Here is a 68,782-nt window from a genome sequence, read left to right on the forward strand (position 1 = left end):
GTTGCTGCGGTGAACCTGGGGCCTCCACCTGGGGGGTCTGGACCAGCGAGGGGCACTTCAACCTGGTGACTCACATCCTATTTTTCAGCAGAGGACAAGGGCGATCCTGAGCATTTATTGAGCATTTACCAGGCGCCAGGGAGAATCCACGGGTGTCTTCTCTTCCAGTCCTCATGATTCCTCTATAAAGGGGCATCTTGTCATCCTCATTTTCTAGGGTCTGCAGCCTCCTCAATCGGGCTGGGTTGTCCCAGGTCACGAGGCTGTGGGGAGCAGAGCCTGGCAGAACTAAGTGCCCAGCCACCATGCTGGCCACCGTGGGGGGCTCCTAGTTCAGTGTCCTCAACCCTGGCTGCACGTCAAAACACCCGGGAGCTTCTACAGGCTACCAGTGACGGAGTCCCACGGAGACCAGCTAAAGGAGACTAACCAGGGGTGGGCCTGGGTTCCTGGGTGTCTTTTGGGCACTCCCCAGGTGACTGAGAACTCTGCAGGAGGCAATGAGGCAGTGACAGCTGCCGTCTGTCGAATCCTCTGCAAGTGTAACATCAAAGCCACGTGGCCAGGGGAAGGCGGCACCGGGCTCATGTGGTGGCAGGTGGTGGCTGAGGTAAGGCCTACCTACAGGCACTTCACTAGGGCAAGTGGGTGGGGCCAGCCTACTCTAGGGGTGATGTCCTGTCTCTGGGGGGTGGCAAAGAGGCAGGCCCTGGAGCCTCGGCGCTGCACAACCTCCAGTTCTAAGCTGCTGTGGGCACTGAGGATGCCTGGGGAGGCCCCAAATCTTCCTGGCCTCTGACCGTTGGGAGACTGGCTGTCAATCACCATGCTCGCCACCAACAGCTCATCCACATCATGTGGGTAGAAAAACCACCAAGCCTCACATCTACCCTGACCAAGCACATCAAAAAACAGAGGAAATGATGAGCGTGAGCACAGGCAAGAGGAACCATGTGGTAGGACACCTGTGTGCAGAGCTGGGCCAGGCCAAATGGGGCAGGCTCTGGAGCCAGCCTGACTGACTCTGATACTGATGACTGTGTGACCTTGGACAACTTACTCAACCTCTCTGGGCTTCAGTTTCCTAATCTATAGAATGGGGATGACACCAGTGATTCTGCTCTGAAGTTGGATAGAAAGGAAAAGAAATGGTGAAGGTACAGTGCTTAGAACACTGCTCCACGGGAAGTGCTCAGAATCAGCATCGTCTATGCATCATTTGTTTTGGAGTGCAGGGCCAGGGAGTCCCATGAAGCTGGGCCACCTTTACAAGTCAAGCTGGGTTGGGTCCCTCCCTTGTGCTCCCACATTCCTGGAAGTGACCCCTCAGGGCAGGGCTTGGTGCTGGGTGGTGCCCAGCCTCTTCTGGGGCCAGGTCCAACCCAGCTCCCAGCCACCCTCCTCGTGAGGGAGCTGGAAAAGGCGCCAGCTGCCCCCTAGCGGCCAAGGGCAGACACGCACCGAGCCTGGAACCACATCCCGTCACCCCTGTGGCAATGGGCACCAGGGGCCTGCTCCTGAGGAGCAGCTGGCAATGAGCTTGCTAGGCGGTTCTGTCAGTACCGGGACTGAACCCAGGGCGCTGGACCACTGAGCTCACCCCAGCCCTTTTTTATTTAGAGACAAGGTCCCACAGAGTTGCTTGGGGCCTCGCTGTTGCTGAGGCTGCCCTTGAACTTGCGACCCTGCCTGGGCCTCCCCAGTCGCTGGGGTCACAGGTGTGCACCTCCACGCCTGGTGCTCCAGGGCCTTCTGTGGATCAGCCGAGTCGCCTGGGGACCGAGCTCACCCAGGGCCGGGAGGGGCCAGGCGGGGCGGCTGGGGTGCGTCCACTCTGCCCGGGGCTGATCTCAGAAGCTGCGCCTGACCCAGCGGCTGCTGCGTTCTCCCAGCCCGAGGCCCACGACACTGCACTGCTGGGCCAGGAACTTGACATTCCCTGCCAGACAGCAGCTGGGGCTGTGCCAGCGGACAGTGTCCCGTGTCGGCAGACACACCCCGTCCCTGTCCAGCAGGGGCCACCTGGGAAACCCACCCGTCCCTGAGACACAGCCCGCTGACCAGGCCCCTCTTCCTTCCCTCTTGCGACTCCCCACCGAGCACAGCTGGGGGGCCCAGGGGTCTGCGGAGCCTCGGGAAACTGTCCCGATTGTTACCTCCCCGCGGCCGTCTGCTGTCCGAGGCCCCCAGACTGGGGGACGCTGCGCACCACTCACACGGCCAGCCCCAGCCTGGGGCAGGAGGCGGACACCACCAGCTGGCCCCAGGCAAGTCCAGCCAGCTGGCCCCGAGGGCAGGGGGCACAGGCGGCCCATTCCAATGCCTGGAAGGTGCAGACAGCCCACCAGGCCGGAAGGCTTCCTGGAGGAGGTGGAGGGAGACAGAGGAGAGAGGAGGTGGCCCTTGGGGCCGGGCTCCACACCCCAGCCCCCGTCTGGCCCAGCGCTGGGGTGCCCAAGGGTGAAGGCGTGGCCCGGGCAGATGGATCCATGGGAGCGGGACGGGGGAGGAGGCCTCAGCGGCCGCTCCTGGCCCCTCCCGGCTGGCTGGAGGGGAGGCAGGTGGTGGCCAGCAGAGGCTTCGTGGAGGCTGGAGCCTCCGGTCAAGTCAGGAGCTGGACGCTGTGGGGCTGCTCAGAGGCCGACCGTGGCTCCCGCAGAAATCCAGAGGGGCTTCTGTGCAGAGCGGTGGAGTTGGGGCCCCTCTCAGAGGATGCCCAGGCCTTGACGGACACGTCCCTCCAGGGAGGTGGCCGAGTGGACGGAGACTCCAGGGGCACCGATGCTGGTCTCCCAGCAGTCGAACCCGCAGGCGGCCAGGGCCTGCTTTGTGGCCTCCACCTTGTCCTGCTCCAGATCTGGGGGGAGGGAAGGCAGGTCACACTGACAGTTCTCTGCCTGCCACCAAAGAGGACGATCATGCCACTCGAGGAAAAGGCTGGGGACAGGGTTCCTGCCCTGCCGTCCTGGGCCAAAGGCCTGGGCCCACCGCACCCCCCTGTGCTGGCACTTGGAGCCACGCACCCTCCTGGGGGTCATGAAGCGGGCTGTGACGGCCACCCCACAACCGCAGTGACCTGGGAGGCTGGGCAGGGTCACAAGACAGAGGCCAGCCCCGACAACTTAGCGAGATACTGGCTTAATATAAAGGGGGTGGGGCCTGGGGGGTTTGGGGGCCGGGGGTGGCCGGCGGCTGGGACTGGGGGCTGGGGGCTGGGGACTGGGGCTGGGGTCATGGCTCAGTGGCAGTGCACTTGCCTCAAAAACATGAGGCACGCGGTTCAATTCTCAGCACTGCATATAAATAAAAAATACAGGTCCATCCACAACCGAAATAAATAAATGAAACTTAAAAATATAAAAAATAAAAATAAAAAAGGGCTGGGGATGTAGCTCAGTGGCAGAGCCCCCCCCCCAAAAAAAAAAAACACCAAAAAGTTTAAAAAGGTGCGCGTCCCGCGGAGCCAGCCTTGCCACACACTGGCCAGGTGGCGTCTCCTCTCTGGGAATGGGGACAATGACACCTCGGCACCTCCAGAGCTCCTGGAGGCCGAGCTGGAATAACCGCAGGTGACGTGCCTGGCCCCGCGTCTGGGACCCCACGCACTCTCCAGAAGTGTCACTGTCCCCAGCCCTGAACCAGGAGCCAAGTCAGGAGTGGGGTGGGGCAGAGAGGCTGACAAGGTGGAGACCCTGTCCTTGCTCTTTCTCAGGCCACAGGCAGCAGCAGCCACCATGACAGGAGCCCTACCTGGGCCAGCCCCAGCCAGGCTCTCTAACTGCACGTTTCTCTTCGAATCTGGGCAACTTGATGCTTTACCATCCGGAAACAAAGGCCCAGAGAGGTTGATCAATTTGCCCAAGGACATACAGCCGAGCTGAAACTTATCCCTAGGCCTCTGCCCCCCAAGGGAATTCTCCAGTGAAGCCCGAGCCCTGCCCCCAGGTACCTGGCCTGAGGAGCGTGATGCCGCAGCCACCGCCGCCTGCCCCCGTGAGCTTGCTGTGCAGTCCGTGGGCCGCAGTCACTCGGCAGAGCTGGTCCAGGGAGGCGTGGCCCACGCCCAGAGCATTCAGGTGGTGCTGGTTCATGTCGATGAGCTCCTGGGGAGGAGAGTCCACTGGTTCCTGCCCGAGGCCGAGGCCCTGCCCGCTGATGACCAGCTAAGGCGCTGACTACCAGGCACTGGCCCCAGGAACCCCTCCTACCTGCAGGACTTCCCATGGGGAAGTTCACCCTCCTGCTCTCATCCGGGCCCTGCCCAGGAAACTCGGACCCTCTCCAACTGCTCAGGGATGGCCATGGGACCCAAGTTGGGTCAACCAGGTTCTCTCTACCTCTTTCCACTGGAGCTGCTAAAGTTAGTGACCGAGGGACATGGGCCTTCAGAGTTCTCTGCCTGCCATGTGTCACTGATGGCACTAAAGACAGGTTCCCAACACAGTGTTTCAGCTGCTGGATCAAGCAGTGCCTGAAGCTTTGGTCTCCTCAGTTTGGAGCCAATAAATATCTTTTCTGCTAACACCTGGCTGAGACGGATTCCTGTCATTTACAAGAGGAAAAAGTCACAAATAATATGCTACCCTGCAGCTGCCTGAGACTGAGCAGAATACGAACTAGCCCGCATCGACTGCAGGGTCATGGCGGGGTGGGGGTGGGGGACAGCTAAATATCTGTCTAGTTTCTTCAATTATGCAAAATAAGACCCCTGTTCTCCAAGGACCCAGCAAGATGCAGGTGGATAAACAAGGACATATCGGGCTCCACTGCTGGCATCTCACTTGCCAAGCGCACACAGCTGGCTGGGCTCTATGCGGGCTCGGCCACCCGGGAGTCAAGGCTTGGGCTCTGGGGCCTCATCCTGGCCTCTCCTTGGTCGTGTGTCCCTGGGGAGGTCCATGGCTCTGAGCCGGTCTCCTCCGGGCAACAGGGATTATAGGGGTCTTCTGCCACAGGTGAGTGCGGGGAGTCGTACGAGACGAGGGCTCCGTCACCACCATCCTGATTCTACCAAGGGGGAAACTGAGGTAGAGCAAAGTGACCTGCCTAAGGGCACCGTGCCAGCAGGTGCTGACTCAGCGCTACTGCCTGACATGGAGCCCACGACCTGCCGGCCAGCGCCCCTGGGCCTCCCGCACCTCTTCTCCAGGGAACCCCGCAGCTCCGCCAAGACACCTCCGCTACAGCCACCTGAAGGTGGGGCCTAGCCGCCAGCCGGGAGGCTGGGGACCCCACCCCCGTTTCCCAGTCGCCCAGCACTTGCGACAGATGGACAGACAGGCATGATGGCTCCGGTGGCAGCCCCCACGCCTCCCACCAGCCCCACTGGCTGCATGTGAGAAGACTCTGGGCCCCCCACCCTGCGCCTGAGCGCCAGGTGTCACATTGCCAAGGCAGGTTCCAGACACCTGTCACATTCTGATCCCAAATCTGTCAGGGATCAGATGACAGGTTGTGACAAGGAGAACAGCTCGCTGGTTGGAGTGCAAGCTGCCCAGGAGCAGAGCTGCACACTCCAGCGGCTGCCACGGCCCAAAATACACACAGCGTATAATCAGCTCGTGGTTCACGGCGCTCTCGGGCCGACAGGTACATTTGAGCAGTGCTCTGTCATTATTAATTTCCTTCTCAGGGGACTGCTCCTCCTTTCTACGTGGAGGGAATGGAGAGCCAGGAAGGCAAAGGCTGGGGAATTAACAGACTCCCGGAGCCTGGCACATAGTAGGTGCTCATTAAAGCTCTGCTGAGTGAAGTGATGCATGAGCCAGGCTTGCTGATCCTGGCTGGGTCACTCACTGGCTGGATGACCTAGGAGGAAGCCATTTTCTTTAGGCCTCGGGTTTGTCTTTTTTGTTCTTTTTCTTTTTTTTTCAGTACTGGAGATTGAACCCGGGCACTTTACCACTGAGCCATGTCCCCAGCCCTTTTTAAAGATTTTGAGAGGCTAGCCTCAAACTTGCACGCCTCTCGCCTCAGCCTCCCACCCCGCCTGGCTTCACCCCGTTTTCACATGTCACATGGGCAATCCGCCCGCCTCACAGGTTGACAGAAGGAGAGCTCATCTGTGAAGGCCCGGCCTCCCGGCAGCCTCCCTGGGTCACCAGGGACCTGCAGGAGTTGGGCAGAGAGGCGGCAGGCAGGGAACCCAGGAAAAGGTCAGGGCCAGAGGTGCCCATCAGTGCTGGGCACCCCACACGGAGCCCCCTACCTGCCCTGGGCATCCGTGCCACCGGCTCCTCCACGGGACTGGGTGGTGGACGGTGGCTCCTCTGCCCCAGGGCACCCTGGAATGGCGAGCCACAGGGCCCAAGGCCCCATCTGGGGGACCCGCTGTGACCACTGCCACACAGCCAGGGCCGGGGCCAGGGCGCTCGCTGGAGGGAAGCAGATGGCCGTCCACAACAGTGCACCTCCGCTGGGCCAGACGGGCCGTGTCAGGGGAGCAGCCCTCTGACTCACGGAGCTGGTGGCACCAGGCGCTGTGCTTGTGCGTCCCGTGGGACCTCAGGACCTGTGGCCTGCAGCAGGGAGCACTCAGGGGCGGGGACTCAGACACCAGCCTGCCCCAAGCAAAGCAGGGTCCCAAGTGGGGGTCACAGGATTATGCAAATGATGGGGGTGACGACCACAGAACAGCTCTGGAGCCTGCCTGACCAAGCCGGTGACATGAGCAGTCAGCAGGGACGCAGGACGGGGCCAGGCTGCCGGAGCCTGAGGCCGCAGCAGCCGGGGTCTCCCTAGCCCCAGCTCAGGCGGCCCGGCTGTCCTGCGCCCTGTCCCTCAGGGCGGCCGCAGCTCTTACTTCCAGCACGACGTACTGCTCCGGGGCCGGCGCCGAGGCCATCTCTCCCAGAATGCGCTCGCACTCCGCGGATATGGCGTCCACGGAGGTCAGGAGGGGCTCCATGATGGCTGGGAACTGTGGGGAGGGCAGGCGGCCGTTGAGGGGCCATCCCGGGTCCGCCTGCTCTCCCTCCAGGCCGCTGTCCACCCTGCCCCAGGCTGCCATGTCAGGACTGGCTCCGGGCTGCAGAGCTCACGTGGCCAACAACCCCCATCACCTGCTTCCGGAATGCCCACCCTGCCTTCCGGCCAGACTGTGAGCACCCACAGCACCTCCTTTTCTGTCAAAACTGCCTCCCCAGGTCTCCATGTCCCACCCACGCACCCCTCCAAAGCCCATCGACTAGAAGGACAGCTCCAAATCCAAACATGACTGAAGCCCACCCAGGAGGGGGCCAAGAAGCACCTTGATCAGCCTGTTTCTGACACCAGCAACCAGGGCCTTGGTGCTTCGTGGGACCTTGGTGTTGGTGAGCAGGATCTGGAGAGCTGGGGTCCTGCAGGGTGAAGAGGAGACAGGATGGAGGAGCTGGACCAGGACAGACAGTGACCCAGAACTCCACCCTGACAGACAAGAGGAAGTAGAGGCCCAGGGAGGTGACACTGGATTGGGGGGCACAGAGCTCCTGTCCCTGGCCACAGCTGCCTCTCCCCTCCGCCCCCGGCTCTTCACTCACGGCAGTCATCCATTCAATTTCAGCGGGGCACCTGTGTGCTGGGTCACCTGGGGAAACCCAGCTCAGCCTGGGGACGCGGGGTGGGGGGGCAGGGAGGGGAGGAGGCGAAGGTCCTTGGAGTCGGCTGCCAGAGGCTGAGATGGGAGGGGTAAGAATGAATCACCCAGGCCCAGGCAGGGGGACAAATATTTCCAGCAGGGGAGTGCCGTGTGCAAAGTCTGGAGGTGGGGGAGGGGGGGCACATGCATCTAGGTAGAAGTTCCAAGTGGCCACAGCAGAGGGTGCAAGGGGGGGTGCTCAGTCACACGGCCACCAGGGAGCGGAGCAGAGGGCGCTGGGGATTTAGACGCAGCAGCAACAGGACCAGGACGGGTCCTGCTGGCGAGGTGTAGATCCCAAGGTGCAAGGGGTACAGGGTGGCAGGGGTGACATGCACAACAGCTAGCACGGGTGCCGGTCGAGGGTCCCTTTTAAAGCGTGGGGCCAGACGTGTCTCAGACTCCAGGTTTTCCAGATTTGGGAATATGCACAAACTCTCTGATCAGAGAATCCGAAATCCAAAAGGCTGCAAACCTCTGCAGTTTCTAAGCTCAGGGCAGATTTTGGGATCAGGGATGCTCCAACCGTAGCAGCATCACGGAGCTGGTGCACAGGACGGCAGCAGGAGGCCGGATGCTGAGGACGGCTTCCAGCACAGCAGCCCAGCCCTGCCCGACCTCGGTGGCCCCCAGACGGGTGGCCCCCAGACCAGTGGCCAAGCACCAAATGGCTGTGGTTACAGGGAGTCCATCTCCCCCTGGGCTACCCAGGGAAGGGAACGGATGTGCCCAGCAAGACCCCTAGACCCTCCTGGGCCCCGACTGCTCTGTAGAGCACTGTCCGCGGGGACCTGAGCCGCCCCCTTTTTGAACACCGTGGTTCAGAGTTCCAGATTGGAAAACCCACGGGGCTGGGAAAGGCTGCCGGGAACGGCTCTATCTCACCGCCAGGAGCCCATGAAATTAATATCGATCCCAGCCCCAGGCTGGCTTGCCTTGTTGTTGTTTTTTTTTAACTTTACAAAAGATGAACATTCTATTTGGCTTTTCTCTTCCCTTTAAAGACAAGTCGTTGCTCAAAAGGGCAGCTCCTGGAGGCGGGGTGACCCACAGACAGTGCGTTTCCCAGGGAGAGGCCCCCCCTGATGGGGCACCAGGGCTCCTCTGCGCCACCCCGGGATCAAGGTGGAGCCCGGCCTCCTGGCCCCTTAGGGGACCCGCCATCTGTTCACTGCAGTGCCCTGCAGTGAGCAGCAAAGGTCCTCGCTCTGTTCCTGCCCACGGGAACTCATCCTTCTCAGAGTCCTCTGCCAAGGGGCCGCCAGCCCACGACCCCAGCGGCCAACCCCCAGCGGCCATGGCTCAGGGCTCTGCCCTGGAAGCGCTTCAGCAATGTGGGCCTGGCCGCCCCCAGCCTCGTCTCTTCCCTCCCCGTCACCCTGGCCCCCTGGCTGTCCCCTGGCTGTCCCCTGTCTACCAGAGCCTCGCTGCCCCTGCAGCCGTGCGGCTCACTCTTCAGCCCCCGGGGCCCTGTCCACTGTGGCTCCCAGAGGCCCCTCCGGCCCCCAGGACAGCATCCCATCAGCCCCTCAGCTCTAGTTCCTGGCCCAGCTTCGTGTCCTCCAGGCGCTGGGGACTGCCCGACAAGCCCTTTGGAGCATTTCGCTTGGTGGCTGTCTCCTCCCAAGGTGAGGCCCGGGGAGGCAGTTCCCTCGAGGCCGCGCTCAGCACTAGCAGGCGCTCGGTGACACCTGGGGAAGGGTGGGTCTGTCTGGTCAGCAGGTGGGCACTTTAGGATGGCGCTTGGGACATGCAAGTGACAAGATGGACCTCAGGAGACTGACTTCCCAGGGGCACCGGCTGCCCGGGACACAGCTGGGCGCACACCCAGGCCTGGACCCCACAGCCTCTCTGTCGTGGCTCGGCCGATAGGGGCTCCCCTGTCCCCTGCGGAGGTGGGCGTGTCCATCTGTGGGGCAGGTCCCATGCTTAGGTACAACTGGCTCTCGGGAACCAGGTGAATGAAAGGCCACCGCCCCGAGGGCCATCTGCAGCTGAACCGCAGCTCCGAGCCCTCGGCTGCCTTTGCTCTGACCCCGACAGCCGTGGCTGCCACCGCCTGTCCCCGTGGCTCCTGAGGGCAGGGGCCGACACTCAGTCCACCGACTCTGGCCAGGGCAGAGGCCTGGACTTGCTGCCGAGCTGCAGAGAAGACTCCCTGAGTAAAGAAGGAAGGGACACAGAAGGGCCTGGAGGCAGCAGCAAGGTCCCTGGGACACACTGCTGCCCAACGTGGAGGGTCAGAGTCCCCTGCTGCCACCCGTCTGGGCCTGGGCACCTGGCACCTCACCAGGGTGCCCACAGAACGCAGGCTGTTGAACTGTGACCGCGCACTGGGTTCCAGTAGCTCCAGAGGGAGGGGAAAGACCCAGAGAACAGGCGAGTCGCCAATGTCCCCAGTCAGCGCCTCTCTCAAGCCTCCCAGAAGTGGGCTTCAGTCCTGCCTTGGCCTGCGCCCCGTCACGGAACCCTCACTGTCCCATAGAGGGCTTTGTGTCTGTCTGTCCATCCCCCATTCAGACTGAGAGTCCCCTCTATTTTGCCAGGCCCCAGGACTGGTCACCAGGGGCACAGGGAGAGTCCCAACTTTTGTTTACTAAATGGACAGACAAACCCGCAGCCAGGGGTCTGTGGGAACGGCTGCCTTCTGGAAGGTGGGCGGGACGGCCACGCGTGGCCATCTACGAGCTAAGGGTCCAGAGCCAGGCCTTCCTCGCTGCACCCAGGGGCAGTGCCAGCCAGTATGAGGCCACGCAGGGGCGGGAGCGCAGGGACAGCTGCCCGTGTGCAGCTGATCAGACGCAGCACCCCCACAGCGTGGCCCGGGGAAGGACGCAGCCAAGCCCCTGCCCAGTTACCTGTCCAAGGACGAGATCTTCCCCTGCTGGTAGCGGAGGGCTCCCCCTGGGGAAGAAGCCAGCGTCAGAGCTCAAGGGAGAGTTGCCTGTGCCACAGGCTGGCCCCCCAAGGGACCAGCAAAGCCATATAGCTGGTCACCCCAGCCCAGCTGCAAGTGGGCCAGGAGGCAGGAAGGCCTGCGGGGAGTCCAGGAGGCCCCTCTCCTCCCCCATGTCACCCAGTGTGGTTCCACTTGGCCACCCAGCAAAGCCGGAGCCTGGGCCTTGGCATCCAGGCCTGGCGAGAGGGCACCCAGCCTGCTCCCCACAGGGGTGGCCGCCCAGCCCCACCAGGCCCTGAGGGAGGGTGTGAGGCAGGCGGGAAGCGCCGTGTTGCTCAAAACCCACGGACCCCGCGCCTCCCAAGCCAACGGGGGCGGGGGTCTAGGAACACAGCGAGACTCCAAGAAGAGCAAGGAGGCAGGCCAGGGCCACCTACCCCACGTGCTGATGGCGTTGTCCACTCCCGAGGGGTTCCCGTGGATCACCCTCTCCCCCTGGAAGGCCCACTTGTTGATGAGCTGCAGGTCCTCCTCGGACCACCTGGGGACACAGAAACACACCTTCAGCATGTGGTGGTCAGAGGGGACCGGGGGTGACCTCCGGCAGCAGAGGGCCGGAGCGGTGGCCCGTGCAGGGTGGAGCAGGAGAGGCACAGGGCTTGGGCCCCAAACCCAGGAAGCAGAGCCAACGGCGCTGACCGCTCAGCTCGAGAGCAGGCAGAACCTCCCGTCCCTTCCTTTGGAAGCTGCCTGGTGCAGTGGCGAAGCCCGGCTGGGGGTCCCCACAGTGCCCCTTTCTAGCTGAGGACTCTGGGCCAGCTGCCTGACTGCTCTGGTCCTTGCCTCCCTCAGTGGAAGAAGCTCAGCTCCACCCGCCCTGGGGCTGTGGACCTGTGTGGCCAAGGCTGGCACAGTGCCCCGCAAGGCGTCCACACACAGTGGGCGGTCACTGTCACTGCGGGGACCCCTGCCTGCTCCTGAGACAAGCTGGAGCTCAGGAAGAGCTGCAGGGGGAGGACTCACGCCCGCGAGCAGGCAAACCAGCCACCGCGGACCCCACCCAGAGGGCCCTGGGGGGCCAGGCTGGCACCCGCCGTCTCTGAACCTCCCCAAAGCACCAGCAGCCCTCCACAGAGTGGGCGAGGGCTCAGTCCCTGCCGATGAGGACAGACCCCAAGCACCACGTGGGGACAGGAGAGGTGAGCAGCCCTGACCCCAGGCTTCCTCCCTGTGGATTCCCTTCCCCACGGAACAGCAGCGGCCAAGGGTGGGGGTGCAGCCTCTGCGAAGGGCCTGGCTCAGGGCAGGGCGGGGGCTGATGCAGCGAGCTGGCCGGAACCCAGCGTCCCCCACAACTGCTCCAGCTCTCGCCCCAACTTCTCCATGATTTGGGAAGAACCCATGGGTCCCTGCATGTACCTAGGGGACAGTAGATGCTCCCCAAAACACACCAGCAGGGATCACAGTTCCTGGATGCCCTCAAACCCAGTCCAAGTGCTGGGGACGTGGCCAGTGGGACAGCACTTGCCTTGCGTTTGCTGGAGAGCCCTGGCTGAGTCGATTATCCCCTCTGAGCTGGGTGCGATGGCACGCACCTGTCATGCCAGCAACCTGGGACTCGGGAGGCTGAGGCAGGAGGATCACAAGTTTGAGGCTAGCCTCATCAATCGAGTGAGGCCCTAAGCAAAAAAAGGACTGGGGACGTTGCTCAGTAGTAAAGAGCCTCTGGGTTCAATCCCCAGTACCCCCCAATAAGATGTGTATCTGTATGTGTATCTGTATGTATGTGTGCGTGTGTGTGTGTATTTATATCCACCTGTATACGAATCTCCCTCCCGAGTCTACCTACACATATGTATATACACGTATCTCCCGAGTATCCTTCCTCACCTGCCAAGTGAGGATTCACGTGCCTCATGCGCTGGTTGTGGCTCTGACTCAAGATGGGCTAACACTGGTCAATACCATTGAGTACCAAGTACCGAGGACTGTGCTCAGTGCCTTCTCAGATGGACCAGCTCCTGCCTCCTCTCAGTAACCCTGCAGGGAAGCTACCTCTATGACCCCCTTTTACCAGAAGGGAAACAGGCTCCAGATGGGCAAAATGTCCCCTCCAAGATCGCAGTGTACCTGTTGCGACTCTAGAATCACCTCTGCCAGCTTGCAGCCTGAGCTCTGCCCATGAAACTCTATGGTGCTGAGATCCGCTCGCTCGCCTGTTCGTATTTATTGAGCAACTAGTATAGACCCATAACTAAGTTCACTGCCAGGAGCTAAGAGACATGACTGCCAACTTCCTGGAGCCTGGAACGTGATGGTTACAGGGAGCTGTAAGCAATCGGTTTTTAGTTACAAACAGACGAGTCACATTGCAAAATTTAACTCCCAAATGAGCCCTTAGATAAGCACAATGCAGGCTCAATAGAGCGCACCTCATGCCAAATGGGGGCGGAGGGCAGCCAGACAGAGGCAGGGGATGGCACCCCAGCCAGAGGGCCCCGCGATGCCACGCCTGGAGCTGGGCCAGGGACTGAGGGGCAGTGGCTGCCTGGGAAGCAGCAGGGATGGAGAGGGACGGGAGCTGGCGGCTGACCTCCCTCAGAGGCTGGCCCTCTGGGCAAGTGAGCCTCCCCTCCTCCCCTCCACTGCGCAGGCCCTGCCCCAGGGGCCCAGCCTCAAGGCTCCAGAGAGAACTGGGCCTGACCTTCAGACAGGAGAAGCCAGGGTGCGGGTGGGGAGGGGCCATGGCGGTCCGCAGAGGCCAAAGGCTGCATGACTGCAGGCCTGCGTGTGGCCAGGGGCCCGGGAACCGGCCTTCACTGATCTGGTTACGAGCAGCAGTTATCACAGGATGGCCAAATGCCAAGGACAGAAGACCCCCACAAGGGAGCCCCGGGTCCCGTCCCCGACTTCCAGATGAGGAAAGGGAGCCCCAGAGAGGAGTCGTCACCCCGGCTACGCGGCCAGTTCACAGGCAGAGTCCTGACACCCTGGAGAACAGCGCTGCCCAGAGGCGCCATCCCTTCTCCTGCCGATTTCTCCCTTGACCCGTGGCGGCTGCTGCCCTGTCCCCACCCAGGGAACCCTTCAGCCGGACTCCAGCTCCACGGGGCGTGAGGACCCAAGTGACCTGGGGCTCTGGCTGGATTCAGCTGAATTCAACCTGCACGTCTCAGGGAGGGGACAACTGGATGGGACAGGAGCCTTGCCAGGCGCCCCCAGGGCTGGGGGACAGAAACCGGCCTCTCTGTGCCAGAGAGAAAAACTCAGAACAAACTCAGGCAGAGGACAGAGCCTCCAGCCACAGGGAGCCCTCGTGTCCTTGGGCCTCGCTCCTCTCTGTGGCCTGCTGAGGGCCGCGAGGTGTGGACACACTTGGGTGGTGACACTTCCTCCACCGGACGCCCCACGCACCTGGAGGAACCAGACTAGCCCAGCAGGCCACCTGACGGTCACAGCGGCCAGCACCACACGGCTGGTGCCCTGAGTCCCCAGCTGGGCGGGTCCCCAAGCCACATGGGCCCAGGGGACGCCCCACGATGAAGCCGCGGGGACTCTGGGGCCTTTTTCACAACCCACGAGGCCAGGACGAGGCCATGGCCGCTGAGCTTGGGTGGTGTCTCAAGGGGCCTTTCCAAGTGACAGAAGAGGTGCCCCACCAGTGAGGCCAGGCCACAGCCCCCGGGAGGCGAGGACACCAGGAGACGCGTCCCCAGCATCCGCCTCCTGATCTGCTCGGGCACGTCACGCCTTTCTTCATAGCCAACTGGCTCGACCGCACTGTGACCCACGGGCACTCTTGTACCAGGCAGAGTGACCAGGCCCAGCCCTCGGGAAGTGAGTCAGAAGTGAGAGGGTCCATCCGACCCATGGCCACCGACACCTGACTTGAGTTCTTCCCACCGCGCACCACAGGCCCTCAAAGAGCCCAGAGGGGGTGAGGGTGGGCGCAGAAGCGGCTCAGCACAGGGGTGAAGGCTCAGACTCCGGGTTCAGACAGCTGGGGCTCCAACCCCACTCTGCTGCCTCTAGCTGTGTGGGCCTCGCTTGGCCTCTGTGGGCCTCAGCTTCGTCACCTATAAAGTGCCCATGACACCTCACGCCACAGAGGGTGGTGACGAGGTCCTGAGGAGACTCCTGGCGAGGGCCTGGCACCCAGGAAGGACGCGGACCACGGTTACCTGCTGGTGTGCGCGCTGCCCTCCAGCGGGTTGGGGATGTCCTCACATGCGGTCAGCAGGGCGGCAGCCAGACACACCGAGTACGCGGCGCTGGAGCCCAGGCCGGCCCCGGGGGGCAGCTCCGACCACACCGTGATGTCCAGGCTTGGCAGGGCCCTGCAACAGGCCAGTGCAAAGTGGGACTCTCGTACAAGGACGGACGGTGAGGTGCCAAGGCTGAGTCTAGGGCCGGGGACCAGGTTCAGACTCTGCGTCTGGCCCAGTTTTCTGAAGTTAGGAGGGTTTCCTGACCCCAGAGCCTTCCTGGTTGGATGCTGTGTGCTCCTGGTGGATCAGACAACTGGGAAACATGTACCAGGTCCACTCAGCCACTGCACCATCCACCCAGAGCTGTCCCTACAGGTCCCCCTGACCACCAAGCCCCCTACGCCGGCCTTCCTGCTCCCTCCTGCTAGGCCTCACCGCCCTGCTCTTGGCCCCAGCTGGGCCTCTGCCACTGGTGCCCTCGTACCTCTTCTTGCCCCCAGAGATCCCGACCCACCCTTCAAGACCCTCTCAGATGTCACTTCCACTGTGATCCTTCTGGACCACCCACAGGGCCACTCCGAGCTGCCCTCCAGGACCCCCACAGGTAGCCTTTCCCCACTGTCACCTCATTGTGGCTCACCTGGTGGCACGCTCCCGGGGAGGCCTGTTACCCAGAGAGCTCTCCCCAGCACGAGCAGCCAGGTCTGCTGCGGATCACCACAAAGTTTGGACTCTACCCCAAGCGACACCTGTCAGCCTCATGTACAGTAATTGCCATTAAAGCATCTGCCACATATAAAAATGACAACACCCCAGGAGCCATCTCAGATCCACCTGCCGCCCCTCCCCAGGGTGGGAGGTTTTGAAAGACTCAAGGACACGCCCCTCCCAAGCTGAAAACCCCTGCGCTAAGCTGGGCGCCCACCGGCCTGCCCTCCCAGAGGCTCCAGAGGCTGGGGCCAGAGGATCACAAGTCCAGGGTCAGCCTCAGCAAAAGCGAGGCACTAAGCAACTTAGTGAGACCCTGTTTCTAAATAAAAAATAAAAAGGGCGGGGGATGTGGCTCAGAGGTTAAGCACCCCTGGGTTTAAGACCCAGTACCAAAAAAAAAAAAAAAAAAATCCCTGCATGAGACAGCAAGTGTTGGCATTTACGAATGTGTCCTCAGCACAGGGGACGCTGAGCCAGAAGTTGAGCCGGTATTTGCTGCTCGCTGTGTTCTGCATTTAAAAAAAAAAATACTACTGAATCCTCACTGTGTGCCAGGCACAGTGCTAAGTCCATTTTATGTGGATTTTTAAAGATATTTCTTAATGGTCGATGGACCTTTATTTTATTCATTTATTCATATGTGGTGCTGAGGATCGAACCTAGTGCCTCACACATGCAAGGCAAGCGCTCTGCCCCTGAGCCCCAGCCCAGCCCTGATGGGTTTCCAATCTCCCTGTTTTCTGTGGGATTATCCATAACATAGCATTGAGGAGCGCCGGGCCAGGCTCTGCACCAAGCACTTCAGAGAAACCGAGCCCTCAACAACCAGGAGCAGGTCCTCTGCCACACCCACGGTGGCACAGGGAAGCCGGCTCTGGGGACGAGCGGCACGGTGGGAGCTTGAACCCACGCCATCTGCCTGTGACATCGCCTAACAGTACTGTCTCCCTCGGGAGCTGGCTTCCCTACATCTCAGGGTAAGAGGGGAAGGGACGCAGGGTTTGCTCTGCTGACCAGTTTTCCTGGAGCAATAAGATGTGGACCCTCAGCCGAGCCACGGAGAGGCCACCTGGGGACCCGAGAAGGGGCTTCGGCGCTGGCCCCGCTGACTGAAGAGAATGGGGAGGGACGTGTGGGGTGGAGCAGGCAGAAGGGGGAGCAGCGCCCTCCCGACATGCTGAAGGACTGTGTCCTTATGTCCCTGGTGTAAACCAGGTAGCGCCCCTGTCCTCGGGCTGCCGTCTACAGAGCATCTGGAGGGCGCTGGCACAGGTGAGGACAGCGATGCTGCGCCTCCAGAGACCGTGGCGGCCGGGCTTTCCCCAGCAGGGTGTGCCTGGACCTGCCGCCTCCCGCCTCACCGCGCACCTCTGCCTCCGACAGATGGCCAGGTACAGGTACAGGAAGGCCAGCACCGCCAGGCGCTCGGTGGCGGCCCAGTTCTCAGGGAAGTCTGCCACCTCCTTCAGCTTCTCCACTTGCTCTGCGACGGGTACCGTGACGTCACCTTGCTCTGTCAGACACAAACACAGGTGGGCCGGGGGCCTCAGGTGCCTTTATAAACAACATACAAGTAGTCACCGGAAGCAGAATAGGGACAGACATGCATTCACAGTCCCAGCAGCAGAGCCGAGTCTACCCACTGACCCGGAGCCTCGGGAGTGGGCAGGCTTGGGAATGGGTCCCAACTGTGCCATCCACTTGCTGTGTGGCCTTGAGCACGTGACTTACCTTCTCTGTACCTCAGTTGCTCTCAAGGGACCTCGTCAGAGGGTTGCCGTGGAGATGAAGTTGGGAAAGGTGTTGGGAAATTCTGAGCTCAGTGTGGGTTGGGCAAGAGGGAAAGGGGGGGTTGTAGGTTTTTCCCAGTGACAGGCGGGAGCCTGGGCCACCTGTCTGTGAGACCGAGGAGGCTGAGGGAGTCTGACCAGTTCATCTTTACAAATCCCTCTCTGGGCCTCAGGCCAAGTTCTAAGGCAGTCTGAAATGGAGTTGGGTGTGCCTGTGCTGGGAAACTTCGGGCACCTATTAAGTCTTGGCACAGGTGTGGCAGAGGCCTGGACACTGCAGACTTCCGCAGGGAGATGCGACAGGCTTAGAGTTCAGAGAGACTGGATCCGAGTCCTCTCTATAGCGCTGACACATGGGGTGGCTCAGGCCATGGGACCTCTGAACTCCAATCCTCATGTCCATATAATGGGCATGGATAACACCACCCACTTCCAGGAGAGCTGGAGAATTCCAGGACTTCCCAAGGTGGCAGAGGCTTGCAACCTCTTAGACATGGATCCAAAGGGCTCAGACTCCTGTGTCTCCTTCTGAAGTCAACGGACAGCCCTGACCCACCCACCGAGCTCAGCAGCACAGCTTCCAGCCCCGCTGGAGTTCAGTCACCCCAACCCTGTTTGCGGGGGCCTGAGAGGTGAAGTGACCTGCCAGGCTCACCCAGGAAGCCCGAGAGGTGCCACTCCAGGCTGCTGCCACCTCATGCTACTGATTTACCAAAGCAGCAGCAGGCTCTCAGGGAATATGTCTGCCCTGCTGGGTGGCCCTGGGCTCCAGAGAAGGCAAGTCCCAGGTGCCATCTTCTGAGGCAAGCTCCAAGGCAGTGGCACTTAACTGAGGGTCCCTGGTATCACCCAGGGAACCCTTTTCAAAATACACACGCAGCCCTTACCACCACTAACGACTCTCAAAAGGAGACGCCCAGGGCCAGGAAGCCATCTGTACTGGTGAAAATCACAGTAAGTAGGTCCTCCTGTGACTCCAGGGCATGACAGTTTAAAATGGCTGCTGTAAGATTTTTCATTTTTATTTTTTTTAATTTTTGGTGGTGCTGACTGAACCCAGAGCTCTCCCACTGAGCTACTCACAGCCTCAAGACTTCCAATCTTATTCCCTCTCCTGTGGGAGCAGCCGTGGCTCCCCAGGGTTCAAGTACAGTCTGGAAGAAAGCCCAAGGGGATTCTCGTTTGCCCAAGGCTTGCTGAGGAACGTCGCGGCCAACAATGAGACATCAGCCCAAAGGGAGACGCAGAGGGAGAACAGAGACTAGCTCCAGCTCTGGGCAGGTGGCAGCTCCCCTGACCAAAGAAAACAAGCCACTACACGCTAGCTTGTGGGTGGACACAGCCTTCCCATGTCGTCAAGAGCAACACCCTTGCTTACTGGCATGGTACACTGAAGGAAAAAACCCACACATTCCAGAAAAGTGGATATTTTTTTAAAAATATTTTTTTTAGTTGTCGATGGACCTTTTATTTATTTATATGCGGTGCTGAGGATCCAACCCAGTGCCTCACACATGCTAAGCAAGCACTTTACCACAGAATCACAACCCCAGGCCAGACTCACCCAATTTTGGTAAAAAACAAGGTCTCTCTCTCTCTCTCTCTCTATCTATCTATCTATCTATCTAAATATTTCAATATCAACAAAAAAATAACTCAGAAGGATTAATACCAAATTGCTTAGAGTGGTTACTGGGAAAGAGAAAAGCAATAATGGATGAATTTTTTTGTCATCTGTCATTTTGTTAATTATGAGCATGAGCTTTGGGTTCAGACAGAGCTGGGTTCACTATTAGGAATAAACACAAGTTACTCTCATTGTTAATACTTTGTTCTTCTTTTTGCACTGTGGTTTGAGCTCGCGGCCTCATGCATGCTAAACACACAGTGCGCCACTGAGCTACACTCAGTCCTATTTTTAAGAATTTTAAATTGCCAGCCATGGTGGTGCACTCCACTCCTGTAATCCCAGCCACTAGGGAGGCTGAGGCAGGAGGACTGCAAGTTCAAAGCCAGCCTCAGCAACTTAGCAAGACCCTATCTCAAAATAAAAAATAAAAATGGGCTGGGGATGTGGCTCAGTGATTAAGCACCTATGGGTTCAATTCCTCGTACCAAAAAAAAAAAAAAAATTGACACATAAAATGCCCACACATTCATCTTCCTTGTTGAAAGCCACATTATAGAAGGCTCTCTCTGTCTATCCCAACCCCTAGGACCCTCCCAGAGGTCAGCTTGATGTCTATTACCTCACACATTTTTCTATCCCTTTTTCTTTCCCTGCAGTACTGGGGATTGAGCCCAGGTCCTTGCACATACTAGGCAAGCTCTACACTGAGGTACACCCCCAGCCCTCTTTTTACTTTATTTTGAGGCAGGGCCTCCCTAAGTTGCCCAGACTGGCCTTGAACCTGCAGCACTTCTGCCTTAGTCTTCTGAGTAGTTGGAGTGTACCACCATGCTCAATGTGTTCCTATGCATTCGCACACTGACTCTCACGTAAGTGTGCATGGATGCTATTTTACATTCTGTGTTTTTTTTCTGAACAGTAGGCCTTGATAATATACCCACGATAGCCCACAGATACCTGGTGCACAGTTTTATACTTTTAAATTAAGACAACATACTAAATAAGTGAAGCTTTAATTGTACAGGGTCAGAATAGAAAATATCCCTGGAATGGCTTGCTTCTGGCTCCCTCTGGAACAGCCGGAACCCACCCAGGTGCCTTCTCTCCCCCTCTCCGGGGCCCAGGCTCTTCTCACATCTGGGGCTTGCACTTACCCATGAAGCTTGTGTCCAACAGCTGAAGCCTGGCCACATCCCAGGCCTGTGCGACCCCGATGTTTGGTAAGTTGAGGCTTACTTTCCCATTGCTTTGGGGTTGAAGCCGGAGGAATGTTCTCAAGTTCAAGGCCACTGCCAGTGCTACCTGTATAGTAAAGGGCAAGAGTAGTTAGCCTGAGGGTGGGCGGGGAGGGGACCAGAGTCAATATACTGGGAAGTAAGGGCAAATACCAGCACGCAGGCCACTCCCACCCATGCCCTGGCAGACCTGGGGATCAGATTGGCCATGCTGTCCCACTGACCCTGGGCACAGCCACTACCACTGAATTAGGAGTTTATATCCACTTATATCTGCCTTCTCCATGGAGAACTTCAGAGGTTCTCAACACCAAGGAATTTTGCTTCCCCATGATCTCGACATTCTCAAAGAGAAATATAAATAAGAACATAAAGAATGGCCCTTGGAATGAATGAGTGGATGAGCATGAGCTTTGGGTTCAGACAGAGCTGATTCACTACATCATTTACCAGGGTGTGCGGAGCTTGGTCAGGGTATTGATTTTCTAAGCCTGAGCTTCTCCATCTGTAAATAGGAAACAAAGGAATGTCCCTCCAGAGATAGGTGCAAAGGTTAAATGAGCTGATGCATGTTTCTGACTTGTTTGCTGGATCATCTTTCAACTCCTAAACATGGGAGGGCCCCTGGGCTCAGTCCTCAAACATCTTCTCCTGTCCATCAGCTCGTTTCCAAAGTAATTTCATTCCACATGCAGGGCTTTACATATATCATCTTTTGCTGTCTTACTGAGTGAGGCCAAGGAAGCTCTTCAGTGGGCATAAGATCTGTCTTTGCCTCATCTGGCCGGGGAGAAGTGAGCCTCCTTTCTGATCTGCTCCCAAGCTAAGCCTCAGAGCCTTGCTTCACCTTCTTGCCAGATCAGTGTCGGGGAGAAGTGAGATCCAATCTTGAAAGCTCTGGGGGATTTTTACCTTGCCATGGACCACAGCATGTTCTCCATGAAGGATGACTTTCCCTGGAGAAGACACCAGTAGGACTTCAGATAACATGGCTCTTGGGAATCCTGAAAGGGAAAGCCAGAGAGAGGAACAAAGGTGCCTAGATGTCAGGACAGCAGGAAGAGATCTCAGAGGAAGCCCATATTAAGCACATCTTTGTAACAACCACAACAGCATAAAGAACACTTGCTATGTACCTGAAAGTAGTGCAGTAATACGGTCAACTGGACAAATGAGAAAGACAAGAGTTCAAATGCCAGCTCTTCTACTCCCCAGTGATATATCATCTTTGCTAACTCACTTAAATGGCTACGAACTTCAATTTACCCACACATTATATAGAGACAATAATGTAACCTACCTCAACACATCATTGGGAAAGTTAAGTTAATCTAAAGAAAATAGAAGTGTCTGGCATAGTGTTATCACTTGATTACTGATAGCTAATTATTACTAGTTTGTTCTTTTATTACGATTACTATTGAAGGCAGAAATTCACATGAGGGTTGGGAGGGTAGGTCGGTGGTAGAACACCTTCCTACCATGAGCAGTGAGCAAGGCCCTATGTTTGATCCCCAGCAAGAAAGAGGGGGGCAGGCAGAAGAGGGAGATGGGGAAGGGAGGGATTGAGGAAGGAAGAGGGAAAGAGGGAGAGAGAGAGAGGAGGAGATTGATTCCCATGAAATCGTGGACGAAAAAGAACTCTTTCCTGGACATTGAGGCAGTTTCCAAGGTGTCACAATTATAAACATGGTTGTAGGAAACACCCGTCCTGCCCCGTTTTGCACACTTCAGCGGAGATTTCTGCAACAAGTGCAGCCAGTGCCTTGCTGCGTCTCCGGGTGTGTAGCATTTTACACTTTTACAAATAATGCAAAATCACCCTTCGCTTAAGTCTTTTCGTGAGACACCTTATTTATTCCCCGAAGACCTCAGTCGCACTGGGAGCTAAGGACCACGGCGATCCCTGCTCTTAGGGAGGGGGACAGCCAGATTCGAGGCTGCTCACATCTCAGGACAGACTCTCAGAGTTGGGGAAACTGAGCCAACGAAGCTGGCCGCCCGACACGGGGTCGACTTTGGCCTCGGATCTCGCGCCACCCGGTCCTGAGACCCCTGCTTCTCACCTGCTGCCGCCGCCGCCCCTTCGCTCCGGAGCCTGATCTACTGCTCCGGGTCTCCTCCATCCCCAAGAGCTAGTGCCCCGCGGGAGGCGGCCTCTATTTTCCGTCCAGCCAATCAGAGCACGCAAGCCGGGAACCCCTTTACGAATTGGCTTGCATTGGCCAATCGGGATCGCAACCAAGCTGTCAAGGGTTTTCCCGCCCCTCTCCTTAGGCGAACCAATGGAAAACAAGTCCTTTAGGAGGGTCCCGCCCTGGTGCGAGAGCCGCGAACCAATGGGAAACGGCATCTGAGCGGTGGCGCGGCGGCTGTGGGTGGAGTCATCCCCCGGGCCTGGACGGTGGCCTGGCTGGGTCAGCTCCCGCCTAGCGGCCCAGGGCATGGCTGTGTGGGTCCGGGGAGGCCGCTTTGGCCTTCGCGGGTGCCTCGGCGCTAGCAAGCTGCTATGTCCCCGTTTTCAGAGTCGCGGCCCTCAGGGCGTGGAAGACGGGGACAGGTGAGTGTCGGGCTGGGTGGGTAACTCGAACACCTGCAGAGTGCATCGTGATGTCGTCACCTTGGGTACGTCAACATGACGTCCCCAGTGTACTGACGTCACCGTGAGCAACGTGGAAGCCAGGATTTCTTTGCCAGAGTTTTAATGCAGCCCAGCTGTCATCAGTCAGGGCAGGCCATGTCCCTTGTGGGCCAGGAGGGCCCACGGTCGGATTTTGACCTGTCTCCAAAGCAGTTTATGTAGACACACTGACATTATCTCGAGATGGCACTCATCATATGCTTTGAAATTTGCACCGCTCCCCAAGACCATCCCAGCCTCAGAACCTGTAAAATACCACGAATTAATAATGGGTTAATATATTTTATAGGTTCAGTAATATAACTTTTGAATAACCATATAATGTCACATTTTAATTTTGAGCTATGTAAATTTTATTTTTAATTTTTTTTTATTTTTTTAGTTGTTGATAGACCTTTCTTTATTTTATTTATTTATACGCGGTGCTGAGAAACGAACTCAGTACTTCACACATGCCAGGCAAGTGCGCTACTGCTAAGCCCCAGCCCCAACCCCAACTATCTAAGTTTTACGTTGCTATTTAAAAATGTCAGTTTGGGGGAATCCTAGGGATGTAGATCAGTAGTAGAACATTTGCCTAGTATGCATGAGGACCTGGGTTTAGTCTCCAGCACTGCCGATAATTTAAAAAAGACTGAAGAGGTTGGGGTTGTGGCTCAGTGGTAGAGCACTTGCCTAGCATGCATGAGGCACTTCGTTCGATCCTCAGCACCATATAAATATAAAATAAAGATATTGTGTCCACCTAAAACTAAAAAATAAATACTTAAAAATAAAAGGCTGTTGTTCTAAAAAAAAAAAGTGAAAATGCTAATTTTCAAATCCTGTTTTAGTAATACTTCATTTCTAAGTGTACCTGAAGCCTTGTGGAATGGAAGTGGCCCAGTTTTCTTTCCCTCCAGGAGGCCCTGACTTAGTGGTAGAAAGTAAGAGTTTGGGGAGGGTAGAGGTAACAGTTTGGGCCCTGGAGTAGGACAGTCTGGGAGGTGAATCCAAGCTCTGCCTCTTCCTCCTTAGGAAAATGAGTCTCACTGTGAGCTACAGTTTCCTCAATAGTAAAATGAAGGTAATAGGTCGTGTCTACCTTTGGGGTTACTGGAGGATTTCAGGATAAATCCAGGAGAGAATGCCCAAAATTCACTGTGGTACAGGAGCTATGGGGGGATTAGTTAATCAGTTCTTTCAGCAGATATTCATTGAACATCTCCATTGAGCAATGCATTACATCAGCTACTCTCCAGACACCTGTGGGCAAGGTACAGAGCTGGTTCACAAAGGACTTGAAGTAGAAGGAATAGGGGGAACAGAGGTCAACAAGATATTGCCACCCAAAAGGTGGGGTGGGGGTAAGGGCTACTGCTGAGTTTGCAGGCAGAAAGCTGGGACCCACAGAGGTGCCCCTCTGTATAAGATATCTCACTCATGACCTCTTGGTGTCTGTTTCTCATTAGGCTACAGCCTCCATCGAAGAGCCCCAAGACCCCCAAGATTTACACCAAGACAGGAGACAAAGGTAGGGTGAGGACCGGTGAAAAATGCAACAAAAGACATACAGCTGACCTCATTTCAAAGTTCTTCTAACTTCTTTGTAGCCATTAAAAAGTATGTGACGGGCTGGGTGCTGTGGCGCATGCCTATAATCCCAGCAGCTCAGGAGGCTGAGGCAGGAGGATCATGAGTTCAAAGCCAGCCTCAGCAACTTATCGAGGCCCTAAGCAACTCAGCGAGACCCTGTCTCTGAATAAAATCACAAAAAGGGCTGGGGGTGTGGCTCAGTAGTTAAGTGTCCCTGGGTTCAATTCCCAGTAAAAAAAAAAAAAAAAAAAATTATGTGACAGATCTGAATCATATCGCAAAAATGTGATGTGAAATGAAAACCCCCAAGGTATGTCAAGTGATGAAAACATGTTTGGGGTTGGGGAGAGGCAGAGGCAGACAGCTCAGTGGTAGATCTATCTAGGTTTGGAAAAAATATGCCTATCAGAATGTACCATTTCCTGAAATTCAAAACCATGCAGATCACATTGTTTTTGGATCTATGCTTAAAAGTATACACATACACCTAGGATATACTTAACGCCATTGAACTGTAGACTAAAAAAAAGACCAAAATGGTGAAGTTTACGTTAAGCATGTATTACCACCACCAAAACAAAAAGAAACGTACCCAGGGATGACAAGGGTCAGGTGGTAGTGTCAATGATTGCCAGCCAAGGACCTCCAGGGACCACCAGCAGTGAGATACAGGGGCAGCTGGCTCCTTAGCAGGAAGGAGGTGGCCCAGCATGGGACTCTGAGACGACTCCATAAAAGAATGTGGAGGGGCGGGGCTGGGGCTCGGAGGCAGAGCACTTGCCTGGCACTGTGAGGCACTGGGTTCCATCCTCAGCACCACGTTAAAACACTAAACTAATAAAATAAAGGTGTTGTCCATCTGCAGCTCAACGTATATGTGTATATATGTACAGATGTATTTACATATAAAGATATTTTTTAAGGAGGGTGCGGAAAGGACTCATAGGGCTGGGCTTGTGATGGGTGGCGTGGGGGAGGGTTCAGGGAAGTGGGACGCTGTTGGAAGGCAGGGCTGATTACGTCATAGGGTATTCTAATTTTTCCCTAGAAGGTGGGAGAGAGGGAGAGGGGATACAGATGCAGCGATCACTCACACTTACCAGGAAAGCGGGTGTTTGGTATTTTCATATTGTGGAATTGCTCAGCTGTCGCCCCTTTCATTTTGGTCCTGATCTGTCACAGTCACGGTGGACCATCCGATAGCATTCTGTGAAGTCATTTGTGTTCGGCAGAGCAGCCAGCCTACCTATGAGTGCCAGGCCAGTGTTGCCAGGCAGGGACCGTGACCCAGGCAGGGACCATGAACCTACCTATGAGTGCCAGGCCAGTGTTGCCAGGCAGGGACCGTGACCCACGCAGAGAACCATGGCCCAGGCAGAGGTGGGGGGGACTTTGATTTCCTGTGAGATACAGTGATGATGGACATGTAGTATGTCTGAAATGGTTTTCCTCTTAACAGGCTGCTTAGTACATGCTTTTAAAGTTTAGAAGCATATCAGGGAGGAAGTGAGACTTGCCGTCACCCTAGGAGTGGTGGCTGAAAGTGGTGGCAGGGCTCTTCTAGGGCACTAGTCAAGTTTTGCCTTGAACTGGGTGCTGATCACACAGGTATATTTAGTTAATAGAAATTCATGAACTTGTGCACTTCAGGTTTCAGTTCTTTTCTTTCTTTCTTCTTATTTTATTTATTTATTTATTTTTGTTTATTTAGATACCGGGGATTGACCCTGGGGTGCTTTATCACTAAACTGTATTCCAGCCCTTTTTATTTTATTTTTTTATTTTGGGTCAGGGTCTTGCTAAGTTGCTTAGGGCCTCACTAAGTTGCTGAACTTGGCCTTGAACCTGCTATCCTCCTACCTCAGCCTCCTGGGATTACAGGAGATTGCTGGGATTACAGGCATGCGCCTCCACACCTGGGTCAGTGTTTTTCTTTCTTTTTTAAAAATTTTTTTTAGACATTGATGGACCTTTATTTTATTCATTTATTTATATGCAGAGCTGAGAATTGAACCCAGTGCCTCACACAAGCTAGGCAAGTGCTCTACCCCTGAGCCACAACCCCAGCCCCTGGGTCAGCATCTTCTGTGTCTCTTGAGCTTCATTTTGAACACCTACGGGCTGGTGGTGAGGTTCAGTGGTAGCGCACTGTCTAGTGTGCACAGACCCTGGGTCTGATCCCCACCACTGCAACAAACAAACAAACAGAGCACAGCAAGTGGGGGGACCCTTAATTTGGGCGGCTGTATGTTTTTTCCACAGGGTTTTCTAGCACCTTCACAGGAGAAAGGAGACCCAAAGATGACCAGGTCTTTGAAGCCGTGGGAACTACAGATGAATTAAGTTCAGCCATTGGGTAAGGGAGGTGGGACTGGCCCTGAGGTCGGGTCTGAATTGGGGGAGAGTGAAGGCCACTACCGTGGGAGTGTCTGCACTTGAGCCTGCCTGACTGGGCGCGTAGGCTGGTCAGCCCCTCAAGGCAGCCGGGCTGCAGACACCCTCCTTCCTGGCCCTGCTTGCTCCTGATTGTCTCGCTGGTCACCATGTGCAGCTAGCTGCCTTTCCCTCCATCCCTGCCTGGATCCCTCACTGCTCAGGTGAGCGCTGCACCATCGAGTTGTGTCTCTGAAGAGACAGAGACAAGTTAGTCTGATGGGCGGTGTGCCGAGTGCCATCCCGTTCATGATGATTCTGAAACAGCCGGCATTTAGAAGGTTGACATGAAGAATTAGTTGGGATCCACCAGGCCACGCTGTCCCCCAAGCCTCAGAGCTTAGAAACCAAAGTTATATTTTCGGCTCGTACCTCAACCCATGTCATGGGTTGGCTGTCTCTGCTCCACGTGGCCTTGACTAGGGGACCCAGGAGGGCAGGACAGCATCTGTCTGAGACCCTACCAGTCATGAGGGCAGAGGGAAGAGGAGTCCTGGTGACGCTCACACTGAATCTTAGACGTCCCAGAGCCATTCCTGTGGATATGCCTGGTGTGGGTGGGTGGGAGGGGCAGCACCTGCTGAGAGTTATAGCACAGCCCCCCACGCTCAGCCTGTGAACAGGGTGAGCCCAGTCGAGTGCTGATTCCAGGTCTGACATGGCTCTGTGGTGATAGGGGCACGGGAACCAGGCAGACCTGGGTTCAGATTTAGTACCACTGCCAGGTAGCTGTGTGACTTCAGTCAAACCCCTGGCCTCTCTGAGCGTCAGTTACTGCTCTGTCAAATGGTCGTAGGGATCGTATCCATCTCACTGTGTACTTATGCGGTTAAGTGAGATAATTCCATGGTTCCTCCCTAGGACAGTGCCCAGCTTAACTATTATCATTATCATGATAACTTATGTGTTCATGGCTACCGTTTCTCAGCGATGTGCAGACGAGGTGAGATTTTCAAGGTAGATAACGTCAGGGGTGATAGTCTTCCAGCAAGGCAGAGAAGGCAAAACCCTGTCTGTGGGGCTGGGGAGACAGGGTGGGTGCTAACATTGGCCATTCAGAATTACAAATGACCTGGGTACAGTGGCACATGCCTGTCATCCCAGGGGCTCTGGAGGCTGAGGCAGGAGGACTGTGAGTTCAAAGCCAGCCTCAGCAACTTAGCAAGGCCCTAAGCAGCTCAGTGAGACCCTGTCTCTAAATAAAATACAAAATAGGGCTGGGGGTGTGGCTCAGTGGTCGAGTGCCCCTGGGTTCAATCCCTGGTATGTTAAAAAAAAAAAAAATTAGCCAATCAGTGAGCAGCATCTTCCAACCGATGTGGGGCAAGAGGTCAGTCTAGAACCCTGACAAGGTCTGGGGTCCTTTGTCAGGTATTGACGGGGCACCTCCGTGTGTCAGACACTGCAAACAGCCTTAGCCCTGCCTCCAGGAGGCCACAGATGCCAACGGGGCGCTGCCTGCGGTGGCACCCGGCAGGGGACCAGCACCGGAGGAGCCCTTGCTGGCAGACATCTCCTCACACTGGCAGTGCCCGGCCGAAATCTGTGCTCATTCCATGCTGATTGGCGATGGCTGGGCAGGCGCGGGTCATTTTTGTTCTCCTTTTGTAACATTGTCCACCTCCTCTTTCCTTTCTGTACCTGGGCAGCGGGCCTTTTCACTGGTGACCAGCTCTCTGGTTTCCTGGATTTCTGGGGTCCAGCCCGTGGGAGGGGGCAGCAGGAGGCTGGAGAGGGGGTGCAGAGGTCTGAGGACACGCAGGAGCCTGCGCTCTAGCAGGGTGGCGCCTGGTGGCCCTGGGCTCCTGCCTCACTGGCTGCCTGGAATCCAGCATTCTGCAGGGTGGGCCCCTCCCCGTCCCCTGTCCCTTCAGGCTCCCCCTCCTGCTATCTCTGGCATGATCACCAGTCCCCATATCTGCTCACGCCTCTGAGTCCCCTGCCTTCCCGCCTCTCCTCCTTCTAGTGCACCCCGGTCCCCTCCAGGACCCTGAGGGGTATAAGAGACAGCGGGGTGCAGAGGAGGCCAGGGGCAGCATCTTGACCAGCAACTGGGCAGTTTCCTCCCCCCATCCCATCTCCCTCAGCCCCCAGAGCCCCCCTCCAGCTGCCCTGGAAGCCCTCCTGCGCCCTGGCTGAGGCCAGCTGAGGCTCCCTCATCTCCCTCCGCACTGACCTCGGTCTGCAGCTTCCCATTTGGTAGAACTAAAGTCCCCCCACTGCTGGACAGGCCTGTGTCACCTTCTGTTCCTCACCAAATCCCCAGGACTCTGCCAGGGCAGGTGCTCAAAAGGGAATCACTGGGAAAACAGTGTGAGAAGAGGCAACGGCTTGTGGTGTCAGCAGGAGAAATGGCCCTCGGGCTGCGGCTGAACCAGTGGATGGCCTCCACCTGGGGACGTGTTGGCGCAGCCCTGCTCTAGAGCACATCCTTTTTGTTTGTTTCCTCACAGGTTTGCTATGGAATTAATTGAAGAAAAGGGCCACACGTTTGCCGAAGAGCTTCAGAAAGTAAGTGCCGTCCTCTTGCCCCAGGTCGGGGCAGCCCGCCTGAGTTCCTCCCCTGCTCCTGCTCCCGTTTCGTGCCTCTGGAGCCGGTCACTCCTGTCTGCATGCCTCGGTTTCCCCATCTGTGAAAAGGGGACATGTGGGGATGACCCTCCTCCTCGGGCAGGTCAGAGGACAAAGTGCAGCAGCCTCTCCAGCTGCAGCTCTGCCCGGGGGCATTTGGCAGTGCTCAGAGGCATTTGTGATGCCACGTCTGGGGTCAGTATCCTACAGTACACCGGTCTGTCCCCTCCACAAAGGGTGACCCAGTCCCAAAAGGCAGTAACCCCCAGGCTGAGAAACCCACAGTGAAGTGCCACAGCTCGGGGGCACCCTGCAGCAGTGAGCCCAGCTGGGCCTGCTCACTAGCATTTCTGAATGTTCCTTAAGAAGGAGCGGGGCGGGTGGGGTGGCACATGACTGTGACCCAGATAGCCTGGAGGCTAAGGTAGGAGGATCACAAATTTGAGGCCAGCCTAAGCAACTTAGTGAGACCCTATATCAAAATAAATTGGTAGGGGGACAGGGTTGGGGTCCAACTCAGTAATACAGAACCCCTGAGTTTAATCCCCAGTACCTTGAAAAGGAGAGTTGGGGTCTCTGACTCCCAGAGTGAATGTCAAACACAGAGATGGGGACAGCACCTCCAGGTGTACCCAAGGTTTCCATCTACATGTCCCCTGAGGGTAGACAGCCCAGGCATGGGCTCCGGGGAGCAGATAGGCCTCCTGCTCCAGAGGCCCCGCGTGCCCTAGCTGACTGTCTCCGCAGCATCCTGTATACATTGGGCTGTAGGGTCCCGATGGCGTCTCAGTCCAACCAGTCAGGAAACCAGAGCGGTCAGCCAGAGAGGAGCAGCAGCTCTCACAAGGGCACAGGCGCACGGGAGCCAAGGACAGAGCCAGAAGGTTCCTCTTGACCTCCACGGGGGCACTCCCTGCTCACCGCTGGACACCGGGCCTTGTCCTCCCGCAGACTCTGAAACAGCCTCACAGGTCCCCTCCACAGGGCTAGCGGCCCACCATGGGGCCACGTGCAGGTTCTGACGGTTTGGCCTTAAGTGTCACCTCATTGAGAGCCCGACAGTCCCACACTCTGTGGTCAGGTGGCACCCCTGTGTGTGGCTCTGTCACTTCTGGCCAGCCTCACGAGTACGTCTTCACTCTCCTCTTCTCCCCAGATCCAGTGCGTGCTGCAGGACGTCGGCTCCGCCCTGGCCACCCCACGCTCCTCGGCCAGGGAGGCTCACTTAAGTAACTCTCCCACCTGCCCGGCGGGCGGGGGTCTCCTGGGAGCCCAGGGCCACGCCAGTCGGCCATGAAGCCCCGTGGCCCCCGGAGGGAGGTTGGCCCTGAGGGTGGCTCCAGTCTGAAGCCAGGCAGGCTGAAGGGACTCGGGGTGTTGCTTCAAGGGCCCAGGCGTCATAGCTGTTCCTCCTGCTCCGCGACCCTCAGGACACACAGCCTTCGAGGCGGGGCCCACTCTGGAGCTGGAGCAGTGGATCGACAAGTACTCCCGCCAGCTGCCCCCGCTCACAGCCTTCATCCTGCCAGTAGGTGTTGGGCGGCCTCCACCCAGTGGGGGGGCGCTGCGGACCAGGGGTACTGAGAAAAGACGGGCCTTTCCACGTCCCCCTCAGTAGCCTTTAATAGCGACAGAAGCTGTCCTCCAGCCCCAGGCCCCTCCAGTCCTCTCTGACCCCTCCCCAGCCCTGTGCCCGATGGAGGTGGGTCTCCAGGGGTGCCCAGTAGGGCCCCCCAGGCCAAATATCGCCCAGCCAACACCCACTTTCTCCTTTCAGTCGGGAGGCAAGAGTAGCTCTGCTCTGCATTTCTGTCGGGCCGTGTGCCGCCGAGCTGAGAGACGGTAAGCCCCCCAGCTGAGTAAGGTGTCGTGCGCCCCCCACCTGGCTGAGATGTGAGCCCCGGGGATGGGGCCCTCACAGCAGGCGGGAGGCAGGTGTGGCGTCCTGTCCAGAGGCAGCTCTGCTCCTGGAGACTTTGTCAGCGGGCCAGGGCAGGCCAGCCCCGAGCCCCGTCCTCGGAGGGGGGACAGAGGCAGAGACACCAAGGGCTCACTACCCGTTGGCCAGGGGGCCTGCCTTTCTCCTGGAAGCAAGAAGAAGCCAGTGATGGGTCCCGGCTACTTGAAAGAGTGGCATAAAGGACTCCTTTAGCTCATAGAGAGGAGGGGTGTGGGGGGCTGCCTGGCTGCGGGGGCCCTGGGTAGAAGTGGTCATAGCCCAGCCACCAGCTGCCTGGGCCTTTCCCTCACTCAGAATGGAAAGCCACCAATAGCCTTTTCAAGGACTTGCGAAGTGCCCAATCACACCCCTCCTCAGCCCGGCTGCCACCCACCTGGAGAACAGAAAGACAGGTCCCCCAGGTACAAGCCACCTGTGGGCCAGGCGCTCTGCTCATAATCTCATGGGTTCCTCATTAGAGCCCTGAAATACATGGCAGCCCCTCTTTATAGGAGCCAGGAGATGGGCTTAGAGAGGTGACATCATGTGCAGGGTGTAGTTCAGCCCAGGTCTGTCCAGCCAAACCCTGAGCTCTCCATGGCCCCACACCACAAAAGCTCTGTCCTTCGTGAAAGGCTCTTGGTCCAAGACAGGCAAAGGGATCCTGGGCAACAGAAAGTTTTAGCTTCGGGGCTGGAGTGGTGGCTCAGTGGTAGAGTGCACGCCTAGCATGCGCAAGACACGGGGTTCGAACCTCAGCACCACATAAAAACAAACTAATGTTTCCACCTAAAAATAAAGATACATAAATAAATAAATATTTAAAAAAAAAAGAAAGAAAGTTTTAGCTTCAAAAGCAAAAAATATGCTAGGCCCAGTGGGACATACCTGTCATCCCAGGGACTCGGGAGGCTGAGGCAGGAGAACCGTTAGCTCCACACCAGCCTGGGCAACTTAGGAGGACCCTGTCTCCAAGTTAATTAGTTAATTAAAAGGGCTGGGAATGTAGTTCAGCATTCAAGTCTCCTTGAGTTCAATCCCAAGCACAGAAGAAATTAATTAAAAATAAAAGTTAAATAAATAAGGGGTTGGGGATTTAACACCCCTGGGTTCAATCCTCATAAGTATTGAACAAAAATAAAAAAGCAAAAAATGTCGTTTGTTCAAAGTCATGTACATCAGTAGAGCTCATAGCAGCAGGAAGTCAGAAACCGCCCAGAGGCCCAGCGAGGGGAGGGCTGAGCAGATGGCAGGTCCCAGAGGCAGGCGGCCACTGCTGTAGCCATGAGCAGCAGACCATCTGGGGGCAGGGAGCGGACAGTGGCTGGGACACTTCTGGTAAAGAACCTCCATGCTGAGTGGGAGGTGCCCTTCCGGGGCAGGCTGGACCCACTTCCTGCCTGCCATCAGCCAGTTGTGTGACCTTAGATGGGGGCAAGGACCCCGAGACTGGGTCTGGGGACAGTGCCGCCCAGCAAGGGTCCCGCAGCAGCAGCAATATGCACGAGGGGCCTGGCAGGGCCTGCACCTTCTCAGTGCTTAGCAGATTGCAGTCCACTGTCTGAAATGTCCTCACAGACTGGACCCTGGGAACTCGGAATCGTGGGGAACCGGGAGCTTGGTTGGCTGGGTCTCTTCTTTCCCATGAAGTTGCTCCAAGCCGTAGTTTAAACTGGCAGCCCCTTGGGGATTAAGGGTTAACTTTCCCCTTGGAAGGCTGGGGTGACTACTCCATCCTACCCAGTTAGGGGCCCAGACCTGGACCCTGTCGCCCCAAAACCAGTGCACTGGGATGCGGGGCAGCCATCCCACCAACCTCTGCTCTGTGCTCCATCCCTCCTTGGCCAGGCCCTATCTGATGTGTCCGAGGAAAGGGGATTGGATGACCTATTAAGCCCACCAGGGACAGGGACAGTTTCCACCTCTGGTGCTGGCGAAGTTTGTACAGACTGAAGTCCACCAGGGCCATCTGGGAAGAGCTGTTTGGGAGAGGCTCCAGGTCCCTGGGTGTGCTGGGTCCTGCAGCGTGGCGTGACTGTGTTTTCTCTTCTCAGCGTGGTGCCTCTCGTCCAGATGGGAGAGACGGATGCCAATGTGGCCAAGTTCTTAAACAGGTACTTGCGCGAGGTGGCGGGCAGGTCTCTGCTCTGAACTCTAGGCACGTTTGTGGGACAGCACCTCGGTGGTTTGGGTCTGTGGAGCTCTGCAGGGGCCGTGCTCCCTCGCCCACCCCTCTGCTCATGTTTGCGGGTGTCTGCTGCGTGCCAGGCCCAGTGCCAGGTGTGGGGAGCAGCTGTGGAGGAGACAGACATTGTCCCTGTCCTTGGCGAGGCTGAGATCTGGTTGGAAGAGACCACTGTAAAAAATAGCGGAAACCAATAAGCAGAGGGACAGGCTGGAAGCAAGGAGCTCCTGGAGGCCGGGTGGTCAGGGGAGTCCTCACGAGGCATCTGACAGTGACCCCCAGGGAGACCAGCCAGTCTCCCTTCCCAGAGACACTCAGGGCAGCAGAGAGGCAGGCCTGGCCAAGCTCGGGAGCCCTGCTGCAGGACCCAGTGACCCAGGAGGACTCCCTCTGCCTCAGCAGCCTGAAGCCTGCTCCACTGGATTCGCTGGGCGGCATGAGCATGGGCGAGGCCAGAGCCCAGGGGCAGCACCCCGGAAGCTGTCCCAGCTGTGCTGTGAGTGACTGCATAGCAGGCGTGGCTCCTGACAGTGGACTCCCCTCTCACTGGGTCGTGGCCTGGGCTCGGGTGGCTCCTGACCAGCTCCTTCCTCCTGGGAAGCGCAGACCCCCGACCGGCAGCTCCATCCCACCTTTGCAGCCCCGTCCCCCTGAGCCCCTAAGGTCTGCAGTGGCATGTGGCCAGGCAGCTCCTCCCCAGGCAGATGCTACGGAGCCAACAAGAAACAGCACGTCGCTGCCCTCCAGGAGTTACAGGAGGGGGCAGTACCCAGAGCAGTTTCCCCTACTGTCCCCAAAGAGCCAGCAGTGGGCCACCAGGAGTGGGCAGGCGGGCCCAGGGGCTGGGCATGGTCAGGGAGGTTCTGTGGTGTTGACCTCAGGGAGGGGGAGGGCTTGGTGTGGCAGCGGCTGAGGGGGACGGTCTGGATGGACCCAAGGAAGCACCTCCGGCAGGCATGGCGTCCCGTCCTGCATGCTCTCCACCAGTTTCCCTGCAAAAGGCCCCTGCCCGGAGGCCACCACTGCTGGGGCAAAGGAAGGAGAGAGAGTGACTGTGCCCTGGTCACTGGAACACTCCAGGCCAGCGCTTCCCAGGACATCATGGTTCTGGAGACACCTTCGGTTGTCACAGCTGGGTGTTGGGGTGCTACCAGCATCTAGTGGGTAGAACTGAGGCTGCTGATACCCTACGATGCCTGGGGCCACCTGACCTCAAGGAATGGTCCAGAATGTCCTACTGCCAAGGTCAAGAACCCTCCCTTCTCAAAGTGTGGTAGTGCTGACCAGGACTCCACCTGCAGAATCCCCCTCCAGAATGGGGATCTGCATGTCACACGGGCCCCGGGTGATCCGGGCACCCTCCAGTTTGGGAAGTAGCAGTCCTGGTTACTCAACGTGCACGAACCAACCCAAAGGGTGGTCCAGAGTTCCCGCCCGTGGGGTCAGGGCAGGTCAACAGCAGGTCTGGCAGGAACTGCCCCACCCTGGTACCAAAGTTGGGCCCCTGGCTGTCACAGAAGCTGACCTCGGTGCCACCCGTCTGACCCAAGAGGGCTGGGCACATGCCGTCCCCACACAGTGCTCCCGGGGCTTCATGGCTCCTCGTAGGCCGCAGAGGAAGGCCCATCGGCACTGACCCCGTTTCTCTTCCTCTCTGCTCCTCTGTCCCCGCAGACTCAGCGACTACCTCTTCACGGTGGCCAGGTACGCAGCCATGAAGGAGGGGAACCAGGAGAAGATATACAGGAGAACGGCCCATCGCACTGAGACCCAGGCTCCTTGAAGTACCACAGCGGGGGCTGGGGTCCCTATGGCGGGGGGCAGCTTGCTTTCCAGTGTCCTGCCTCCTGAGGAGCTCGTCACGCGGGTCTTTGCCTTGCGGCCCCTGCCACCTCCCTCGAATGACCACGGCCCCTGAGATTTCTGCCCCTGCGTCCCCAGGGCGTCCTGGGTCTCAGAAAGGTCAAGGACAGCCGCAAAGAGGAGGGGCCACGTGGGAAAAAGAATAAAAGTGGGGCGGCTTGAGCCACGCGTGTGCGGGTGTGAGAGGGACAGGGAGCGGGGACAGCGAGCGCTGCCGGGCCAGCCTCCCGCTCCAGCTGCGGTTGCTCAAGGATCTGCAGTGGCACCAGAGGCCCTTGGAAGTGTGATCATGATTTACCTGCGCCAACGGGGCTTTAAATGTCACATTTATAAAGGGGACAGCAGGCTGGATTTGGAAGTTTAGTTCACCTCTGAGCCAACCATCACTGCCACCGTGTGGGGGAAGGACAGCTGCAAATTGACAGGTGTGGCTTCAGAAACGCCGCCCCCCGTGAACTGAGCGTGGGGTGCAGCTCAGAGACCCTCCGTGGTGGGGAGGAGGCCCTGGGGGAGCGATGCCGCATCACATAGAGACGCCCCTTCCTGCCAGGGGCCGAGTGCCAAGGGCGAGGTGGCACCGTTCAGCTTAAGGAAATGAGACCTTCAGGCCGGGCCAGCCCGAGGCCAGGGAGACTGCGAGGCCTGCTCTGCGCTCTGAGATCCGTGCCAGGCCGGGTGTCATCGCGTGTGTCACCGCTCCCCTCCTGCTATGAGATGACACGCCAGTGCCAGCTGTGTCCTTGGGAAGAGGGATATTTATGAGGGGGAGAGGCAGCCGTGAGAACCTGAGGATGTCACGCTGCTCATCGCAGGAAGTGACTTCCAGAAGGGCAGGAGTGGCCGGGCTGAGATGCCTGGTGAGCTGGTCCCACAACCCGTCCTTCCTCAAGCTCCTGCTGAGGCCCGGACGGCTGGTCACTCCAGCAAGTGGCAACACCGCTGCCAGCCGCGGGCACGCGTCCACCTCCCCCACCCTCTGCTCACTCTGCCAGCAATGCAGGTGCATTGGGCGCCGCTGGGTCCCTCTGTGGCTGACGGGGTGCCCCTCTGGAGCCTTGGGCAGAGAGTGAGGTCCAGGTGTCCAGGAGCAAGAAACACTCCCTCTAGGAGGCGGCCACATCCAGTGCCACCCCACCCCCTGGTTAGAATGGGAAGTGCAGAGGTGGGTGCCGGCCTGTGCCAACAAGACTGAAGCTGGAAGCGCCCCCAACTGCTGTGCCACCTCCATGCCCAGACAGGGAGCAGGGGTCCGAGAGCCTGCGGCCATCGCAGCGCTGCCCACAGCGCCAGATCCACCAGGAAGGGGCACGCTGTACCTGATGAAGCAACAACCCATGCTGCTGGCCAGGGTGAAGGACCAAGGAGTGCCCAGGGCCTAGGACGTTCTGGAATAATGACCTGGAAAGAGGAAATTTGCCAGACACCTCGCAGGGGGATCTTACCTCAGGTTCCCAGGCCCCTGCCTCTGGCCCCATCTTCCCTTCCATCAGCAGACCTTTCCCTGGGAGACCAGCCAGGAACACGCGGGCAGTTCAGTCTGTGTCCCCAGCCCAGGGGGAGCAGCAGGCTGGCTTGGGCGGACCTTCCAAAGCCATGGAGGAGCCCCGCAGAAGGAAAAATGTGTCCCACTGAGTACACTCATCAAAATAGCCTCCCAGATTTCAAATCAAGTGGGAAAAGTTAGTAAAAGTTTCATAGTCAAGACACATCTAGCCCGGGTTTCCCAACGTGTTAGCACACAATCAGCGACCTTAGCTGACCGCCACCTCACAGGGTAGCAGGGGGTTGTGACATAGCAGCTTCTTTTATTTAGAATGGCAGTACCCACTGGGCATGGTGGGGCACGCCTGTCATCCCAGTGTCTCAGGAGGCTGAGGCAGGAGGATCTCAAAGCCAGCCTCAGCAATTTAGCAAGGTCCTAGGCAATTTAGTGAGACCCTGTCTTTAAATAAAGAAGGACTGAGGATGTGGTTCAGTGGTCAAGCTTGCCTTCACCCTCCAGCGCCAGAGTAAAGTCAGACGGGGGGTTTTCCGTATTTTGAAATCTGGACCTCACTCTCTGCCCAAGGCTCCAGAGGGGCGCCCCGTCAGCCACAGAGGGACCCGGTGGAGCCCAGTGCACCTGCCTCACTGGCAAAAATAATCAGGAGGGTGGGGAGGAGGAAGAGCAAGGGATGGGCAGCAAGGGTGGCACACACATAGTCCCCGAAACTCGGGAAGCCGAGGGAGAAAGGCAAGTTCAAGGCCAGCCTTGGCAACTTAGCGAGACCCTGTCTCAAAGTAAGAAATAATCAGGGCTGGGGCTGCAGCTCAGTGGTACAGCACCTCTGGGTTCAACCCCCGATACACTGAGCTGCAGCCCCAGCCCTGATTATATAAATAAATTGCATGAAAACTCACCTTGATCACCAAGTGTCTTGCTGCTCCCATAGTGTGCACCCCAGAAAGTGCCTCGCCCACCCTGCCACGTCCAGCCAAGCTCCCTGGAACCTGGTATCATTCTGGAGAGGAACCCGTGACAAGGACGCCAGCCAACCTGGCGGAGGGTCTGCCACGTGCTGAGCCTACAGCGAGTGCCCCACCCCCGCGGTCTCCTCTGAGCCTCACTGCCCCCCCACACACACAGGGAGGCAACCTAGGGGCTCTGTTTGGCAGGTGGGGGACAGGCTCCGAGAGCCAGCCTTGGACGTGGTGTCGAGCCGCCCAGCCCCGCGCCTTGCTCCCGCCCGCCGCCCCTTGACAGTCCCCTTCATCACGCCCTGGGCTGCGGTGAGCAGTGCCAGGTGCTAATAGATCCTGCTGTCCCATCGCTCAGCCTGGTTTCCCTTAACTGATATTTCATGGCCATTGTTAATGCGCGCTCTTCACTGAGTAATTTCCACAGCCCCAACTTGTAACACATCCCAATGACAAACGTCCGAATCCCTCGTCAGCTGCAATGTCACCCTCGCCTCCTCCCCGACATCTCCGACAGCCCCTCAGTTTTATGATCGCTCTGTCCCAGCGATCACTACTGAACCTTTAAGGATCCAGACGCATTTCAAGTTTAATTGAATAAAATTCCTTGTATAATAAATTCCACAGGAACGCTACATAAATCTGGGCCTGGAAGGATTTGTGGCTCGTCCCTCCCCCACGACGGGGGCCTGAGCATCTCACTGGCAATAGGGGCCCTCGCTGTCCTGTCTTGATCAGCGAAGGAAGCGAGTCTGGCGGGAGTGTCGCTGCCTGTCCTTTGATCTGTTGCTTTTCTTCTCTGACAGCCCCTCGCGGAAGATGGTGCTTCAGGCCAAGCAGAGCAAGGGATGGGCAGGCTGGGGACCCAGGAATGCAGGGGATGTCCCTTGTGTTCCATCCGCTCCTCAGAATCAGAGCTTCCAAAGTTGTCATTCATGTGTCACCTTTTTTTGGATGGGGGACTACCAGGGATTGAACTCAGGGGCACTCGACCACTGAGCCCCATCCCCAGCCCTATTTTGTATTTTATTTAGAAACAGGGTCTCACTGAGTTGCTTAGCGCCTCACTGTTGCTGAGGCTGGCCTTGAACTCACAGTCCTCCTGCCTCAGCCTCCTGGGCTACTGGGATGACAGGTGTGCACCATCCGGCCTGGCTGTTTGTCACCTTTTGAATTCCAACAAAACACCCTCACACTGTCCCTAGATAGAAGCACACACTTGCTCGTACATTTTCATACCCATTCCTGGAGTCCCCAGGTAAAGTAACCCAGGCCATCGGAGCATGGTGGCACTTGCCTGTAGTCCTGGCTGCTTGGGAAGCTGAGGCAGGAGAATCTCTTGACCCCAGGATTTGACCCCAACCTGGACAACACAGCAAGACCCTGTCTCCAAAACAAACAGTGAAACAGCCCGCGGCACCCTCTTCAGGAACTCGGTGGAGATTCACGGGCCGCCTTCTTCAGCCGCCTCCCGGAGGGGCTGACGGAGCCCAGCCCTGAAGGGTGAGAAGAGGAGCACTTGGGCCCGGCAGGGAGAGACCTCTGATGGTTGCAGAACTGTGGGGACAGCAAGCGACCCGCTTGGCCTCGTCCTAGTTCCATGATTCTGGGCCAGGCCCTCCGTCTCCTCACTTGCCTCTCCACCTGTAGAACAAGAATGATGGCATCCACGGTCCACCCAGGGGTCACTGCGAGAGTTTAATGAGGTAGTATTTACCAGGGCTTAGCAGCTCCCTGGCAAACATTAGCACTGATGGTTACAGTGCTCTTACTATTATTCTTCAAATCCAGATTCCACTTGGCCCTTCCATGGGTCACCTGGAGCAACTCGTTGGCCACCCTGAGCCTCACTCTCCATCTTCTACACTCGGGAATGATGATGTCAACTTCCAGGGCTGGGTTTGGGGCTCAGTGGCAGAGTGCTTGCCTAGCATGTTGCCTAGCCCTGGGTTTGATTCTCAGCACCACCAATAAATAAATAAAATAAAGGCCCATTGACAACTAAAAAAAAATTTTAAAAAAATGTCCACCTCCAAAAGTTCAGGGAATAAGTCCATGGGTCTGGCACAAGGTAGCAGCTCAAAAAAATTAGAAAGCTATTGGCGTTGAGTTGTGTCTTACACTTTTCTGAGCAACACTGCCCCCATTTAGTGGACGGAGAAACTGAGGCCTGAAGAGAGGAACTTGATAGGTAAATATCAGTAATAACCTCAGATTGAGCCCTGATTATGTCCAAGTATCTGACCTAGGACGCCACACGCTGTGGTTGGTTGGATTTCCTCAGTGGCCTTCTCGAGGACAGCCCGCCTTTGAGTCAGCGCCGGGCACTTTCAGACACCACGTTCATTCACCCACTGCAGCTCATTCCAGACCCCCCTCCTCTCCCTCCTCCTCCTCTTCCTCTCCCTCCTCCTTTTCCTTCTCCTCTCCCTCCTCCTCCCCCTCCCCCTCCTCCTCTTCCTCTCCCTCCTCCTCCTCCTCCCCTCCTCCTCCTCTCCCTCCTCCCCCTCCTCCTCTTCCTCCCCCTCCTCCTCTTCCTCTCCCCCTCCTCCTCTTCCTCTCCCTCCTCCTTTTCCTTCTCCTCTCCCTCCTCCTCCTCCTCTCCCTCCTCCTCCCCCTCCCCCTCCTCCTCTTCCTCTCCCTCCTCCTCCTCCTCCCCTCCCCCTCCTCCCCCTCCTCCTCCTCCTCCTCTCCCTCTCCTCCCTTTCTTCCTCTCCCCTTCCTCTCCTTCATTTTTTAAGTTGTGGCCTTGCTATGCTGCCCAGGCTGGCCATCAACCCTTGGGCTCCATCGATCCTCCCACCTCAGCCTCCCGAGCAGTTGGGACCACAGGGTCACGCGGCCGCCCCTGGCAGAGCTGGTTATGTGTCTTATTCCTCGGAGCTCTGCACGGCCATGTACAATTATCCTTCCTTTGAGGGGCAGGGAAACTGAGGCTTTCCCAAAGCCACATGTCCACTGGTGATGACGATGGTTGTGACGATGTCATCGTAGGCCAGTGGCAGTTTTGGAACTCTTCTGACACAGAGCTTTTAACCCCCTGACCACAGCAAACCCTGACGGCCACCCCCCGGCACGTCCTCCCCACGACAGCCCCCTCAAGTGGACATCAGCATCGTTGTGTCCCAAATTCAGAATCTGAGGCACAGAGACATGGCACTTTGGCTGTTGCCACACAGCAAGAAAGAGGCCAATCTTGGGGACCAGGAGAGACCCCCAGTGCCAGGAGGGCCCGGGTGGAGAGATGAGAAGCAAGTGCCAGTTCCTGGGGGCGAGGGGTGAGGGCACCCTGGGAGCTGCCTGAATACACAGCACAAAGACACCGGCTGGTTCAGGACGCTGGGGCACAAGGTGACCTGTCCCCGACCAGCCCACCAAACAGCTCCCAGGGGCTGCTCCCAAGGCCCGGTCGTGGGCCACCATCGCTGGCCATCTGCACTGCCCACGTCCCTCCCCGGCTGGCAGGTGCCTGTATTTACGATCACCTTGGAAGGGTCGAGCAGACATATGTTGCTAAGGGTCGTTTATTCTTGTTTATAAAATTTATGGCTTCGCCTCCGTTACCCACTGTCGAAACGGGAAGGATTGGCCCCAAAGCCTCTTGCCGCATGACTGCCTCAGACGTGGGACATCTGTCAACTCCGTGGGAGCTGTACGGGGGAATGAGTGTCACCATAACTCAGAGCTGGTGTCCCACCACGGGGCCTGCAGGAGCGACAGCCTGCCGGGCCGTGGGAGGCACGAGGGCGGGGCTGCGGGTGACCCGTCCAGGTGGCTTGGGGACCCCGCCCCAGCCGGGCCCCTGACTTTCAGAGTTGGGGAGGGGGAGAGGGCACTTGATTTCCATGGCCTCGGGTCCAGATGCAGGACCCCAGCAGCTGGAGAGAGGTCTGAGCCTGCGGCTCTCCACCGGGCGACTCCGGGGACACAGAATCGCGGGCCCTTGCGGCTGGTTGAGGGGGACCGAGATGGGCACCGAGCCCAGGAGGGCGATTTGGCAACGTGAACGAAAGACCCAGAAATGTGCAGGAGAATTCATGAAGGAAAGCCCTGAATAAGGACAAAACATCAGCAGCCACTGGAGACGGTGGTGCCGGCAGGTGACGCTATGGGAGAGTGGCCCCAGCCCTAAAGTGCAGAAGAACGGTGACAAATGATCTAAGCATCATCCAGATCCTGGGAGAGAAATAGAGAAACACAGAAAGATCTCCAGGGTCCTTTCCAGATGTTAACGACACTCACCTCTAAGGGATGTGACTGCGGGGAATTTTAGCCTGTTTCAGTTTTTCTGAAGTTTTTAAGTTTTCTACTATGAAATTGGGTTAGATTTGAGAAGGACTTACCTGTGTGATAAACACAAGTAAGTGTTTATTACACAGGCAAGTCCTTCATCGTCCTCCCTGGGATGACTGGAGACATAAGAGGAGCCTCTGGAAGATAGAGTCCCCCAGGCTCCCCACCTCTGCCCAGTGGACGGGGGACCCTCCAGGAGCCAGAGCCAGGGGACTGTCCAAAGTTGGAAGGCTGGAGAGCAGCTCTGTGCCCACTGCAAGGGAGACAGCTGGCCACCTGGCCTCCACCCTAGGGCCACAGAGGAGGGAAGGAAAATGACCCTGGAGGAGCCCCAGGGAGCGGTCACACCAGCTTCTCAGCAAACTGCGCAGTGCCCGCCCCGCCCTCCCCCCTCTGTGGGCGGTGCGATCAGCATGTGGCAGAACCAGCACTCCATCCGGGCTTCTCTATCAAAATCCAGCTTCCTTTGACCCAGTTATTCCACTCCTTGGCATGTACCCAAAGGACTTAAAATCAGCATACTAAAGTGACACGGCCACATCAACGTTCATAGCAGCTCAGTTCACAATATTTAAGCAATGGAACCAACCTAGGTGCCCTTCAACCGATGAAGAGATGAAGAAAACATGGTATTTATACACAGTGGAATATTACTCAGCCATAAAGAAGAATGGAATTATGGCATTTTCTGGCAAATGAATGGAACGGAAGACTATCATGCTAAGTGAAACAACCCAAGTCCAAAAAACCAAAGGCCGAATGTTCTCTCTGACATGTGGATGCTGACTCACAATAGGTGAGGAGGGGAGGGAAGATCGGAGGTTCACAGGATTGGGACAGAGGGGGATGGGGGGAAAGGAGGGGAGATGGGCATGGGAAAGACAATAGAATGAATCAAACATAACTTTCCATGTTCATATATGAACACACGACCTGGGAAACTCCACATCCTGTGCAACCACAAGAACGGGAAGTTAGACTCTAGGTACATATGGTATGTCAAAATGCATCCTACCGTCATGTAGAAGTAAAAAGAAAAAAAAACAACAGATTTAACCCCTCCCCCAGCCTCCTGTCTCTTCTGTTCTGCTGGGAGCAGGGAAGGGCTTATCCCAGGAAGGAGAGAGACACCGATTCCCACTGAAAAAGCCCCAGGCCGGGCCTGATGTCACAGGAGGGAGGCTGGTGACCCAGTGGTAGCGCCTGCCGCGGCCTCAGAGGGAGGAACTGGAGTAAGTGGCGAGCTCTCCACATTTCGGCATTCCTGGGGCAAAGCCCTACTGATTTTGGGGGAGGAGAGACTCCCGAGTGAGACGCGGGGTACTCCAGACTGCCCTCCAAGTCCACCCCTAAGAATGGCCCTCCCAGCCCGAGGCTCCCCAAGAGCGCCAACTAGCAACAGAGCAATTTCTCAGCGGTCTGGGGTGCCACATCAGGGCCCTAGATCTCTGAGAGCCAAACACTTATAAATCTGACTAATTAATGAGGCAGCTGATGAGCTCACCATCATAACTCAATATCTGAGTCACCCTCTACAGGAAGGCATGCAAATCCAAGATTCGAGCCAGGGGGACATGGCGTGCTGTCCCCCGCCCCACCCAACCTCCGTCCAGCCTCTGCCCTCTCAGTCTCCTCCCTGGGCGGCCATTCCAGAAGCTGCCTCCCTCTGGCTGCTTTGACACTGTCCCTAGGGTGCTGCCCCCGCTGTATGAGGAGCCACTTCCAACTCCCTTCCCTTGAGGTGGCAGCATTTTGGGGGACTTTTTTCCAGGGGGACATTTTTGGGTTTACAGTTTATAATGCCCTCCAGTCAAAGACCACGAAACCCTGGATGGGTGCAGTGGCGCACGCCTGTAATCCCAGAAACTTGGGAGGCTGAGGCAGGAGGATCGTGAGTTCAAAGCCAGCCTCAGCAAAAGCGAGGCCCTAAGCAACTCAGTGAGACCCTGTCTCTAAACAAAATATAAAAAAGGGCTGGGGATGGGGCTCTGGGGTGGAGCTCTTGAGTTCAATCCCCAGTACCAAAATAATTAAAATAAAATAAAATAAATATATATATATATAAAAAGAAAAGAAAAACCTGGTAGGTGAAGAGTCATAGTATCTTTTCCAGAAAACACACACGTCAAGGGGAACTGTGGGGCGTTAGGAAGAGGCTGTAAGAAAGGACTTGAGGATTTTGATACATGTGGGTGACTTGGGAGGGTTCAGAAAGGCTCTGGGTTGGACGGTGTCAGGGAGCAGGGCTAACCCTAGGGCAGGTGCCCAACAGTATTTACAGAATGAATGTGAAAGAATGGCACCAGGGCTCAGGGCAGAGCGCTTGCCTCGCCTGTGTGAGGCCCTGGGTTCGATTCTCAGCACCACGTATAAATCAACGAGTAAAATAAAGATTCATCAACATCCGAAAAAATAAAAATAAAAAGAATGACCTCAGTTCCCAGCCTCGGCTCCTTTCTTCCTGGATTCTCTCTGAAGACTCCTGGTGCGCTGAGGGAGAACAGGCCCCTGGTTGTCCTGAGCCCAGCTGTCTCTGCTCCCCAGGGCCCCTGGCGCCCCTCTGCCCACACATTTCTTCCCTGAGGGGCTCAGCTGCTGGCAGCCGGGCCCCATCTGAACAGAGGGCCTCGTGGAGGTTTGGGGTGCAAGTGTCCAAACATCCAGCTTAATAGTTTGAGCCCCTCCTGGCGCATGGGGTGAGCTTCCGGGACAGGCCACCCAGCCCGTTCACCAGAGACCACTGTTCTAGCAACCACGAGGGAAGGCCAGGGACTCAGGCCACTGAGCAGTGGCACATGCACTGTCACTGATACGGTGCCTGGGGGCCGAGGGACAAGGCGTTCGTAGAGGAGACCCCTGTGGTGTCCCCTTCAACGAACACGTTCCCATGTGCACCAGGGAAGTCAGAGAGTCGGAGTCTGCAGTGGACTCCGACCGCGTCCCTCCTGGGTCCCTGTCCCTCCCGGCATCCGCTGAGCTTTACAGGGTGGGCGGCGGGGTGCAGCAGGGAAGGGGGGCCCTGTGCTCAGGCACATCCCAAGTCCAACCCGGCCTTTCAGCTGAGTAACTGGGGACCACCGCTCCTCTGCCACCTCTCCTGGTTTCACAGGACACGGGAGACCAGAGCTCTGGGGCCCTTGGCAAGTCCTTTGAGATCCTGTGGGAACCAGGGGCGCTAATGCGGGTCGCCAGCAGCCCTCCCAAGGGCCGGCGGGTCGGGGGTGCGCTGCAGATCCGTGGGCTCCAGACAAGGGAGAGAGCAGCCCGGGCTCTGCCCCAGCTGGCCCTTGCTTAGGCCTGTCACCTCTGTGTGCACGCAGCAGACACCAGGTGAGGGGTCTCAGTGGAGCAGACCGGGGTTTGGACCCAGGCTTCGCCATTCACTGCCTCTGGGATCCCCGACGACAGATGCCATCCCTGGTGCCCGCGGTGTTCGCGGCCCTGGCAGCCAGCACGGCCTGGAGTGGGAGGCCTCCATGTTCATTTTTTGGATGACTGAAGGCGAGCCTGGGCTCTCTGGGCTGGCTCCTGGCTAGAACTCCTGCCAGCTGCCCAGCCCATCTGGCACCATCTGTGACGTGACACAGCCATCAGCAGGCGGCACGCCAAGCCCTTGAGTGCCCCACACCGGGTGTTGGGTGGACAGGACAGGTCAAGGGCGGCCATGGGGCAGCATTTATTGGGCCAGGATGGTGAGGCTGATGCTCAGGTGTGGAGGCTCACGCCTGTAATCCCAGCAGGAAAGCGTCACCGCGTGTCTTCCTGCCCCAACTCTAGACTCTCCTGCCTGTCCAGGGGGACCGCTCTCTCCAGAGAGTCCGGCTCTCTGCCTGTTTCCATTGACTTCTAAAGTCCAGCTTGGAGAGGGCACCCCGGGTTCCCCAACGCCCAGCACAGACCCTTCCTCAAGGCAGTGAACTCAGACTGAGGGATGAAAACTTGCCATCCTCTGGCCTCAGCCTCCCGAGTCACCAGGATGACAGATGTGTGCTGTGCACCGGCCAGTAGAGACCCTTGTTCACCTCTCCTCAGATGAGGAGCCTGGCTGAGTCCACAGGGACATCTCCACCACTACCCCATGCTGTGCAGTAGCGGACAGGTGCTGTTACTAAGTACTGAGGAAATAAGGCTCTGGGAGTTAGAAACTGTCCCAGGGTCACTCAGTTGAACTGAGCCAGTTTACGATGCCACATTCAGGGTTTAGCCCAGGTTCCCAAATAACCGGCCAGAACGCCGGGCCACCCTTGGTTCTCCAAGTGTGGCTGTGTGCAGCAGCACCGAGCCTGTCGCATGTGGGTCCCAGGGAGCCGGGGTCGCCCTGTGACTCGGGTGCCCTTGGGTGTTCGAGCAACACTGCCCCAAACACCCCAGAGAGGGGGACTGGGGGCTTGGCCGTACTGGGAAGAGGAGGACTGTCCCATGAGCCTGGGCAGGCCACGTTCTGCATCAGTGTGACACAACCCCAGGACGCCAAGCTCCCAGCAGACGGGCCTCTGGGGGCAGAGTCACTGGCTGCCCCACACTTCCTCCAGGACCTCTGGTCACGGGGAGGCAGTGAGTGAGGTCCCTTTTTGGTCGTGAGGCTTGAGTTGCAAAGATGGTGGCCTTGGAGAGATCGTCAGGGACAGAGAACCAGAGAGAAGCAGGAAGGGCTCTTGTGGCCAGAGAGGAGCGACCACCTTGCCCCTGGTGGCCCTCAGGCTCCGCCCACCCACGCTTCCTTACTGGCTTCCGAGAGCGACCCCAGTGCCTTCTCCCCTCTGCCATCCAGCCTGGGGGGTCCTGCTCCTGGCACTGCACGAGCTCTGGTGACGCTGACCTCCTGACAGGCTGGCCGGGGTGCTGCGGAGCGGCTGCCTCAGAACAGCCTCCTTCACACACCCGAGGCCTGGAGGCCAAGGCACCCATTTCCAGCACATGGAGGTTTTCAGATCACCTGCCACCCAGACGAGTGTCTTCCTTTCTTCCGTGTCCACTTCCTCACCCAGAAAGCACCAGCCTTAGAAAGAGGCCCTCAGAGAAGGCGGCCTGCTGCGGCCCTGCTCACAGATCTGGGACAGGGACATTTGAGGATCCGGAGCAGAACTCTCAGCAGTGGGGCTCAAGCCTCTGCCTCCTCCACCGCTGCCCTGGAGCACGGGGTTTCTGGCGTGGTCACTGGGGGACTGTCCTGCTGCCTTGGTGGGAGGTCTGTCAACTGCCCCAGGACCCTGCTCCCCTCCCGAGGGCCCCAGGACCACTGACTGCCAGGGGCTTGGAGAAGCATGAAGGAGAGGTGCTGGGAGCTCAGGACACAGCAGGGCTAAGGCACAGGGGACCCACAAACCTGGGGTTGAGTGTAGCTCGGCAGAAGCTCCCCAGGACGTCCTGCTGTCCCACCAAGGCATGTGAAAAACAAAGCAGAGAGGATGTCTATTTGGCCCCTGTGATGACAGTACTGGTGACAGTATTGGCAGCTATGATCACTGGCGGCCTACCAATAGCACAGCCGGGACTTCTCGGGCCCTTTCCTGCTGTCACAGCATTGCCGCATGGTGGCTGCCCCTGGGCCTGCTCACGGGAGAGGAAAGGGCAGCGCAAGGAGCAGGGCCTGCCCAGGAGCCAGCTGCGGGTGCTCCAGATGCCCTGCTCCGAGGCCTGCACACCTGAACCCTCAGCGGGTGCTCTGGAGCCAGAGCGTGCTGTTACGCACACGTCTTAACAAATGTCAGCTCAGAGGAGGACAACGTGGAAACGACTTCATTCTGACCCCTGCTCCAAGGGCTGGGAAGCAGGGGGTCCAGCCTGGGCCTCAGCTCAGCATCTTCTATGTCAATCTAACCCGAGGGTGTGGGGGGCAGCAGTGAGGCGCCCCAGGACCGCACGAGCCTGCATTGGGCCGAAGCGCCCCTGCTTATGTGTCCACTTAGATGATGCCCTGGGCAGTGCAGGGAGGGGTGTGACGTCCCTCCGTCCTCATGAATCCCAAGGCGACATCACAGAGGACTTTCTCCACTGCTCTGCTGTGACTGGGGGTAGCCATGAGAGCTGCCCTGGAGGCAAGGTCAGAGCCTGATTAGACAGGGGCACGGCAGCCCAGGCCTCCTGAAGGGAGAAGGTTCAGGAAGACTGTCCTGGAGACGCTCGTCTGGCCCAGGAACTGAGTTGGGCAGTTTTACATTTATCTGATCAAACTCCAGCGCTCCTGATCAGGCCCAAGACATAAGGAAACAGCACTGAGCTGGGCTTGCAGGTCGTGGGACCAGGAGTGTGGAGGGGGCCTGCACCTCTCTGACTCCAGGCCCAGTGCACGGAATGAACCATTTTCTAGAGTCTCTCAGTCATTCTGGAGTTTGAAGAGTGATTTAAGTTTTAAGGTGAATTTAAGAAGTTTTAAGAAGTTCCAGGAAGTAATCCTGAGACCTAAGGGTGCCCTGGATTTATGCATTAACCAAGCTCCCAGAGTGCCCACCTGCTCGCCTACACGTCCACCTCAGGCCACAGCGGGGCCAGCGGTTCTCAAACTGTGTTCTGCCTGGCTGCTGGCTGCTGGGAGGCACCACGGTCCCGTCAGCATATTGAGACAAAACCCCACTCATTTTCTCCAGTTAGGAAGACGAACTTCCTCTTTGCAGGGATGGCTTGCAAGGGAAGCCCCAATATCTCAGAACAGAGGTGGGCTTTCGACTGAAAGCTGCTGCCGTGTCCGGGGCTCTGCAGCCGCTTCCCACCAGGTGCTGATGTTCTGTGGGAGAACACTCCTTGGGGAGGGCGGCGCCTGCCTTCCTGCCTGCCTCTCGAGGCCCTGCCCGGGTGTTCAGTCCTGAGGTGCTCCCCGGCCAGGGAGGGCAGAAAGAACTCGCTGGGATCCAGAGCTGCTGGGATCCAGAGTGGGGTGAGGGGAGGAGCCACCCAGAGTCAGGAAAGCCACAGCTTAGAACAGGCTCCTTGGGCTGAGCGTGGGCAGCGCAGGGGAGGGCAGTGAGCGTGGGCCTGGCTGGGCAGCTCCCGGGAGTGGCTGCCAAATCTCAGCCTGCCTGCACCTGAGGTGTCTGGACTTTTTTTAAACAAGCATTTCAGCTTTTGTAAGTTACTGTCACTGCAAGGACACACACCCAGTTTAGGGTGATGGTGGCCTTCGGGAAGGAGGCAGAGGAACAGGCCCCAGAGGATGCTCCTCTGCACAGGTCACTTCCGCCAGTACAACTGGGGGCAGGCAGGACAAGGGGCCAACGCTCCTACCAGGTGTCTTCCCGCCACGTGGGATGTCTGTGCATCCAGGGCCCAGCACCCCGTCTTGAGCCAACCAGGCACCCAGCTGGATAAAAAGCACAACAGGCATCATGTGCTCAAGTACAAATTTAATAAAGCCTCTGACATGTCTTAATAAGTTACCTACAAAAACAGAAAAACCACAACATTTTAGAGCCATCAAGGTGCCAGTGACACCAGCTATAAAAGTAGACTCAGTGTTTTAGATAGTGCAATGTCCAGCTGCTGAGGAGGAACGTTTTAAGTGGACCACCAAGTACCCTCCTCGTCACACAACAGGTGAAGTTGATTCTGGTGCTTATGGACCACTCTTCAAGCCCCCACTCTGTTCTCAGTGCAAACCAAGAGGGCCCCGTCTCCCTGGGCAGGCGACAGGCCACCCAGTACCTCCGCACCCAGGGCACGGCTTCGAAGGCGCCAGGTCCACAGGAACAGAGATCACCAACTAGTCTTAAGCCATGATGACAACTTTGTGTCTTTAAATTCCTCACCACCTTTTCACCAAAGTGAAGCACACACTGTCCCCCAGAAGCCCAGGGCTCCTGCAGGCCTGAAGCAGCACCCGCGGAAGCCCTGGGGGGGGGGGTGGGCACCGGGAGAAGGCCGCGACTGCTTTGCTACCAATGTGCAGGATGGCGCTCCCTAGAGCTGTCGGCACTAAACCAGCGCCTGGAGCAGAGGGCCCGGGTGCTCCTGGCTTCTACTGTGGCTTCAACTGGGTGGTGGGGACGCAAGAGGAATGTGAGGAGGTGGGAGAGTGGGTGGCTGTCACCACAGACCCCTCCCAGGGCCTCGGCCTCAATTCCCTGGATCTGGAGAAAGTTCTGGGGATAAAGGGGAGAGGCAGGCAGAGGAGCACAGCAGCTGGAAGAGGAAATGAAGTACGAAAATGAAATGGAAACAGAAAGAAAACAGGGACGTCCACACAGAGGCGGTGAAGAGGTGAGTGATGTCCTCGCCTCCCGAGCCCTCAGTGCACAGGCTGCGCTCCCTGCAGAGGACGAGGGGCGGCAGGACCCAGATGCTCAGGAGCAAAGCCATTGCCCCTGCGGATGGGAGGAGTCCCTCAGGCCAGGGTGTGCTTCCTCATTAGGTAACAAGTGGGCCGGGAAGCAGGGGAGAAGCCATGGACCTCTGGGCCAAGAAGGCCATGTGACAGCCGTGGGTGCCGGAACGAAGCAGCTCTCAGGGCCAGTGGGCTCTCTCCCAAGCCAGGATGCCAGGTGAATGCATAGGACAGGAGCCCTCCAGCGAGGCTCCCTGACAGCGGCCTGCTGCTGAGGACTCCCGGGAAGGCTGGGCGGGCGTGTGGCTTCAGCTGGGAGTTGAGAGCACTGGACTCCTGGTGCTCTGGGCCTCCTGGGGCAGCAGCTGGGCCCAGGCGCCTGGGCAGAGACTCTGTGGGGTGCATAGAGGCTTGGCAAGGCCTTACCTGAGTAGGGTTCCCAGAAAGGAAGGAGAGGATCTCCTGTGTAGGGGCGTCGTGTGCTCAGACCCATGAAACCACTCCAGACTCAGTTCCTGGGGCTGCTCCACACGCAGCTCACTCAGAGGGTCAAGAGGGGAAAGACTCAAAAGAGACCCAGCTATCAAAAAGAAGCCCCTTTGCAACCGCCAGGCCTGGGCCTCAGGCCCCTGGAAAGTAGGAAAGAGGACCCACGTAGGCAGAATCGGGAGGTTTATTCTCCACACCCCCTTCTCCTTGGCATCGCCGAGAGCGCTGGTAGCACTGCCCTGTGTGTCTAGAATTCTTGAGGCCACAGGGGAGCCTCATGGCTATAGAGGGTTTGGGGGCCGATGTCACCTGGTGTGTTGCTCCTGTTCCCAGGGCATGCCGCCTCCAGGAGCCCGAGAGGGCAGGCGGGCAGGGCCGGGTGGGAGCTAGGAAAGCTCAAAGCCCGTGTTCATGCTGATGGCGTAGCGCAGCTTCTCCCGGAGGACACTCTTCTTGCTGTAGTTGGGCAGCTTGAGCAGGTTGAAGCAGGTGGACGAGGTGGGCAGGCGGCCCCCGGGTTCCCGCTTGCGGATAGTGAAGAAGCCCCGAAGGACACTGCCCAGGGTGTCTCCAGTGTCCTGTAAGCACACACCATAATCTTGGGTCGAGAGGCATCTGGCAGGGCCCATAGCAGGGAGGGGACCTGGGCAGTCCTCGAGTACTGGGGTAGAAATGGGTGCTGTCCTCTGGGCGAGCAAACACTGCGCTAGGCCAAGCCCCAAACTCAGGACAACCGAGTTGAGAGGCTGAGGATCCGGAAGCAGGCCCAGCCCCCAGGGCTCCAGGGGAATCCTTCTGACTTAGCTCTCAGAAATGGGCCCTTTGCTGCCGACCGATGACCACTTAGCCAATTTTCAAAGAGCAGAACACTGGACAATTACTCTAGGGAGCAGAACATTTCTGAATGCAGACTGACATCTCCTGCCTAACCGCATCAGGACTGTGGCCCAAGGCAGATGAGAACGTGCGTCAGCTTTCCCTTATGTATGCAGGCTGAGGACTGCATCTGTCCTACATGAAGAAGGGACAGGTGCTCAGACTGTGCATGAGGAGAAGCGGCCACACCCAGAGGCCACGGGGCTTGTATGGAATGGGATCCTATTATCACACACAGTGGGCAGACTCACGATACAGAGCAACTGACCCCAGGCCACTCTTTTTCAACAGCAAAAGAAATGAGGCCACTTGCCCAGAAACATATGACCAGCAGGCAGAAGAGCTGGTGTGCTAGCCTGTATCTGTCCACGTCCTGAGCATCCATCCTCACCCACACTGCCCCTCAGACACGGAGCCCTGGCCAGACCAGCAGCCACTAAAAACAGCACGTCCCCACCTCCACCCAGGTGCCCATCACCAAGGAAGGGAGAGAGAGGACTTCCAGACAGTTGGGTCCCACCGCAGCCTAGGTCTGCGGGCGCCCTCTGGCCCTCAGGCCATGAGACCTGTGAAACCTCACCAGCTCCCAGGAGCCCAGCCGTCACCTTGCTGACGTGCAGAGCAGGGGAGGGCCCCACACAGCAAACACAGCAGACCAGGGGGAGGTCAGGGAGCACTGCCCAGACCGCTCTTTCCCCTGTTGCGGTACCTGATCATCCGACACTTCTACACAGCGGATGGAGAATGGGGGCTTGAGGTAGGCAAATCCCAGGAGTGGGGGTCTGGAGCAGCTGGTCACAAACTGCAAGAGAAGGCGGGGTCAGAGGGCATAGGAGCGCCTGCTCCCAGTCACTTGGGCACGTGCACCCTCTTGGTCACTGCATCACTGACCACTGTTGAACCAGGGGAGGGGTGACAGGGTGCTGCTCTCTGGGATGAAAGCACATGAAATCCTCCTCACCAGACAGCACTGGGAGGACGGGTGACAAGGGGAGCTTAGGAACAGTGCCAACTCCCACTCAGGAAACTGGTGTGACATCCCCAGGAGGCAGGGCTCAAAGGGGATTGTCACGCAGCCAGGAACAGAATGGTGACTGACACCCTTCCTTAGACCATACAATGGCAGCACTGAGAAGGGCCAGGCTGAAACTGATGGTGCTCTGTGGGTGCCCCTGAGTCGGGGCCTCAGAGCTGGGCACAGGGAGCCTGGTGTGAGTGGTACCAGTGCTTTACTCAATGGACACCCTCAGTGTTCTGCTGGGTTCTCAGCCACACAAGGAGACCATGGGCTGCGAACCTGAACCTCTGGCCTGCTGGCATGCACAGTGGTCTGAGTGGGGCTCCTGTGGTCCCCCTCCAAGACACTCATCTGCTCTTAGCACACTGGGAAGGACCATGACTCTGGAGCCAGCAAGGCTGAGGAGCAGACAGGGTACCCGGCACTGGCGGTGGGCCCTGTGGCGGGCAGCCACACTTCCCTCCACAGCCCGGACTCCAGGCATTCTCCAGACAGCAGCGCCTGGCCCAACTGCGCTGGCTCCTGTCTGGACAGATGCATCAGAACAACCTGGAAGTCCGAGAGGGGAACTGGCCCCTCCTTAATTCAACAGTGACCAAAATGCTCTTCTCTAGAGGATACAGGCATAGGCTACTTATGACACCAAGCCTGGCTCCAAAATTCAGTGGCCAATTTGGAGTTTGGGTCTTATAAATATGACTACTTAAACAATGTAATGCAGGGCTGTGAGATTCCTGAGATCATGCAAAGACAGTTTTATGTATGTCATACTTCAAATAGTTAAAGGTCTTGAATATATTTCTATTCTGTTTTATCTATAAAACTACCACAGCAGCTGCTGCTGCTCGTATGTGGACTGCATTGCTGTGCTCCCCCGCTGTCCCACCATGCTGTCCCAGGAACTCCCAACACAACCTCATGCCCTCACTCCAGGGACACTGCACCTCCAGAATGCAGGCAGTCCTGTGCTAAGGATGAGGGACACACAGCAACTGCACATCCAGCCAGCGGGGCTCAGCGCTGCTGCCTGCTGCAAGCCGGGGCTGGCTGCCCCAGGAAGGCCCTGGTACTCGGCTCTAATGACGTTAAAAAGACGCACAGTCAGCTGGGCGCGGTGGTGCACAAGTGTGATCCCTGTGACTCAGGAGGCTGGGGCATGAATTCAAGGCCAGCCTGGGCATCTTAGAAGTTGTTTCAAAATAAAATAAATAAAAAGGGTTGGGAGTATAGCTCATCGGTAAAACACGGCTGGTCTCAATTCCCAGTACAAAAAAAAAAAGAGAGAGAAGCAAAATGCAGAGTCCCATCATCGCAGAGTGCAAGTCCCATTTCCTCCACCTGGCTCTGGAGCCTGTGTGCAGTCCCTTCGAGGGAGGCTCACATGCAACCAGGAGCTCAGGTCTGGTGACAGGCTACTCAGACGCACACTCACGCCCACAGTGTGGGCTGGCGACTGCACAGCAAAGAGCCCCCGACTGTCCCTTCCCCAGAAGAGGCAGGGCATGAAGCCCCACACACCGGAAGCCAAAGCATGGGAACGTGAGCCAAAGCTCCCAGAGTCAACTTCTGGAGTCATGTCCGCCTTCTGTCCCGAGTCCCTGAATGAGAATGGATTGGGTGGGAAGGTCTTGGCAGGAATGAACTTTCCCTGGAATGGACCGACCAAGGAGAAGGAAAACCAGCAGCCATTTGAGTTGGTGGCAACAATGCCACAAGCCTCACCAATAGGGCCACATAAGACTGTCTGAGAGGGGCTGGGGTTGTGGCTCAGTGGTGGAACACTTGCCTAGTTATGTGTGAGGCACTGGGTTCAATTCTCAGCACTACATAAAAACAAATAAATAAATAAAGGTCCATCAATAACTAATAAAAATATTAAGAACAAAAGACTGACTGAGACCCAAATGCCTAGAGGAAAGTATTTCAAGTCACTTAATTTACTGCCAGAGTCTGGCAAGGTGTTCACAGTATGCTGCCAGACAGAAACACAGGAAGCCAAACAATGACTCCGTTTTCATAAAAACATACATACATAACACAGAACAAGTCTGTGTGCCACCCAGTGTTCTAAAGCACCTACACTCAGCAGATGTCAGTTACCAAAACACAGTGCGGTGGGCCTGGAGGGAACACTGTGAGCATTCACAATGTTCACAGGCACCAGAGCAGGGAACTGGCCAAGGTCAGTCCCCCTGTTTGCAAAATATACACTGATACCAGACTGAGGAGAGTGTTCCCTAGGGACGCCGAGTGTTGCATGTACATGTTTCACTACTGAGAAGAAGGGGACATGGAGGTCGTCCTGGGGAGGCAGGAATGTAGACCGTTTAAAACCCTACATTGCTGGACCGTTCAGGACTGTAGGGCTGTTTAAACATCACTTGTCTGTCTTTCCTTAAGGTAATAAGTGTCATTTACTTCTACACTGAAAGGAAAAAGGAAAAATGATGTCATCGAGGCCAGCGCAGCTAAAGGGAAGAGGGAGCCCTGAGCCCAGAAGGTACATTGGTGGCCCGTGCAGGGACTGTCCCACAGGCCTCAACTCTAAACTCCTCTCTGGTTACTGCTTGGTAGGCTGCCTGGGGAAAGGAGGAGCTGGTGACATGAGGTCCTCCTAAAATCCCACCTGTTCCAGTGTAAATTGGCATCAGCTGCCCTGGGTTTATGAGACTATCCACGCCCCCAGGAATAATAAAATACAGGTAATAATAAAGTACCTTCAGAAACATGGCTCTCTCCTCAGGTGTGAAATCAGAGGCCAGAATATCCCAGAGCCAGATGATGACCCTGTGACTTCCATGAAAGCCACCGTAGTACACCGTGTGCTTCCTGAAAACAACCAGAGAGGGCTCAGCAGCACGCGGTCGGCACCATCAACACAGGCCGGCGGGGCAACGCAGGCGAGTGGCACAGCCGCATAGCAAGCCTCGGCAGAGCACAAGTTCATGCCTCGGTGACCCCAGCTCCCTGGAAGCTCGACTGGCACAGAGAAGCCCAGAAGCCCAGTGGAAGCCACCTGAGATTCCAGGACACCATGCTCCAGAGCTCCGGAAAGCCCAGTCCTAAGATCCTCAGTACCTGGGCATTCACGTGGGTGGGCTTTCCTCCAAAGCGGCCCCTCCACTGCAGGGAGGAGGCGGCGGTGTGGCAAGGGGCTCTGGAATTCTCTCCAAGAGGAACCCAGTGAAGGAACTGCTTGCCTTCTAGAAGGCCTAAGAATTTCAGCTTTCCCTTCCCACCACCCTTACTTTAAATCTTCCAGATCAATCTCTGCGTTGTCACCGGAGATGAGACGCTGCAGCTCAGGGGTAGAGAACATCCGGATCCACTCGGGTTTGATAATGGAACGGAAACCACTAATGAGGGCGGCTGTCTGGTTTTTGATTTGGGTGTGCATTCGAAAGTGTGCCATCAGATGGATGTAACTAATTCTGTTAACAAGGAAGAGAAAAAAACGGGAATTAGAGGACATGGCAGGCTGTAATCAATGCACTCAAGGATGAGTCTGGTCATTTCTGAACCATCTTACAAAACATCTTACAAATAACACCAGAGCGTTTCTCCAGACCAGTAACAGTGACAACCATGGTGACAGTTCTCCTGAACAGTACACTCTGTGCCACTCTGAGTGCACCCAAGGGCATGCTCCCATTCACTCACCGGGAGGCCCCTCCCACTACATCAGGAATTGAAGTGAGATTCTCACAGGTAAGAAGAGAGTCCTTTTGTACCAAAGTTACTTCTTGGATTTCTATTTAATCTCAGCCTCCTGGACACAACCGAGTATGATATGAATAAGTCCTCCAACAAACCTTAAAGTAGAGAAAAATGGTTTCATGTTGAAACCTTAGTGCAAACTTGCTGATCTGGCCCAAGAGTCTAAAGTCATGAGAAGGCAGACCCGCAGGACGCTTCCCACAGATGCAGTCAAGTTACACCTCAGTTCAACCAGGAAATCAGAGCAACTGCCCAGCCGAGGGGGTCTCGCGGGTTGGTGTTTATGAACACCTGGTCTCACCCAGCACCGCAGGGGGTGATCTGAGCAGGCTGAATGTACTCCAACAAGCTGGCTGGCACCAGTGACTCAGGGCTTAAAGAACATGAATCCAGCCCAGCTATGACTCTCACAAATTCCAAGTAAGTATAGTTCAAATTGGTTTTGCCCCATCATGCTCAGGTGTGAGACAATGACATTGAAAACATTCCTATTTTAAAAAATCTGGTAGCACACCCGAACATTCACACATTAAAATATGAGTCTTCCTATCACTGCCACTCCTCCCAGGCAGTCTGTGAAGCAGGCTACTGATACTGTTTCAGTTTCTGGGGCAGGTGAGGGTGGGAGCATAGGAAACTTCAACACCCAGTAAGTGAGCAGGGGAAGTTTCTGGTCAGTCTGCAGGACTCACTTAGGCTTCAGGCTTAGAACACAGGAGTTGGTGAAATGAGTTTCACATCAGGCTTCACAGCAAGGGAGGAGTCTCACTCCAACTCAGCCTGCACAGACCTACCTTCTTGGCCAGCGTCTGTACGCCATGTGTACACACAGCTCAAACCTTCGTCCCTATGCTATGGCTCCCAGCAAAGGTGGCCCCCTGGGGGGCCACACCCCAACCCATACCATGTGACCATGGCTGTCATTGACAAGTCTTTCTTTTCAGCCAGACATTCTGGAAGCTGTTGTAGGCAGACATTTCTCAGGCAGCCCTCTCAAGAAATGGTTACGGGTGGTGTGCAGGCAGGACCAGGACCCCCTGCTCTTGGTGACGCTCCTGTCTGGTCCAGTCTCCTCCCCAGGGAAGTCCCTTCAACCTGGGCTCTTGGTTCTTTCAAAGTTTTCAAACTGGTGCCCCGTGGCCAAGCGGCAAAGCTGGTGTATTTCAATCATGATGAATCAAGAGTCTGTTCTTCTGACTATTCTGACAGTTGAGATAAAAAATTCCCCAAGCATGCAGACTGATGGAAGTACCCAATCTAAGAGAACAGAATGCTCGGGAACACTGGGCTGTAACAGCCATCTGATCCAGATGACTCACCAGGTGGGACTGAGCCCTCACCTGTCACTGAAGGGACTCATGCCCAGATTAACAGTTCAATCCCAGCTGAGCTGGCACGAAGACTGACAAGAGGGCCGACGTCTACTCCTCCTGGCAGGTCCCCCTGTTTAATTAGGCAAGAACAGGGCTGGGTGGACGAAAGTGCACTGAGGGGTTTTGCTTCTAGGGACCCAAAGGTTTGACATTTCTGACAGATTCCTAAAAAGCACGTTATCTGAGACAACAGCTGCAGGGCCTCAGCTCTCCCTCGGTTCCCCATGTCTAAGTACGTGTCTGTTGCATCTGAATTCATCACTGCGTCTTCTCAAGAACAGCATTTTCTACAACTGTCACAGGCTGTCATTCCAGTGTGAGCTGTCTCTCCAAGGTATCCCTGCATCTGTGCACTCCAGGTTCAGGAGAGTATGCCTCAGAACTCATCTGACTGCACCTAGGGTCACCATCACATTCCCACCAACACCATGGCCTGGGTGCCTCTGACCTTAGAACAGCTACCGCAAAAAATAAATCGTCAATTCTTATTTTGCAAATCGAATTTAATACAATTCTGGCCTATGAACTGTAACCAGTAAATTCCATTATGATATTTATGGCCTCCTTCTACTTCAATCTATCTTAATAAATTCTCATGTAAGCCCAGAGAGCCAGAATGAAGTCTTTTCAAGTGGTGACCTTAAAATCTAATTGCTATACTCACTTATTTTCATTTGTAACAGGAATGGTCTTCCCTCCAGGAATCAGTTCATGGCAAACAAGCTGGGGAGAAGATGGGAGTAATTACTAGAGAGAATTCTAATGTGGAAGTAAAGCTGAAAGGGCCCGACACCAAAGTCCATAATAATGACTGAATTAAGATGGTATGTGTTTGGTAGCAATCATTTCTCACAAAACCTTCAGGCTAAACATCAACTGCACAGGCAATATAAAAGGGTTCTTCTCGTCTGATCTTTCAATATTTGCATGAAGGCTGCGGCACATCACAGAAGAAAACCTGGTGGGCCCCGGCAGGATGTTAAATAAATGTTGGTAAACCGTACTTGGGAATACTGTGCAGCTATTAAAAAATATGGGGAGTGTATATTTATTGAAAAAGGGACAAAAAGACGGTATGCCAGTATACATGGTGTGAAAAAATATTCATATATATGCCCATGGGAAAAAGTCCAGGGGGGACACAAGCCTGCAGGGAGCCCCTCCAGGCACTGTGTTCTAGGTGGTTCTCATCTTCATGTTCACATTACAGTTGAATTTCTTGGTCATGTTTCACCTGTTTCCCACGGAGGGTTTTAGGGAACACCCCGACTGAAAGCCAGCTGGGAGAATCATTCTGTTAGGCAGCAACTTCTTTCTTTCAAAGAAGAGTTCAGTGGCCAAGTGACTGTGGAGACTGTAGGTTAACACACAGAACCAGGGTTCCGGTCTCCCAGGCTTCTCAGGCCCTTGCCCAGCAGCATGCTCAGGGCCTTTGCGGGGAGGGTGGGCGTGTAGGCTCCCACAGTCCAGTCAGGATTCACGTTTGGTAAACGATACTTTTGCAAGATAAGCAAAATGTGACCTCTCTGAGGTGACACAAGCCTCAAGTCCAAGAAGCCAGCCCTGCACTAACTAGCTCATGGTGTGTCTCCAGAGCAGCCCTCAGACCTTGTGCACAGAGAGCCTCACAGGTGTCTCCACTGGACACTACTGGAATGGGCAGAGGACACTTCAGAGACAAGCCAAAAGGAGCACCTGTGGCAGGAACAAGCCCACTGCCACGATTTCCTGTTCCTCTTGATGAATGCAAACAAGGACTGGGCTGCTCCTGGAGACACTTCTTTGGTGGCATCTCCCAGCTTCAGGCCATAAGGCTCCCTTTGCAATGGCCAGTCAACGTGGAAAAGCAACATTAAGTGTGGGGACCTTCTCAATGGATGAGCACACATGGAAGAAAAGGGGGAGCCTTCCCACCTGACCAGGTGGGAGAAGGGATGTGGGAGGGGACAAGAGACCAGCTAATGGGCATACCTTGGTTCCTGGATGTCTTTCTGAGGGAAACACAAGCTGGGCGGGTCTCAGGAAGCCCATGGAGAGCAGGAAGGAGCCCAGTCAGGAAGGCAACCTACCTGACCCATGACGTCCTCATCATAGGATAGTGTCAGGCCCAGGTCAGCGATGTCCCCATCGTAGCGCTAAGGGAACAGAGAAGGGGAGATGTCAGAGTCAAGGAGGCCTATGCCTCTTGAAGAGTTCCAGGAGCCTTCCCTGAGGTGCTGCTAGGTCAACATTAACAACCGTGGCTGCTCCCAGCTGAGAGAGGGGGCCACTCATCACCCCTTGAGAGGGGGTGCCAGAAGAGGAAGCGGGGCCCCCAGCAGCTACAGGAAGAGACCATGACGACAGGGTGAGGCTGAGCCCTGGGGGCTTGGCTCAGTCACCGGCCATTCTGCACCAACCTTAATAGAGGTGAGGTTTTTATAGAACTCTGAGTCCAGAGAGGGAAGTTCATCCACGGAGCTGTAGAAGATGCTATGGTGGTGCCCGAGCAGCTGGCTCAGGAAGAAGGAGGCGAAGGGCACATCCACCACGATTCCCTAGGGCAAAAGACATGAAGCTTGTGACTTCACTATCCAGGATTCTGGCTCAGTGACCAGACTAGGGCATCTCTAGGTCCCACGTCAGTCTTCAACTGGAGAGCTATGCCTCCCCATCATTTAACAAATAAAGCTGAGGGCCCCTGGGGACTTTGAGTGCAGGCTTTGAAGCCACACAGCCAAAGGATGAGATTCCAGCTCGGCTTTCTCACTGTGAATGGGCTCAGAGTAAGTCTCTCAGGTACAGGACTGAAGCATAGCCTCAACCTCTGCCAGGCTCTCTGCAGCTACGGGGACAGAGGCTGGGCCAAGGGCACAGGCAGAGGGCACAGAGACAGGCTCTCAGACGCTGGCAGGGAAGCTTCCAAGAAGAGGAGATTCTAAGTTAGGCCTAGAGGAGTGCCAGGCCCTCGTGTGAGGCCACAGGCACGCCCCGGGTGGAGTGTGGGTTTGTCTGGTCACAGCCCTGCCTGGGGAGAGGACAGGCAAGCCACGAGGCCAGACAGGAAGGCCCTGTAAGCTCACTGCCATCTGTGTTCTATCTCTAAGGCTCTAAGCAGGGAAGTGACAGGTTTGCACTCTATGTGGGAAATGGACTGGAGGACAGGAGGCAGGGACACAGCTGGGCAGCCACTGTATAGTGTTACAAGAAACGTGTACAGACTGAACTGTGACAACGGCTGAAAGGAATGAAGAGAGGCATGTGGACTGCGGAGATTCAGAAGGCAGGGTCACTCAGATTGTGACAATGCCCTGATGAGATCTGTCTAACTGATCTCATCACTGCTGTGACCGTCAGAGGTAAGGGAGAAGGCGACAGAGGTGAGGCCTGGGACATGGGGATGCTATTCAGAAAAGGCAGAGGCCAAGCTTCTTGGCTAGCCTGGATTAGCTACAAGCAAAGTCATGGCATGGGCCCAGGTGGCCTCTAATGTCTGTCTGTTTTTAAGATGGGAAGCCACTGAGGAACTGCTCCCATTTTTCAGACAAGGAATCAGAGGCAAAGAAAACCCAGGCCACCCCCCAGCACAGGGCAGGAGGACTGGATGGTGTCTGCACAGGGACTCAGACGGCTGGGGTCTAGGGCTACAGAGGCGTCCAAGGAGAGAGGGGGAACAGAGGCATGGAGTCAAAGCAGTTTCCCCACGAGGCCTCCCTCCGGCAACTTGCCCAGCTGTCGAGAGTGGTGGTCTAGAGTCACGGGGAAGATGAGGCAGCTCTGTGCCACACCAAGCTCCCCAGGGCTAGGGCTTGTGAGGAGGCCAAAAAGACTGGCTGCTGCTGAATTGGCCTCCCTCCTGGGGAGTAGGACTCTCAAAGCCTAGAGAAAGCCTGGAGAAAGTCCAGCCTCTCCTGACTTGTCAACGGACGGGGGTCAGGAGCTGTGCGGGGGCCTCCACACGGCCAGCAGAAGCCAACACGGCCCTTACCCCAGGAGCTGAGCAGCAGACACTCAGGGTCCCTCTCAGTGACAAGAGGATGAGGGCTGACGGGCCCAGGGCAGGTGCTGGTGCTGAAGGGGGGAGGGCTTCACCCGTGCTCACTCACCCAGGCACACCCCGCCTTCTCACTCGAGCCTGCAGGCCAACTCCAGGAGCCTTGGGTGGCTCTGCAGTACTTGCTCAAATCATAAAAGATTTAAAAACTGGGCTGGAGGTGTCGCTCGGCAGTAGGGAGTAATCACTAGCATGCAAGGTCCTGGGTTCCATCCCCAGCACCACAAAACCAAGACCAAAAAACTACCAAAGCCCACATAATGCTGCTTTCCTACAATAGAGACCAAGCGTCCCAGGCAGTCGGGCTCGGCACCTCACCCCCACATCTCAGGGAACGGAGCTGGCCTGGGTCGAACTCTGTTCCTACCATCTGGACAAGGGCTTCTCTAACCTCAGTTCTCTCATCCTTCAATAAAGAGGATGCAGAGCACAACACAGGGCTGCTGAGGATTCGAAGAGACAACACATGCAGAAACCCAGCATTTATGTCAACCCCCTGGTTCCTGCCCCTTTCCTGGAATCCACCCTGATGACAGGCTGTTCCCATAGCCGGGCTGACGACATGGATGTACGTGAAGCCCGTCCTCTCACACCTCGTTTCCCATGCTGCCTCCCGCTCCCTACTGTGCCTACCTCATACACAGCCTTCCCCAGCATCTTCCCCACAAACTCGAAGAGCTGCAGGTAATTCTCGTGAATATAGGATGTGGGCGAGGGGTACAGCCTCTCATCCCCACTGGTGGTCTGTTAGGCAAAAGGACAGGGAGGGGCAGAGAGGTCAGTGCTCTGTTCGTATTTCTCATTCCAGGTCTGGCTGCTGCCAACCCCACCGCAGCCCCAGCCACCTTGAACAGATTAAGTGCCGGGTCAAACACCCTCTTGATGATCTCTTCCAAGAACTCCTTGAAAACGCCGTCCTGATCGATCCCAGCCTCGTCCACCCCGAGGTCGTTGACGAACTTCACTCGGATCACACCCTTCATGGCGTGCTGGGAGAGCTGCCGGAGCTGCTCGTAGCCATCCTGCCAAGACAGAACCGCGGCCCTTAGGATCCCACAGCTTGCTGCACAGTTCAGGGCTCCTTCCCCCTGCAGGAAACTTTCCCGGTGGAACTGCAGGACATGGGAAGAACGGTCCTCACTGGCTTTTGAATGAGAGCCTGCTAAAAGGAAAGGTCTATTAGGAGGATGTGATGGCTTTGCCCTCTGGCCAGGGCAGGCTGCCCTCAAGAGGACACACAGCAGCCAGACAGGGGATGAGACAAAATGAGTCATGACAAGCTCTTGGCCATCAGACAAAGGATGAAAAAACTGGGATAAGATAGATCTCTCTTTCCTTTTAATGCTAAGAGTATCTTTTAGTTCATGGGCAAAAAAGCTAAACTTATGAAAATGAAAAATGCAGTTCCCACATCGCTCAGCTCTGGTGCTTTTCCTGAGACCACACAGGACCTTGCTGAGGAATCAAGGTTATATCCTGAGGGCAACTGAGGTGGTGGTGGGGGGCAAAGAATTTAGGCAGGAAGAAACAAGGCTGAGCCAGGTGTAGCAGTGCACGCCTGTAATCCCAGCAGCTCAGGTGGCTGAGGAAGGGGACTGCAAGTACAGAGTCAGCCTCAGCAACTCAGTGAGGCCCTAAGCAACTCGGTGAGACCCTGTCTCAACATGAAAAAGAAAAAATCAAAAGGGCTGGGGATGTGGTTCAGTGGGAAAGCACCGCTGGATTCAATCCCCAGAACCAACTTAAAAAAAGAGAGAGAGAGAAAAAGAAAAAGAAAGCCTGGCTTTCTGTTTTAGAAAGATCTACTGGCAGCAGAGCAGGCAGATGGCAGAGGACAAGGTGGGAGGCAGAGACAAGGGTACAGGAAAGCTGCTGCGCATCAGCGAGGGCAGGGGCCATGGGGAGAAGCTCCAGCACATCTCTGCCTTGCGGTCAGCTCCCTCAACACATAGGCACCTGCTGGGTGTAGCTCAGTGGTAAAGTGCAGCTTAGCATGTGCATGGTCCTGGGTTTTGTCCCCAGGACCAGGAAAAAACCAACCAACCAAAAAAAAAAAAAAGCAGTCACTCAGTCACTTAGCCCATATCCCTCACCCAGAACTCAGCAAGTGTGGCCCCAGGACAGAGTTTTAGAGTTTTCCTACTGGGCTATTTTGTTTTCTCTCTCTTTGGATTCTCACCTGTCGAGGTCGTCCCGGCTTCTAACTCGGTCATTCAGTGAATTCCTCGTATCAGAGCGTTGAGGTTTTTATTTCAAACAAGTAATTATAAAAATTAGGGAACAGGACAGGGCCCAGGAAGGAGACGTCCGGCCCAGCACAAGAGGACCCATCATCAGAGTGAAGCTGATGTCTTTACATACTGTCACACAATGAGTTACAAGTCAACCTTAACATGCTCCTGAGGCCACGCCACAGTCACTGCTGTAGCCGTGTCCCACACTTTCCTGACATTTGTACAGACCATCTCCGCAGCACCCAGCCATTCACCCATCTATCAGTCTGGTCACCTGGTTACAATGCAAAAGAGCAATCTGCTAGAATGGCAAGACTTGTTCTGGGGAACTCTTGGTGCCTTCCTGCCATGCTCATTTAGAGATCCAAAGGACTGCCCTATGTGTGTCCCAAATCCTATCAGGGGTCCTAGGCTCCAAAGTGTGAGTCAGGAAGAAATTACCTCTGAAGTCCCAACGGTCACCAGTAGAAACAGAAACACGGTTTTGTGCATGCATACTTGAAAAGTACTTTCTATGCATATAAAGTCTGAGAACCATTAAGGTAGATGAAAAAAAAGGGGGAACTAGGACGGCGCCATGAGGCTGCAGCAGCACCGTGTCCACCTTGACAGCTGCGCCCTGCAGTGAATGAAGGAAGTGGGGAGACTCCAACATGGTCCTGGGGAGCGGCGGGGTCTTTCCATTCTGCTTTAAAGCCAGCTTCCTAACTGAACCTTCGTCAGCAGGTGTGTGCAGGGCCACAGGGATTGACCAGGATGGCACCGGGAGGCCTTCGCCTTCTGCACGTGGCTGTGCTCCGGGAACGTCTGCTGGATCCAGATCTCAGGCTTGCTTCGTGATCCCCGCATTAGCCACTCCTTCCAAAAAGCTTAGCCTGGTGCTTGCCTAGTGCAGGTGAGGCTGTGGGTTCAATCCTCAGAACCACGTAAAAATAAATAAATAAAATAAAGGTATAAAAAATAAAATAAGGGTTGGGGATGTGGCTCAGTGGCAAAGTGTCCCTGGGTTCAATACCCAGTACAAAAAAAAAAAAAGAAAGAAAAAGCTGTAGAGAGGAATTCGTGGCCGCCTCCTCTGGAACAGTTCTGCCTTTCAGGAACTGGTGTGTTTGTGCGATGTGACACATATGCCTCCCGGGGAGACGAGGGGAGCCTGGTGCTCCTCTTTCCACTGCATCTCAATGGGCAGATACAGAAAACACTGAGCTGGGAAAGGGAGACCTGGTTCCCGGGCCTGGCTCTGTCACTGATTCCCAAGTGACCTTGACTGAGAATCTCAATTTCTCTGGCCTCATTTCTGCCTTTGACAGGGGAAGGGGAAAGGTGGGAGGAGTCTGTGTGAGGTTTTCCAGTTCTGAAATCCCAGCACTCCAGCCCAGGCTCGCTCTGTGGGGAGCTTCCTGTGGGTCCTGGACTAACCTTGGACGCCTCTCAGGCATCTCTGGAGGAGGAGGCGGATAAAAAGCTCAGGACAGCGTGAGTCTGACAGCAGCCTCCTGATGCCCCCTTGTGTCCGTATCAAGTAAGGTCCACTGGACGCTTATGTGCTAATAACCAAGCCAGCACCCCAGGAAAACGACAGGGTGACCGAATAAACACTCCTCTCCCTTCCCGACTCGATTTCATGACAAAGTATGATCTCAAGGAAAGGAAAGAGGAAAAGGACCGTGCCTAGAACTAAGATAGCCTTTCTCCTCTGGTCCCTCTGATGGCGTATTTTAAGACGCGGGTCCTGCAGAACCAGGATGCCGAGTGAATTTCTACGAGCCAGGAGGCTCCAGCAGAGAACTGAAGAATTCATCCCTCTCAGGAGACACTAGTCTCACTTAACTCCTCCAGGGGCGGGTGCTGGCCACAATTGACTGGGCACGACGGGTGGTGGGCCTGAGTCTTCTACAAACAGGGGAGCCGCATCTGGGTCTGACAAAGAAGTGCTGGAGAAGGGAGTTTTGAAGCATGACAAGGCTGCTTCTTCAAGCAAAAGAGGCTGCAAACTGGTGGCCGCAGGCTGAGTTCAATGGGAAACATCTGCTCTTCCGAGCCCCCGGCTGAATCTAATCAGTTCACAGTGTAAGAGATCTGAGGGTCACAAATGAAACCTTGAATTTTGGTCTCAAAACTTCAGAGCATTCTGGAGCCCACACCTCCATGTGGTGAGTCAGGAAGGCTGGAGCAGAGAGGTCCTCTGTGGGGAGGGGTACCTGCTCCCACTTGCCCACCCATCTCTACTGCTCCCTGACACTAAGCTGGATGAAACCTGTCATTCGTGGGGGTTGTTTTCCTTAGGTAGAGGTGCACAGAGTGAGAGGTCACGTTTTAGAAAAAATGGGAGTGAAAATGGAGGGTATTTCCATTTGTTCAGCATGCAAACAAAACACTCCTGGGGTGAGACGCCCGCGGCCAGCTCTGCCATGCACAGGACCTATACAGGGTCCCTGTGGGCACTTAAATTCCTTATCTCTACTTTTAAGAATGTTAAAAACATCAACTGTTTGACACCCACTGCCTTTTCAAATCGCTCCTGGTGTTAATCACCAGCGGTCAGGGATCTAAAGTAGGCTTGCCCATAAGGAGTGACACAAATGTGGTGCAAACGCACTGCTAGAGGAAATGAAGACATGGGAGGAAGGGCTGCTGTTTGATGCCATATGCTGGTGGCTGGCTATATGGCCTAGCTGTGGTGGGACCCCTTGACTGTCTCACTCTGGCAGAACATGCAAATGAGGAACTGCGGCCATAGTGTGATAAAAGTCTGCAGAGCAAACAGCAAATAAATCAAGCCAAGCCCTCCTGGGAATGGAGACTGGCAGCTCAGCCATCAGTGCCCTTGCTGGCAGGACCAGCACACACAGGCAGGATGCACACATGCGACCCAGGGGAGGGTGAGCTCGGACAGCACAGCTGTGACAGGGAGGCCCACTGACCACGACAGTGCTCCAGCAGTCTCCAGTCAGTGTTAAAAGTCCTGTTTTGCAGGGCAAATTTCTTTGTGACAGGCTTCCACAGGCCTTGCCACTCACATCCTAACAAATCATCATATAATTTCCTGACACACAGGTAAAGTACTTGAGGACAGAGTACCAGACTCTAAATTATATGAGGTCTCTGCTTAACTCTGGAGTCCAGATTTGGCTTAGGAGGGCAACAATGCTTCTACAAAGATCCCCAGCTCTGTGTGGCTCAGTGGGTGTGTCACAGCCTCTCCCCCTTTGCTATACTCACAGGTAGTGGCCTGGGCTTTGTACCTGCTGGGATGATGAAGTCTGAGGATGGTGGGGTGGCCGCTGTAGCTGAGATCTATCCTCATTTCAGAGACACCAGGAGTCTGATGCTCTAGCTAGAGACCCTCACAGGGACCCTCATAATGGGTCCCCAGCCCTGAGGACATGTTTAATTGAGCAGCTATTCTGATCAGTCAACAGGACAAACGACCCCTTTCCCACTCTTGGAGTCTTGATTTCAGAGCCATGAGACCAAGAAGTGATCACAGCAGTTCTGAGGCAGTCGGCCATCCACCAGAAACTCTCTTTGATGGGAGCACACTTCCGTAATCAGCCTCTGCAAGACTCGCCACTCACCTCCAACATCCGGGAACGACGGATAGTTATGTGAGTGACATGGGGGGAGGCGGAGCTGGTTTCCACAAGCCCCAGTTTCTCTTTCTCCTTGGTAACCATGTTTCGGAACAGGAGAACTCTCTGAAATGAGCAAAGGTGAGACCAGAAAAAGAATCAACAACTAATGTTTCCATAAAAACCACTCCACAAAATTACTGAAATTTAAATCACACAAGACTCAACCAGAATGGGATGCCTTGGTGTGTGACTCTCACAGGGGAGTCCTGTGAGACGGGAAATGTCCCCAATAGCACTTTTGGGAATTAGAAATAAGGCAGAACTTGGGTCAAGGGAGGAGTGGTGTGTCTAATGCTGTAGTCCAGAGAGGAGCAGAGCAGGAGAAGATCATTCTCCTGTAGTCAATAATCCACAGCAGGAACCTGGCGGCAGAACAAGTGAGAGGCTGCTTTCTACAGCCGCCCCTGCCTCAGAGGAAATCAATACTATGAATCTAAAATACAGCAACAATTCAAAGACAATTTTTCCTACTGTCAGAATGTAAAAAATGATCCTTCAGTAAAAGGTCCCTGGCCCACTGCCTGCCTCCTCTGTGCCCTCAAGCACACAGCACTGTCCCACCAGTAATATTTCTCAATTATCACTTAACTAGAACCCTTTCTCCTCAGCCTGAAGATTGTGATGAGCCCCTTTATTGTATTTCCCCCCTAGTACTGGGGACAGAACCCAGGAGCATTTTATCACTGAGCCACATCCCCATTCCTTCTAATTTTCTATTTCAAGACAGGGTCTAGCTATTGCTGAGACTGGCTTGGAACTTGTGATCTTCCTGCCTCAGCTCCCTGAGTCACTGGGATTATAGGTGGGCACCACTATGCCTAGCTTACTGAATTTTTTGCTTTAAAGAGACAGGATCTCACTATGTTGGCTAAACTGCTTGAACTTCTGGGCTCAATCAATCCTTCTCTCAGCCTCTCAAGTAGCTGGGACCACAGGCACCCTCCACTGTGCCTGGCAATGAGCCCCTTCAGAACAGCATAATTCATGACAGCATTCACCGGAAGTCAGTGAATGAATATACACACCAATCACAGTGGGTTTTTCCTTGTTCTTTTTCTTTCTTTCTTTTTTTTTTTGGCACCAGGGGATTCAAGCCAGGATC

At 56.1% G+C, this 68,782-nt stretch overlaps 3 protein-coding genes across 8 annotated transcripts in view; 1 reads left to right on the plus strand and 2 right to left on the minus strand.

Annotated features, from left to right (window-relative positions):
* Positions 1–1,486: 1,486 nt before the first annotated feature.
* Mvk (mevalonate kinase) lies at positions 1,487–22,239 on the minus strand. Its single transcript, XM_077105222.1, has 11 exons — positions 22,158–22,239; positions 21,004–21,095; positions 20,011–20,158; positions 16,805–16,949; positions 14,699–14,854; positions 10,955–11,058; positions 10,477–10,522; positions 7,250–7,340; positions 6,803–6,919; positions 3,950–4,103; positions 1,487–2,857 (listed from the first exon to the last, which is right to left on the minus strand). Exons 2-11 carry the CDS (start codon positions 21,079–21,081, stop codon positions 2,706–2,708), a joined length of 1,191 nt encoding a protein of 396 aa, XP_076961337.1. The 5' UTR covers positions 21,082–21,095; positions 22,158–22,239; the 3' UTR covers positions 1,487–2,705.
* Positions 22,240–22,494: 255 nt separating this feature from the next.
* Positions 22,495–35,460, plus strand: Mmab (metabolism of cobalamin associated B). Its single transcript, XM_077105224.1, has 9 exons — positions 22,495–22,651; positions 24,184–24,245; positions 26,570–26,663; positions 29,194–29,251; positions 30,468–30,540; positions 30,742–30,839; positions 31,089–31,153; positions 33,305–33,364; positions 35,110–35,460. The coding sequence occupies exons 1-9, from the start codon at positions 22,536–22,538 to the stop codon at positions 35,216–35,218; spliced, it is 735 nt and encodes a 244-aa protein (XP_076961339.1). The 5' UTR covers positions 22,495–22,535; the 3' UTR covers positions 35,219–35,460.
* Positions 35,461–49,373: 13,913 nt separating this feature from the next.
* Ube3b (ubiquitin protein ligase E3B) overlaps positions 49,374–68,782 on the minus strand; it is a 51,275-nt gene continuing 31,866 nt past the window's right edge. For all 6 annotated transcript variants that reach the window (XM_077108865.1, XM_077108864.1, XM_077108861.1 and 3 more), the window contains 10 exons: positions 67,624–67,743; positions 62,657–62,833; positions 62,445–62,555; positions 60,178–60,315; positions 59,848–59,913; positions 58,443–58,501; positions 55,937–56,119; positions 55,406–55,517; positions 52,380–52,472; positions 49,374–51,372 (listed from right to left, as the gene is read on the minus strand). In XM_077108865.1, coding sequence (XP_076964980.1) covers positions 51,181–51,372; positions 52,380–52,472; positions 55,406–55,517; positions 55,937–56,119; positions 58,443–58,501; positions 59,848–59,913; positions 60,178–60,315; positions 62,445–62,555; positions 62,657–62,833; positions 67,624–67,743 — 1,251 coding nt within the window. In that variant the 3' untranslated portion in view covers positions 49,374–51,180. The remainder of the gene's footprint in view (positions 51,373–52,379; positions 52,473–55,405; positions 55,518–55,936; positions 56,120–58,442; positions 58,502–59,847; positions 59,914–60,177; positions 60,316–62,444; positions 62,556–62,656; positions 62,834–67,623; positions 67,744–68,782) is intronic.

This window comes from Callospermophilus lateralis, chromosome 1 (genome assembly GCF_048772815.1).
Source record: "Callospermophilus lateralis isolate mCalLat2 chromosome 1, mCalLat2.hap1, whole genome shotgun sequence".
Lineage (NCBI taxonomy): Eukaryota > Metazoa > Chordata > Mammalia > Rodentia > Sciuridae > Callospermophilus > Callospermophilus lateralis.

Coding starts and splice junctions, on each gene's coding strand:
- Mvk (XM_077105222.1), bottom strand. CDS start 21,081: ATGTTATCTGAAGTCCTACTGGTGTCTTCTCCAGGGAAAGTCATCCTT. Junction 11,059..14,698: donor GGCAGCGCGCACACCAGCAG/GTAACCGTGGTC, acceptor CTGTGTCCCCAG/GTGGTCCGAGGAGGACCTGC. Junction 6,920..7,249: donor TCAGAAACAGGCTGATCAAG/GTGCTTCTTGGC, acceptor CCCTCCCCACAG/TTCCCAGCCATCATGGAGCC.
- Mmab (XM_077105224.1), top strand. CDS start 22,536: ATGGCTGTGTGGGTCCGGGGAGGCCGCTTTGGCCTTCGCGGGTGCCTC. Junction 22,652..24,183: donor GGCGTGGAAGACGGGGACAG/GTGAGTGTCGGG, acceptor GTTTCTCATTAG/GCTACAGCCTCCATCGAAGA. Junction 29,252..30,467: donor TTGCCGAAGAGCTTCAGAAA/GTAAGTGCCGTC, acceptor TCTTCTCCCCAG/ATCCAGTGCGTGCTGCAGGA.